Here is a 60,012-nt window from a genome sequence, read left to right as displayed (position 1 = left end):
CTGTCAGGAGGAATGGGCCACAATTCACCCAACTTATTGTGGGAAGCTTGTGGAAGGCTACCCGAAACGTTTGACCCAAGTTAAACAATTTAAAGGCAATACTACCAAATACTAATTGAGTGTATGTAAACTTCTGACTCACTGGGAATGTGATGAAAGAAATCAAATCTGAAATAAATCATTCTCTCTACTATTATTCTGACATTTCACATTCTTAAAATAAAGTGGTGATCCTAACTGACCTAAGACAGGGAATTCTTACTAGGATTAAATGTCAGGAATTGTGAAAAACTGAGTTTAAATGTATTTGGCTAAGGTGTATGTAAACCTCCGACTTCAACTGTATATATATGCTGTATATATATGTGCACATATATATATATACTACTGGTCAAAAGTTTTAGAATGCCTACTCATTCAAGGGTTTTTCTTTATTTTTACTATTTTCTACATTGTAGAAAAATAGTGAAGACATCAAAACTATGAAATAACACATATGGAATCATGTAGTAACCAAAAAAGTGTTAAACAAATCAAAATATATTTTATATTTGAGATTCAAATAGCCACCCTTGATGACAGCTTTGCACACTCTTGGCATTCTCTCAACCAGCTTCACCTGGAATGCTTTTCCAACGGTCTTAAAGAAGTTCCCAACATATGCTGAGCACTTGTTGGCTGCTTTTCCTTCACTCTGCGATCCAACTCATCCCAAACCATCTCAATTTGGTTGAGGTTGGGGGATTTTGGAGGCCAGGTCATCGGATGCAGCACTCCATCACTCTCCTTCTTGGTAAAATAGCCCTTACACATCCCGGAGGTGTGTGGGGTCATTGTCCTGTGGAAAAAAATGGATACGCCATCCCATCTGGTTTGCGCTTAGTCGGACTACCAGTCTCAACATCAACAGTGAAGAGGTGACTCCGGGATGCTGGCCTTCTAGGCAGAGTTGCAAAAAAAAAGCCATATCTCAGACTGGCCAATAAAAGAAAAGATTAAGATGGGCAAAATAACACAGACACTGGACAGAGGAACTCTGCCTAGATGGCCAGCATCCTGAAGTCGCCTCTTCACTGTTGATGTTGAGACTGGTGTTTTGGAGGTACTATATAATGAAGCTGCCAGTTGAGGCGTCTGTTTCTCAAACTAGACACTCTAATGTATTTGTCCTCTTGCTTAGTTGTGCACCGAGGCCTCCCACTCCTCTTTCTATTCTTTTTAGAGCCAGTTTGCACTGTTCTGTGAAGGGAGTAGTGCACAGTGTTGTACAAGATCTTCAGTTTCTTGGCAATTTAGCTAACACAACGTGCCAAATAGCCACCCTTGATGACAGGAGTGATGGTTTCTGATAATGGGCCTATGTTTGCTTTTCTTTCAAAAACAAGAACCCTAAAGTCACCCCAAACTTTTGAACGGTAGTGTATATATATGGATTTGTGTATATTCATATGGACTGCTGCGAACGTGTAACGGCTTCAATCATCCTTCAAGGCACACATTTCACCTTCGGCCGAGATGTTGTCGTTTGGAGTAGGGTGAAGTGGCCCCTAGATGCTGATCTTGGGTCAGTTTTTGCATTCCCCCACAAATGGTCAAGGTTAGGATTGAGGGAGGGTCCTAGATCTGTACCTAAGGGAAACTTCACCCTGGAGTGTTGTAATGTACTCGCCTAGTAGGCCTTATTTGCAATTTTAAACTGGGTGGTTTGAACCCTGAATTTTAAATGGCTGAAAAGCAGGGTATATCAGACCGCATACCACGGGTACGACAAAACATTTAGTTTTACTGCTCTAATTATGTTGGTAACCAGTTTATAACAGCAATAAGGCTCTTCTGGGGTTTGTGATATATGGCCTATATACCACGGCTAAGGGCTGTGTCCAAGCACTCCGCGTTGCGTCAGAACAGCCCTTAGCCGTGGTATGTTGGCCATACACCACGACTCCTCGGGCCTTATTGCCTAAATATGTGGAGATGCTTTTGTACAGTTGTGCATCTGCTTTGGGCCAATGAGAATACGGCGATAATATAGGTCAGAGCCTTAATTGCCAAAGTAACATCAATCATACTTCTGTTTATAGATCTATTTGACATGTATCATACAATACTGTACATTTAAGGAGATTTTCTCCACCTTTACTTAACTCATTTAAAGTCAAGGACAATGGCCCTGTGTGAATACTGAAAACTGTATCCTCCCTTCATTTATCATGATTGCACTTAACCCTAATTGCTCCTGTAAGTCGCTCTGGATAAGAGCGTATGCTAAACGATTCAAATGTAAATGTAACGATTGGATAGGTGTCTCTGTATAGCTTTCCCCTATCATGTTATGTTAGGTCAGTGATTATACTTTACAGAAGGCATTTATGGAATACTTGTACAGCACCATAGTCCCCTTCCTGTTGTGTGAGTGATGTGGTAAACAAGTCCGGTACCCTATTCCCTATGTAGTGCATTATATAGGGAATAGGGTGCCATTTGTGACACACTCTTTATTACAGACAAACAGAAGGAATAAACAATTCTCAAAACAATATACTGACTTCGTTTTCTTTTATTTCAACTCTTAATTCTGTATACACCACCCCTCAGTCGTCTCACATCTGAGGAGCAAAACAAAACTAAACGATTTCAGCAGACATGGACCACCAGGAGGTTATATTACAGTGCACCATGACAGATCCCCTCTGCCACTGTATATACAAACTCATTTGTGAGAGGTGTGTGTGCGATTTCAGGCCTGGATGGGTGTGTGATGATTGGAAGAAGTCGTGATGTGTGTGTAAGTGAGAGGAAGAGGGGACACTTGCCAGGATGTGTGTGATAGATGTGTTAAGGTCTGCATAGTTTTTTTTACTTTCTATAAATACACTCGCTGGTGTGATTTTCTCTCTAGCCCCTTTATATCTGGTGCTAAGAATGTGTGCTGAGCTTGTCCACGTTCTCATTGATCAGATAACGAAACCACATTTTAATGCAAGGTGTAACCAGGGCTATAAATATACCTTTTTTGAAAAGAGGCATCAAAGATTAGAACCTGGGACCTTCTGGTCCCCATCCCCAGTGCCTAGTCCACTGCGCCAGTAGGGAGGGCACCACACTTGTTTTTCACATATCTGAAGTTCTTCAGTAAGACACTAAAATGCGATTAGTTATGTTGTGTAGGGTTGGAAAACAAGTTGCATTGGGATTAAAACTGGCAATCTTGCTGTTCACAACCTGTGTTTAATGCCCTCCATCAACCTCTCTGAAAAGGTTTATTTTAATTGACTCCATCCACTGAGCTGTCATCTAACCCATCAAATCATCCCCAACTATCTAATCACAATCTGTTATTAGAATCATTTAAACTTTAAAAAATGTGGGCACAATCAGAATGTGGAAAAGATCAGGACACAGGTATCATGTTAGCTCCAGGTATAAACAGGGGTTCTGCTGTGTGGTTTGGTCTAGCTTGGCTGACGCGATCCACGTGACTACAGTCAGAAAGACTTTGAGAGCTGGTGTTAGCCAGACTAGGCTTGGTCTTGTTTGAAAAACATTCCTTTATAAATTATTTCTACTGCAAGAAAATGAATCAGATTATTATAATGTACAGAATTGCACATACACATTATTTCCTCAAACTATATCCACTGAATCAAATTATTTATTTTCATTATCAGAAACAGGTGAGAACGTTTCTCCACTGGGCAATGTGCACCATCAAGAAACCTTTCTATACATTTTACACTGCACTTCACACGGGTCAGAGGTCAAAATCAGTCAGGCTCAGTGCAATGAGCCTCGTACAACTTATGTTCATTGCATTTGATGAACACCTGAGTCAAGTGAATATTCATGGTAAAGATGCGTTCATTTGTTCAAGTTGTGCCAGTTGTTCAAGTCAGTTGTTCAAGTTAGTACCTGGTAGAGACTTGGGCTGTTATGGCGACCGTATTACCGCCACACCAGTGGTCACGAATCATGACCGCAGTCAAATTCCACGTGACTGTTTAGTCACGGTAACAAGGCTTCTCCAAGCTCTGATGCTCATTAGTAGCCTACCAAACTTGCTAACCACTAGGTTAGCGCTCTATTGTCCCTCTAATCACTGACATCAATGCAAATGTATTGGAAAATGTAATCAAACACTTAATGAGAGCCCATGAGCTCATGTTGCGCAACATTTCTATAGGCTATGCAATTGCTGAGATTTTTGTTGTTGTTGATGGCCTCTATTAAAAAGAGGAGGATCCAATTAGCTTTCTATGGGCTAGGCCTACTATATTTACTTACAATATGAAGCACATTGCTTCTCTTTACAACAGGAGTATATCCTACCTGGCTGGCATGAAAATGAACCACGGGAAAAGTATCCTCCATTTGCTATTTAAGTGCATAGATGACATTTAGTTTACGTAATGACAAGATTAAATCAAGAATAGTCTGATGGGTGACAATTTGAGCCTATCATTTGTGAATGATTCCAAGCTTGTGTGCAGTAAGGCAAAAAACAGCACATGCCTCCCCTCCACAGAACTAACCAGAATAGAAAGAGGAGTGGGAGGCCCTGGTGCACATCTGAGCAAGAGGACAAGTACATTAGAGTGTCTAGTTTGAGAAACAGACGCCTCACAAGTCCTCAACTGGCACTTCATTAAATAGTACCCGCAAAACACCAGTCTCAACGTCGACAGTGAAGAGGCGACTCTGGGATGCTGGCCTTCTAGGCAGAGTTGCAAAGAAAAAGCCATATCTCAAACTGGCCAATAAAAATAAAATATTAAGATGGGCAAAAGAACACAGACACTGGACAGAGGAACTCTGCCTCGAAGGCCAGCATCGCCTCTTCACTGTTGACGTTGAGACTGGTGTTTTGCGGGTACTATTCAATGAAGCTGCCAGTTGAGGGCTTGTGAGGCGTCTGTTTCTCAAACTAGACACTCATTTGTACTTGTTCTCTTGCTCAGTTGTGCACCGGGGCCTCCCACTCTTTCTATTCTGGTTAAAGCCAGTTTGCGCTGTTCTGTGAAGAGAGTAGTACACAGCATTGTACGAGATCTTCAGTTTCTTGGCAATTTCTCACATGGAATAGCCTTCATTTCTCAGAACAAGAATAGACTGACGAGTTTCAGAAGAAAGGTCTTTGTTTCTGGCCATTTTGAGCCTGTAATCAAACCCACAAATGCTGATGCTCCAGATACACAACAGTTTTGAGCTGTGCTAACATAACTGCAAAAGGGTTTTCTAATCATCAATTAGCCTTTTAAAATGATAAACATGGATTAGCTAACAACGTGCCATTGGAACACAGGAGTGATGCTTGCTGATAATGGGCCTCTATATGCCTATGTAGATATTCCATTAAAAATCTGCAGTTTTCAGCACAATAGTCATTTACAACATTGATGTCTACACTGCATTTCTGATCAATTTGATGTTATTTTAACGGACAAAAAAAAAAAATGTTGCTTTTCTTTCAAAAACAAGGAACTTTCTAAGTGACCCCAAACTTTAGAACGGTAGTGTAGATGTTCCAACGGTCTGCATCAGTGGCTTGTAGGCTATGAGTGAAAGCCAGGAGATGCTAAATGTGTTTATGTTAATTAACAGTCAACTACCGTGAGACGGGCAGTTATACATGACAATCACTGGCTGGCCTTCACAGCCCTAGTATAGACGTATGTAAAATGATGTGTGCAGCTCCCAACAAATATGGTCCAATAGTCCTTGACATGTTGCCATGGTAACGGGGGCAGGTGCTTGGTCTGATCTCCTGGGCACTGGAGGAGAGAGCAGGGATAGTTAGGCCGGGGTGAGATGATGAAGAGGTCTGTCTCTAGTACCCACTACCACCACTTCTCAAACAGTATCCTTTCCTGGGATAGGCCTAGGCTGAGTAGGGTCTGGACCACGCTCTCTATCATGGGTGGAGGGCCACACAGGTAACACAGAGTGGTGTTAGGGTCGACGTGGCGACGCAACCCCCCCTCTGACAGCCTCCCACCTGGGGGAGATCAAATCAACATTTATTACAAGTGCCATTTAAAACAAATTTAAAAAGACAACATAAAAAACATACATTAAAAAGTAGCTAAAAACACTTTCATACCAGTACTACCATTCTGGGACTAGCATCCATTTAAATGATTTGAGAATGTATCCGTTTTGCAACCAATGGAAACATATCCAGTTAAAATCTAGATCATTTCAAAGCCAAAGTATACCAACCCATTGTAGACTACATCAGTAAACATTTGTGGTTGTGTTAAGGTCATTCTGTGGTACTTACGGTTCATGTACGGTTGGAGTTCCTGGTTGATGTCTGCGGTCTGTGCGGTGACGTGGAAGTCACAGGAGAATTTCTCTGGGAATTCCTTACACACGTTTATGATGCTTTTCTGAGAGCAGAGCAGGGACGGGAAGAACAATTACTGGTCTCATTCCTACACACACAGGCCTTTTCTCAATTAGATTTGTTCAACTCCTGCGTCTTCTTCTCCGTCCTCCCTCATCTCCTTTTGAAAATGGTGAAAGTTAATCGAGGCAAGGCGGCGAGGGAATGTGGACGAAAATACGCTGTATGAAATGACTTCTCCACTCACGCGTCATCAGGAAAATTACCTTTACAGGGGTGGATCCCAAATGAAAATGTGTAAAGTGACTCAAACAAAAAGTTAAAATGTGCAAGATAAATAAAACAGTAAGTAGAATATTGTTTTTAAACGCGCATGCTTTTCTCCTCCGACAAAACCTGATTCAAAGGGGGTGTGGCAGATTTTAAAACTCTTCCGCAAAGGACTCTGGTATCCTCGATGAAAGGAGGCTATAGAGGAAGAGAGGACACTTCTGTTTGCCTACTAATGAATTAACATCTCCTCAACCACATCGGTTTCCGGATCACGGAGGAGAAAGGGTGTAACGGTACCCCCTGTATATTGCTATTGGTATTTTACTGCTGCTCGTTTAACTACTTGTTACTTTTATTTCTTATCTGGTTTTTTTTAAACTGCATTGTTGGTTAGGGGCTCATTAGTAAGCATTTCACTGTAAGGTCTACACCAGTTGTATTCAGCGCATGTGACTAATAAAATTTGATTTGAAATACAGGCTTTTGCCCAAATGAGAAAAGACCATATATCCTGATACAAATATATATACACTGATACAAATACTTGCAACCACACACGTCCTCTCTCACACTCACACTCACACTCACACACACACACACACACACACACACACACACACACACACACACACACACACACACACCTTGAAGAGCAGCTCCTGTGTGTTCTTGGCACTGTAGCAGAGGTGGGTGGAGCCTATGTGGTAGCCCCTCCCTGCGTTAGCGGGGTTCTGTCGTAGCAGGTCAGCGGCATGGAGCAGGATGGAGTATAGCGGGTTAATGCCCACGCCCCCAGCCACCAACAACAGGTCGACAGAGGGGTCAGAGGGCAGGGGGTCAAAGAAAAAGTTACCACCCACACGCATCGCTACATGGGAGTCCATGGTGCACTGTAGGAGGGAGAGGAAGAGAGGGGGGCAGAGAGAGAGGGAGCAGAGAGGGGAGGGGGAGAGCAGGGGGGGGAGAGAGCAGAGGGAGGGGGAAAGAGCAGAGAGGAAAGAGAGGGGGAGAGAGCAGAGAAGGAGCAGAGGGAGGGAGGGCGAGAGCAAATGGAGGGAGGGCAGAGAGAGGGGGAGCAAATGGAGGGAGGGCAGAGAAAGGGGGGAGCAAATGGAGGGAGGGCAGAGAGAGGGGGAGGGAGAGAGAGCAGAGGGAGGGAGGGAGGGAGGGCGAGAGCAGAGGGAGGGAGGGAGGGCAGAGAGCAGAGGGAGGGAGGGCAGAGAGAGGGAGGGCAGAGAGAAGGGGAGGGAGGGAGGGCAGAGAGAGGGAGGGCAGAGAGAAGGGGAGGGAGAGAGAGCAGAGGGAGAAGAGCAGAGAGAGGGAGAGCAGAGAGAGGGAGGGCAGAGAGAGGGAGGGCAGAGAGAGGGAGGGCAGAGAGAGGGAGGGCAGAGAGAGGGAGGGCAGAGAGAGGGAGGGCAGAGAGAGCAGAGGGAGGGAGGGAGAGCAGAGAGAGGGAGGGCAGAGAGAGGGAGGGCAGAGAGAGCAGAGGGAGGGAGGGAGAGCAGAGAGAGGGAGGGCAGAGAGAGGGAGGGCAGAGAGAAGGGGAGGGAGAGAGAGCAGAGGGAGGGAGGGAGAGCAGAGGGAGGGAGGGCAGAGAGAGGGAGGGCAGAGAGAGGGAGGGCAGAGAGAGGGAGGGCAGAGAGAGGGAGGGCAGAGAGAGGGAGGGCAGAGAGAGGGAGGGCAGAGAGAGGGAGGGCAGAGAGAAGGGGAGGGAGAGAGAGAGAGCAGAGGGAGGGAGGGCAGAGAGAGGGAGGGCAGAGAGAGGGAGGGCAGAGAGAGGGAGGGCAGAGAGAGGGAGGGCAGAGAGAGGGAGGGCAGAGAGAGGGAGGGCAGAGAGAGGGAGGGCAGAGAGAAGGGGAGGGCAGAGAGAAGGGGAGGGCAGAGAGAAGGGGAGAGAGAGCAGAGGGAGGGAGGGAGAGCAGAGAGAGGGAGGGCAGAGAGAGGGAGGGCAGAGAGAGGGAGGGCAGAGAGAGGGAGGGCAGAGAGAGGGAGGGCAGAGAGAGGGAGGGCAGAGAGAGGGAGGGCAGAGAGAGGGAGGGCAGAGAGAAGGGGAGGGAGAGAGAGCAGAGGGAGGAGAGTGATTATTTTGTACTGATAAATAGCTCAGGTATGAGATGTATCCACATTCTAGAATGATCTGCTTTCTGCTCCGCTATTGTGGAGAAACTGTCTGTTTCAGAGATTAAAAAAAACAACTTCCAGTGCAGATTCGATTTAGCTACGTCTGAACAGAAGCTGTTAAACACCATGGGAGAGAGAGAGAGACAGAGACAGAGCAATTAACAGATATAGTGACCAGCAGAAATACTGACAAAGCTATTGATTGATTTTGAGGCACTACCGACAAGTGAACATTTTCATTTCAATGCACACACACACACACACACACACACACACACACACACACACACACACACACACACACCTTGGTGTGTATCCAGTGTGCAGGGGGATGTTGTGTGTATTTGACAGCCAGCTCGATGACACCCTCTTTCTGCAGCAGACCTGGACTGGAACACACAGAGAATCCTCCTACCTTCTCCATACCAGGGATGAAGAAGTCCACCCTACACAGACACACGCAGCAGGGGGAAAAGCACACACTAAACAGACAGTAATCAATAAAACAAGTGTCCAATAGTCTAGCGCTGATCCAAATGAAATCTTAAAATGTACAGAACGTGTCGATGACATCTCTGTTTATATATATACACACACCACAGAAAAGGAAATGGCTGGGGAAAAAATGCCACAAGTTTTAAAAGAAAATAAAACGTCAAGAAGCACACAGCCCTCCAAGGAAAAACTAACTAGTAACCATCTACTGCTCTCTCTCTCTCTCCATCTACCCCTCCAAGGAAATACTAACTAGCAACCATCTACTGCTCTCTCTCTCTCTCTCCATCTACCCCTCCAAGGAAATACTAACTAGTAACCATCTACTGCTCTCTCTCTCCATCTACCCCTCCAAGGAAATACTAACTAGTAACCATCTACTGCTCTCTCTCTCCATCTCCCCCTCCAAGGAAATACTAACTAGTAACCATCTACTGCTCTCTCTCTCCATCTACCCCTCCAAGGAAATACTAACTAGTAACCATCTACTGCTCTCTCTCTCTCTCCATCTACCCCTCCAAGGAAATACTAACTAGTAACCATCTACTGCTCTCTCTCTCTCTCCATCTACCCCTCCAAGGAAATACTAACTAGTAACCATCTACTGCTCTCTCTCTCTCTCCATCTACCCCTCCAAGGAAATACTAACTAGCAACCATCTACTGCTCTCTCTCTCTCCATCTACCCCTCCAAGGAAATACTAACTAGTAACCATCTACTGCTCTCTCTCTCTCTCCATCTACCCCTCCAAGGAAATACTAACTAGTAACCATCTACTGCTCTCTCTCTCTCCATCTACCCCTCCAAGGAAATACTAACTAGTAACCATCTACTGCTCTCTCTCTCTCTCCCCATCTACCCCTCCAAGGAAATACTAACTAGTAACCATCTACTGCTCTCTCTCTCTCTCTCTCCATCTACCCCTCCAAGGAAATACTAACTAGTAACCATCTACTGCTCTCTCTCTCCATCTACCCCTCCAAGGAAATACTAACTAGTAACCATCTACTGCTCTCTCTCTCCATCTACCCCTCCAAGGAAATACTAACTAGTAACCATCTACTGCTCTCTCTCTCCATCTACCCCTCCAAGGAAATACTAACTAGTAACCATCTACTGCTCTCTCTCCCTCCCCATCTACCCCTCCAAGGAACTACTAACTAGTAACCATCTACTGCTCTCTCTCTCTCTCCATCTACCCCTCCAAGGAAATACTAACTAGTAACCATCTACTGCTCTCTCTCCCCATCTACCCCTCCAAGGAAATACTAACTAGTAACCATCTACTGCTCTCTCTCTCTCTCCATCTACCCCTCCAAGGAAATACTAACTAGTAACCATCTACTGCTCTCTCTCTCTCCATCTACCCCTCCAAGGAAATACTAACTAGTAACCATCTACTGCTCTCTCTCTCCATCTACCCCTCCAAGGAAATACTAACTAGTAACCATCTACTGCTCTCTCTCTCTCCATCTACCCCTCCAAGGAAATACTAACTAGTAACCATCTACTGCTCTCTCTCTCTCCATCTACCCCTCCAAGGAAATACTAACTAGTAACCATCTACTGCTCTCTCTCTCTCCATCTACCCCTCCAAGGAAATACTAACTAGTAACCATCTACTGCTCTCTCTCTCTCCATCTACCCCTCCAAGGAAATACTAACTAGTAACCATCTACTGCTCTCTCTCTCTCCATCTACCCCTCCAAGGAAATACTAACTAGTAACCATCTACTGCTCTCTCTCTCTCTCCATCTACCCCTCCAAGGAAATACTAACTAGTAACCATCTACTGCTCTCTCTCTCTCTCTCTCCATCTACCCCTCCAAGGAAATACTAACTAGTAACCATCTACTGCTCTCTCTCTCTCCATCTACCCCTCCAAGGAAATACTAACTAGTTACCATCTACTGCTCTCTCTCTAAAACTACCCCTCCAAGGAAATACTAACTAGTAACCATCTACTGCTCTCTCTCTCCATCTACCCCTCCAAGGAAATACTAACTAGTAACCATCTACTGCTCTCTCTCTCTCCATCTACCCCTCCAAGGAAATACTAACTAGTAACCATCTACTGCTCTCTCTCTCTCCATCTACCCCTCCAAGGAAATACTAACTAGTAACCATCTACTGCTCTCTCTCTCTCTCCATCTACCCCTCCAAGGAAATACTAACTAGTAACCATCTACTGCTCTCTCTCTCTCTCTCTCCATCTACCCCTCCAAGGAAATACTAACTAGTAACCATCTACTGCTCTCTCTCTCTCCATCTACCCCTCCAAGGAAATACTAACTAGTTACCATCTACTGCTCTCTCTCTCCATCTACCCCTCCAAGGAAATACTAACTAGTAACCATCTACTGCTCTCTCTCTCCATCTACCCCTCCAAGGAAATACTAACTAGTAACCATCTACTGCTCTCTCTCTCCATCTACCCCTCCAAGGAAATACTAACTAGTAACCATCTACTGCTCTCTCTCTCTCCATCTACCCCTCCAAGGAAATACTAACTAGTAACCATCTACTGCTCTCTCTCTCCATCTACCCCTCCAAGGAAATACTAACTAGTAACCATCTACTGCTCTCTCTCCATCTACCCCTCCAAGGAAATACTAACTAGTAACCATCTACTGCTCTCTCTCCATCTACCCCTCCAAGGAAATACTAACTAGTAACCATCTACTGCTCTCTCTCTCTCCATCTACCCCTCCAAGGAAATACTAACTAGTAACCATCTACTGCTCTCTCTCTCTCCATCTACCCCTCCAAGGAAATACTAACTAGTAACCATCTACTGCTCTCTCTCCCTCCATCTACCCCTCCAAGGAAATACTAACTAGTAACCATCTACTGCTCTCTCTCTCTCGCCCCATCTACCCCTCCAAGGAAATACTAACTAGTAACCATCTACTGCTCTCTCTCTCTCCCCATCTACCCCTCCAAGGAAATACTAACTAGTAACCATCTACTGCTCTCTCTCTCCATCTACCCCTCCAAGGAAATACTAACTAGTAACCATCTACTGCTCTCTCTCTCTCCCCATCTACCCCTCCAAGGAAATACTAACTAGTAACCATCTACTGCTCTCTCTCTCCATCTACCCCTCCAAGGAAATACTAACTAGTAACCATCTACTGCTCTCTCTCTCTCTCCATCTACCCCTCCAAGGAAATACTAACTAGCAACCATCTACTGCTCTCTCTCTCTCCATCTACCCCTCCAAGGAAATACTAACTAGTAACCATCTACTGCTCTCTCTCTCTCCATCTACCCCTCCAAGGAAATACTAACTAGTAACCATCTACTGCTCTCTCTCTCTCCATCTACCCCTCCAAGGAAATACTAACTAGTAACCATCTACTGCTCTCTCTCTCTCCATCTACCCCTCCAAGGAAATACTAACTAGTAACCATCTACTGCTCTCTCTCTCTCCATCTACCCCTCCAAGGAAATACTAACTAGCAACCATCTACTGCTCTCTCTCTCTCCATCTACCCCTCCAAGGAAATACTAACTAGTAACCATCTACTGCTCTCTCTCTCTCTCTCTCTCTCCATCTACCCCTCCAAGGAAATACTAACTAGTAACCATCTACTGCTCTCTCTCTCTCTCTCTCCATCTACCCCTCCAAGGAAATACTAACTAGTAACCATCTACTGCTCTCTCTCTCTCCCCCCATCTACCCCTCCAAGGAAATACTAACTAGTAACCATCTACTGCTCTCTCTCTCTCCATCTACCCCTCCAAGGAAATACTAACTAGTAACCATCTACTGCTCTCTCTCTCTCCATCTACCCCTCCAAGGAAATACTAACTAGTAACCATCTACTGCTCTCTCTCTCTCCATCTACCCCTCCAAGGAAATACTAACTAGTAACCATCTACTGCTCTCTCTCCCTCCCCATCTACCCCTCCAAGGAAATACTAACTAGTAACCATCTACTGCTCTCTCTCTCTCCATCTCCCCCTCCAAGGAAATACTAACTAGTAACCATCTACTGCTCTCTCTCTCCATCTACCCCTCCAAGGAAATACTAACTAGTAACCATCTACTGCTCTCTCTCTCTCTCTCCCCATCTACCCCTCCAAGGAAATACTAACTAGTAACCATCTACTGCTCTCTCTCCCCATCTACCCCTCCAAGGAAATACTAACTAGTAACCATCTACTGCTCTCTCCATCTACCCCTCCAAGGAAATACTAACTAGTAACCATCTACTGCTCTCTCTCTCCATCTACCCCTCCAAGGAAATACTAACTAGTAACCATCTACTGCTCTCTCTCCCTCCCCATCTACCCCTCCAAGGAAATACTAACTAGTAACCATCTACTGCTCTCTCTCTCCATCTACCCCTCCAAGGAAATACTAACTAGTAACCATCTACTGCTCTCTCTCTCCATCTACCCCTCCAAGGAAATACTAACTAGTAACCATCTACTGCTCTCTCTCTCCATCTACCCCTCCAAGGAAATACTAACTAGTAACCATCTACTGCTCTCTCTCTCCATCTACCCCTCCAAGGAAATACTAACTAGTAACCATCTACTGCTCTCTCTCCCTCCCCATCTACCCCTCCAAGGAAATACTAACTAGTAACCATCTACTGCTCTCTCTCTCCATCTACCCCTCCAAGGAAATACTAACTAGTAACCATCTACTGCTCTCTCTCCCCATCTACCCCTCCAAGGAAATACTAACTAGTAACCATCTACTGCTCTCTCTCTCCATCTCCCCCTCCAAGGAAATACTAACTAGTAACCATCTACTGCTCTCTCTCTCTCCCCATCTACCCCTCCAAGGAAATACTAACTAGTAACCATCTACTGCTCTCTCCATCTACCCCTCCAAGGAAATACTAACTAGTAACCATCTACTGCTCTCTCTCTCCATCTACCCCTCCAAGGAAATACTAACTAGTAACCATCTACTGCTCTCTCTCCCTCCCCATCTACCCCTCCAAGGAAATACTAACTAGTAACCATCTACTGCTCTCTCTCTCCATCTCCCCCTCCAAGGAAATACTAACTAGTAACCATCTACTGCTCTCTCTCTCCATCTCCCCCTCCAAGGAAATACTAACTAGTAACCATCTACTGCTCTCTCTCTCTCTCCATCTACCCCTCCAAGGAAATACTAACTAGTAACCATCTACTGCTCTCTCTCTCTCTCTCCCCATCTACCCCTCCAAGGAAATACTAACTAGTAACCATCTACTGCTCTCTCCATCTACCCCTCCAAGGAAATACTAACTAGTAACCATCTACTGCTCTCTCTCTCTCTCTCCATCTACCCCTCCAAGGAAATACTAACTAGTAACCATCTACTGCTCTCTCTCTCTCCATCTACCCCTCCAAGGAAATACTAACTAGTAACCATCTACTGCTCTCTCTCTCTCCATCTACCCCTCCAAGGAAATACTAACTAGTAACCATCTACTGCTCTCTCTCTCCATCTACCCCTCCAAGGAAATACTAACTAGTAACCATCTACTGCTCTCTCTCCCTCCATCTACCCCTCCAAGGAAATACTAACTAGTAACCATCTACTGCTCTCTCTCTCTCCATCTACCCCTCCAAGGAAATACTAACTAGTAACCATCTACTGCTCTCTCTCTCTCTCCATCTACCCCTCCAAGGAAATACTAACTAGTAACCATCTACTGCTCTCTCTCTCTCTCCATCTACCCCTCCAAGGAAATACTAACTAGTAACCATCTACTGCTCTCTCTCTCTCTCTCTACCCCTCCAAGGAAATACTAACTAGTAACCATCTACTGCTCTCTCTCCATCTACCCCTCCAAGGAAATACTAACTAGTAACCATCTACTGCTCTCTCTCTCTCCATCTACCCCTCCAAGGAAATACTAACTAGTAACCATCTACTGCTCTCTCTCTCTCCATCTACCCCTCCAAGGAAATACTAACTAGTAACCATCTACTGCTCTCTCTCCCTCCATCTACCCCTCCAAGGAAATACTAACTAGTAACCATCTACTGCTCTCTCTCTCTCCATCTACCCCTCCAAGGAAATACTAACTAGTAACCATCTACTGCTCTCTCTCTCTCTCCATCTACCCCTCCAAGGAAATACTAACTAGTAACCATCTACTGCTCTCTCTCTCTCTCCATCTACCCCTCCAAGGAAATACTAACTAGTAACCATCTACTGCTCTCTCTCTCTCATCTACCCCTCCAAGGAAATACTAACTAGTAACCATCTACTGCTCTCTCTCCATCTACCCCTCCAAGGAAATACTAACTAGTAACCATCTACTGCTCTCTCTCTCTCCATCTACCCCTCCAAGGAAATACTAACTAGTAACCATCTACTGCTCTCTCTCTCTCTCCATCTACCCCTCCAAGGAAATACTAACTAGTAACCATCTACTGCTCTCTCTCTCTCTCCATCTCCCCCTCCAAGGAAATACTAACTAGTAACCATCTACTGCTCTCTCTCTCTCTCCATCTACCCCTCCAAGGAAATACTAACTAGTAACCATCTACTGTCTCTCTCTCTCTCCATCTACCCCTCCAAGGAAATACTAACTAGTAACCATCTACTGCTCTCTCTCTCTCCATCTCCCCCTCCAAGGAAATACTAACTAGTAACCATCTACTGCTCTCTCTCTCTCTCTCTACCCCTCCAAGGAAATACTAACTAGTAACCATCTACTGCTCTCTCTCTCTCTCTCTCTCTCCATCTACCCCTCCAAGGAAATACTAACTAGTAACCATCTACTGCTCTCTCTCTCTCCATCTACCCCTCCAAGGAAATACTAACTAGTAACCATCTACTGCTCTCTCTCTCTCCATCTACCCCTCCAAGGAAATACTAACTAGTAACCATCTACTGCTCTCTCTCTCCATCTACCCCTCCAAGGAAATACTAACTAGTAACCATCTACTGCTCTCTCTCTCTCCCATCTACCCCTCCAAGGAAATACTAACTAGTAACCATCTACTGCTTCTCTCTCCATCTACCCCTCCAAGGAAATACTAACTAGTAACCATCTACTGCTCTCTCTCTCTCTCTCCATCTACCCCTCCAAGGAAATACTAACTAGTAACCATCTACTGCTCTCTCTCTCTCCATCTACCCCTCCAAGGAAATACTAACTAGTAACCATCTACTGCTCTCTCCATCTACCCCTCCAAGGAAATACTAACTAGTAACCATCTACTGCTCTCTCCATCTACCCCTCCAAGGAAATACTAACTAGTAACCATCTACTGCTCTCTCTCTCTCTCTCCATCTACCCCTCCAAGGAAATACTAACTAGTAACCATCTACTGCTCTCTCTCTCTCCATCTACCCCTCCAAGGAAATACTAACTAGTAACCATCTACTGCTCTCTCTCTCTCCATCTACCCCTCCAAGGAAATACTAACTAGTAACCATCTACTGCTCTCTCTCTCTCCATCTACCCCTCCAAGGAAATACTAACTAGTAACCATCTACTGTCTCTCTCTCTCTCTCCATCTACCCCTCCAAGGAAATACTAACTAGTAACCATCTACTGCTCTCTCTCTCTCCATCTACCCCTCCAAGGAAATACTAACTAGTAACCATCTACTGCCTCTCTCCATCTACCCCTCCAAGGAAATACTAACTAGTAACCATCTACTGCTCTCTCTCTCTCTCTCCATCTACCCCTCCAAGGAAATACTAACTAGTAACCATCTACTGCTCTCTCTCTCTCCATCTACCCCTCCAAGGAAATACTAACTAGTAACCATCTACTGCTCTCTCTCTCTCCATCTACCCCTCCAAGGAAATACTAACTAGTAACCATCTACTGCTCTCTCTCTCTCCATCTACCCCTCCAAGGAAATACTAACTAGTAACCATCTACTGCTCTCTCTCTCTCTCTCCATCTACCCCTCCAAGGAAATACTAACTAGTAACCATCTACTGCTCTCTCTCTCTCCATCTACCCCTCCAAGGAAATACTAACTAGTAACCATCTACTGCTCTCTCCATCTACCCCTCCAAGGAAATACTAACTAGTAACCATCTACTGCTCTCTCTCTCTCTCTCTCCATCTACCCCTCCAAGGAAATACTAACTAGTAACCATCTACTGCTCTCTCTCTCTCTCTCTCCATCTACCCCTCCAAGGAAATACTAACTAGCAACCATCTACTGCTCTCTCTCTCTCTCCATCTACCCCTCCAAGGAAATACTAACTAGCAACCATCTACTGCTCTCTCTCTCTCTCTCTCCATCTACCCCTCCAAGGAAATACTAACTAGTAACCATCTACTGCTCTCTCTCTCTCTCTCCATCTACCCCTCCAAGGAAATACTAACTAGTAACCATCTACTGCTCTCTCTCTCTCTCCATCTACCCCTCCAAGGAAATACTAACTAGTAACCATCTACTGCTCTCTCTCTCTCCATCTACCCCTCCAAGGAAATACTAACTAGTAACCATCTACTGCTCTCTCTCTCCATCTACCCCTCCAAGGAAATACTAACTAGTAACCATCTACTGCTCTCTCTCTCTATCTACCCCTCCAAGGAAATACTAACTAGTAACCATCTACTGCTCTCTCTCTCCATCTACCCCTCCAAGGAAATACTAACTAGTAACCATCTACTGCTCTCTCTCTCTCTCCATCTACCCCTCCAAGGAAATACTAACTAGCAACCATCTACTGCTCTCTCTCTCTCCATCTACCCCTCCAAGGAAATACTAACTAGTAACCATCTACTGCTCTCTCTCTCTCCATCTACCCCTCCAAGGAAATACTAACTAGTAACCATCTACTGCTCTCTCTCTCTCCATCTACCCCTCCAAGGAAATACTAACTAGTTACCATCTACTGCTCTCTCTCTCTCTCCATCTACCCCTCCAAGGAAATACTAACTAGTAACCATCTACTGCTCTCTCTCTCTCCATCTACCCCTCCAAGGAAATACTAACTAGTAACCATCTACTGCTCTCTCTCTCTCCATCTACCCCTCCAAGGAAATACTAACTAGTAACCATCTACTGCTCTCTCTCTCTCTCCCCATCTACCCCTCCAAGGAAATACTAACTAGTAACCATCTACTGCTCTCTCTCTCTCCATCTACCCCTCCAAGGAACTACTAACTAGTAACCATCTACTGCTCTCTCTCTCTCTCCATCTACCCCTCCAAGGAAATACTAACTAGTAACCATCTACTGCTCTCTCTCTCCATCTACCCCTCCAAGGAAATACTAACTAGTAACCATCTACTGCTCTCTCTCCATCTACCCCTCCAAGGAAATACTAACTAGTAACCATCTACTGCTCTCTCTCTCCATCTACCCCTCCAAGGAAATACTAACTAGTAACCATCTACTGCTCTCTCCATCTACCCCTCCAAGGAAATACTAACTAGTAACCATCTACTGCTCTCTCTCTCTCTCCATCTACCCCTCCAAGGAAATACTAACTAGTAACCATCTACTGCTCTCTCTCTCCATCTACCCCTCCAAGGAAATACTAACTAGTAACCATCTACTGCTCTCTCTCTCCATCTACCCCTCCAAGGAAATACTAACTAGTAACCATCTACTGCTCTCTCTCTCTCCATCTACCCCTCCAAGGAAATACTAACTAGTAACCATCTACTGCTCTCTCTCTCTCCATCTACCCCTCCAAGGAAATACTAACTAGTAACCATCTACTGCTCTCTCTCTCCATCTACCCCTCCAAGGAAATACTAACTAGTAACCATCTACTGCTCTCTCTCTCCATCTACCCCTCCAAGGAAATACTAACTAGTAACCATCTACTGCTCTCTCTCTCTCTCCATCTACCCCTCCAAGGAAATACTAACTAGTAACCATCTACTGCTCTCTCTCTCTCCATCTACCCCTCCAAGGAAATACTAACTAGTAACCATCTACTGCTCTCTCTCTCTCTCCATCTACCCCTCCAAGGAACTACTAACTAGTAACCATCTACTGCTCTCTCTCTCTCTCCATCTACCCCTCCAAGGAAATACTAACTAGTAACCATCTACTGCTCTCTCTCTCTCCCCATCTACCCCTCCAAGGAAATACTAACTAGTAACCATCTACTGCTCTCTCTCTCTCCATCTACCCCTCCAAGGAAATACTAACTAGTAACCATCTACTGCTCTCTCTCTCTCCATCTACCCCTCCAAGGAAATACTAACTAGTAACCATCTACTGCTCTCTCTCTCCATCTACCCCTCCAAGGAAATACTAACTAGTAACCATCTACTGCTCTCTCTCTCTCCATCTACCCCTCCAAGGAAATACTAACTAGTAACCATCTACTGCTCTCTCTCTCTCCATCTACCCCTCCAAGGAAATACTAACTAGTAACCATCTACTGCTCTCTCTCTCTCCATCTACCCCTCCAAGGAAATACTAACTAGTAACCATCTACTGCTCTCTCTCCCTCCCCATCTACCCCTCCAAGGAAATACTAACTAGTAACCATCTACTGCTCTCTCCATCTCCCCCTCCAAGGAAATACTAACTAGTAACCATCTACTGCTCTCTCTCTCCATCTATCCCTCCAAGGAAATACTAACTAGTAACCATCTACTGCTCTCTCTCCCTCCATCTACCCCTCCAAGGAAATACTAACTAGTAACCATCTACTGCTCTCTCTCTCTCCATCTACCCCTCCAAGGAAATACTAACTAGTAACCATCTACTGCTCTCTCTCTCTCTCCATCTACCCCTCCAAGGAAATACTAACTAGTAACCATCTACTGCTCTCTCTCCCCATCTACCCCTCCAAGGAAATACTAACTAGTAACCATCTACTGCTCTCTCTCCCCATCTACCCCTCCAAGGAAATACTAACTAGTAACCATCTACTGCTCTCTCTCTCCATCTACCCCTCCAAGGAAATACTAACTAGTAACCATCTACTGCTCTCTCTCTCCATCTACCCCTCCAAGGAAATACTAACTAGTAACCATCTACTGCTCTCTCTCTCTCTCCATCTACCCCTCCAAGGAAATACTAACTAGTAACCATCTACTGCTCTCTCTCTCTCCATCTACCCCTCCAAGGAAATACTAACTAGTAACCATCTACTGCTCTCTCTCTCCATCTACCCCTCCAAGGAACTACTAACTAGTAACCATCTACTGCTCTCTCTCCCTCCCTCTCCCTCTCCCTCCGACACCTGAACTGAGACACACACGTTTCTCCCACTCCTCCTACCCAGCTGTCAGAATAGGAATAACATCCATATGGACTGGAGGTGGTGTAATAAATGCATTTACATCTTTTTACATTCATTACTGAACGCCGTCGTCCAACTCACAGACCCCTACTGTTTATACACAACACAAACGCCCACCTGCAGTATGGACCTCAGAGTTGAAGGAGATGTTTGGGGGTTTAGGCTGGGTTCTGTATAAGAACTGACATCTGCTGATGTAAAGAGAGCTTTCAAAATAAATGTGATTAATTGATATTTACAGTTAGAGAAATGAATGTACTTTTTCATAACATAAATTAAACATGTTTATGTATGTGTGCTTTGCTTTTAGCTACAATACTAATGCTTGTTAGTGGGTCTAAAATAACCTCGCAAGTTAATCATACTTCCTGCTGTCGCCATATCTATTCATCTTTTAAAATGATCAATTTAACTTCATTTTAACCGAGGGGGGGGTGATTGACAAAACTTTATATTTTACCACAATGACCTGGGAAAGAGTGGCAGGGGAGAGTAAATGTATACACTAAATGTATCTGTGCAGCATAAACATAACCACAGAGCTTCAGTGCAACACTTCCCTCTTGTGCCTGGTAAAGGTATTACAGTCCTTATAAAATAATTGTTCAAGAGCTGGACAGAAGAGTTCACTGAGTGTGATGATTGACAGCAGCCTACGTCAAATAATAAACTTCATAAACTCTATGCCCGTGGTCCTTTTATCAAAAAAAAACTACCTCTTGTTGTGGTTTATTGGTGAAATGTGACAACCCCCTCCCCCAATACTGTATCTACCAATGATTTATACAAACCCTAGATTTCTGATGCTATGCATGGGCGATTGAGAGGCTTTGAAGCCACCGGTCAACCATATTGGCACTCCCCAGTAAAAGCAGTCTGCCATAGGAATGAATGGAATTCTTAAGTATTTCAATTAAATGTTTCAAGGACAAAATTACATGCATTTAAGTATTTTTGGTTGTTGTAGTGGGGACAGTAATATTAGTAATCTCTACAAATTACACTGTACGGAAAATGTTTTTACACTGAACAAAAATATAAAACGCAACATGTAAAGTGTTGGTCCCATATTTCATGAGCTGAAATAAAAGATCCCAGAAATGTTCCACATGCACAAAAAGCTTCTCTCACATGTTGTTTACATCCCTGTTAGTGAGCATTCCTCCTTTGCCAAAATAACTCATACACCTGACAGGTGTGGCATATGAAGAAGCTGATTAAACAGCATGATCATTACACAGGTGCACTTTGTGCTGGGGACAATAAAAGGCAGCTCTAAAATGTGCAGTTGACTGCAGGAATGTCCACCAGATCTGTTGACAGAGAATTGAATGTTAATTTCTCTACCATAAGCCGCCTCCAACGTCATTTTAGACGCAGCCCACATGTAAACACACCAGCCTAAGACCTCCACATCCAGCTTCTTCACCTGTAAGATCATCTGAGACCAGCCACCCGGACAGCTGATGAACCTGGGTTTGCACAACTGAAGAAATTCTGCAAAACTGTCAGAAAGTGTCTAAAAGAAGCTCATCTGCTTGCTCGCCGTCCTCATCAGGGTCTTCACCTGACTGCAGTTTCAACTGCTGTGTGGGTGAGCTGTTTGCTGATGTCATTATTGTGGGAAAGTGGGATCCATGGTGGCGGTGGGGTTATGGTATGTGCTGGTATAAACTACGGACAACAAACACAATTGCATTTTATCAATGGCAATTTGAATGCACAGAGATACCGTGACGAGATCCTGAGGCCCATTGTCATGCCATTCATCCGCCGCCATCACCTCACGTTTCAGCATGATAATGCGCAGCCCCATGTCACAAGGATCGGTACACAAATCCTGGAAGGTGAAAATGTCGCAGTTCTTCCACTGTCTGCATACTCAATAGACATGTCACCCATTGAGCATGTTTGGAAAACTCTGGATCGACGTGTACGACAGCGTGTTCCAGTTCCCCCCAACACCCAGCAACTTCACACAGCCATTGAAGAGGCCACAATCACCAGCCTGATCAACTCTATGTGAAGGAGATGTGTCGCACTGCATGAGGCAAATGGTGGTTACACCAGATACTGACTGGTTTTCTGATCCACGCTCCTAACCTTTTTTTAAAGGTATCTGTAACCAACAGATGCATATCTGGATTACCAGTCATGTGAAATCCATAGATTAGAGCTTAATGAATTTATTTCAATTGACAGATTTCCTTTTACTGTTCTGTTGGCATGTGTCTTCACTGACATTTTCAACATTTCCCTGATTGAGTCTGTAATACTAACATTTTTCAAGCAAACCACCATAGTCCCTGTGCCCAAGAACACAAAGGCAACCAGCCTAAATGACTACAGACCCGTAGCACTCACGTCAGTAGCCATGAAGTGCTTTGAAAGGTTGGTAATGGCTCACATCAACACCATTATCCCAGAAACCCTAAACCCATTCCAATTTTCATACCACACGAACAGATCCACAGATGATGCAATCTCTATTGCACTCCACACTACCCTTTCCCACTTGGACAAAAGGAACACCAATGTGAGAATGCTACTCATTGACTATAGCTCAGCGTTCAACACCATAGTGGTGCACTCAAAGCTCATCACTAAGCTAAGGATCCTGGGACTAAACACCTCCCTCTGCAACTGGATCCTGGACTTCCTGACGGGCCGCCCCCAGGTGGTGAGGGTAGGTAGCAACATCTGCCACGCTGATCCTCAACACTGGAGCCCCCCAGGGGTGCGTGCCCAGTCCCCTCCTGTACTCCCTGTTCACCCACGACTGCATGGCCAGGCACGACTCCAACACCATCATTAAGTTTGCAGACGACACAACAGTGGTAGGCCTGATCACTGACTGACCTCCTCCCTATAGGCTGAGACCTGGCCGTGTGGCAGAATAACAACCTATCCCTCAACGTAACCAAGACTAAGGAGATGATTGTGGACTACAGGAAAAGGAGGACCGAGCATGCCACCCTTCTCATCGACGGGCCTGTAGTGGAGCAGGTTGAGAGCTTCAAGTTCCTTGGTGTCCACATCACCAACAAACTAGAATGGCCCAAACACACCAAGACAGTCGTGAAGAGGGCATGACAAAACCTATTCCCCATCAGGAAACTAAAAAGATTTGGCATGGGTCCTGAGATCCTCAAAAGGTTCTACAGCAGCAACAGAGACCATCCTGACTGGTTGCAGGTACAGTGGAAAAATTAATTCTAGAATTCATGGTTTGGTACGTATTGAGGCTTTGGGGTCACGGTTCAGTGGAAAAATTAATTCTAGAATTCTAACAGTTACTGTAGTTAATGTTTGTTTATTTGGCAAAATACGCTAAATTAAAAACCACCCTATTTGTGGCCAAGTCCAGTTTCTGTGACATTCATAATGTTCCTGGAATTGTGTTGTGACAGGGACTGTTATGTTGGTCCAAAAGTAGAGGTCTAAAAAGTTGGTGCCGTTTCTAAATGGACCTGCGGCTTTCCCACCAAGACAAATATGCATAAATAAATGTTTTAATATAGAGACCTGTTCCAAACGGACCCAAAGACGACCAGTTCCATATAGACGTGGTGGATTTTGAGTGAAGAAAGCAGCAGACGAGTCCACATGTAAGCCATTTTATTAACCAGAGCTGATACAGCGCTAGGAGAGCAGGCGGAGGAGTGGCCTTGTGTACTGTAAGCCAGGCAGCAACCAAACAAGCCGATTTGCGCTAGTAGACTAACTTCTAGCTTGTCATAGCTAGGTTATTTACAGTTGAAGTCAGAAGTTAACATACACTTAGGTTGGAGTCATTAAAACTCGTTTTTCAACCACTCAAATTTCTTGTTAACAGACTATAGTTTTGGCAAGTCGGTTAGGACATCTACTTTTGCATGACACAAGTAATTTTTCCAACAATTGTATACAGAGATTATTTCACTTAAAATTCACTGTATCACAATTCCAGTGGGTCAGAAGTTTACATACACTAAGTTGACTGTGCCTACAAAACAGCTTGGATAATTCCAGAAAATGTCATGGCTTTAGAAGCTCCTGATAGGCTAACTGACATCATTAGAGTCAATTGGGGGTGTACCTGTGGATGTATTTCAAGGCCTACCTTCAAACTCAGTGCCTCTTTGCTTGACATCATGGGAAAATCAAAAGAAATCAGCCAACAACTCAGAAAAAAAATTGTAGACCTCCACAAGTCTGGTTCATCCTTGGGAGCAATTTCCAAACGCCTGAAAGTACCACGTTCATCTGTCAAAACAATAGTACTCAAGTATAAACACCATGGGACCACGCAGCCGTCATACCGCTCAGGAAGGAGACACATTGTCTCCTAGAGAATAACGTACTTTGGTGCGAAAAGTGCAAATCAATCCCAGAACAACATCAAAGGACCTTGTGAAGATGCTGGAGGAAACAGGTACAAAAGTATCTATATCCACAGTAAAACGAGTCCAATATCGCCATAACCTGAAAGGCCACTCAGCAAGGAAGAAGCCACTGCTCCAAAACCACCATAAAAAAGCCAGACTACGGTTTGCAACTGCACATGGGGACAAAGATTGTACTTTTTGGAGAAATGTCCCCTGGTCTGATGAAACAAAAATAGAACCGTTTGGCCATAATGACCATCATTATGTTTAGAGGAAAAAGGGGGAGGCTTGCAAGCCGAAGAACACCATCCCAACCGTGAAGCACGGGGGTGGCAGAATCACGTTGTGGGGATGCTTTGCTGCAGGAGGGACTGGTGCACCTCACAAAATAGATGGCATCATGAGGATATATTGAAGCAACATCTCAAGACATCAGTCAGGAAGTTAAAGTTTGGTCGCAAATGGGTCTTCCAAATGGACAATGACCCCAAGCACACTTCCAAAGTTGTGGCAATGGCATAAGGACAACAAAGTCAAGGTATTGGAGTGGCCATCACAAAGCCCTGACCTCAATCCTATAAAACATTTGTAGGCAGAACTGAAAAAGCGTGTGTGAGCAAGAAGGCCTACAAACCTGACTCAGTTACACCAGCTCTGTCAGGAGGAATGGGCCAAAATTCACCCAACTTATTGTGGGAAGCTTGTGGAAGGCTACCCGAAACGTTTGACCCAAGTTAAAAAATTTAAAGGCAATTACACCAAATACTAATTGAGTGTATGTAAACTTCTGACCCACTGGGAATGTGATGAAAGAAAAATAAGCTGAAATAAATCACTCTACTATTATTCTGACATTTCACATTCTTAAAATAAAGTGGTGATCCTAACTGACCTAAGACAGGGAATTTTTACTAGGATTAAATGTCAGGAATTGTGAAAAACTGAGCTTAAATATATTTGGTAAAGGTGTATGTAAACTTCCGACTTCAACTGTATCATCCAATATGATTACGTAGTACCCCTCTTGACTGTATCAAACGGAGAGAAGCTAGTTGGGTCTGCATTTGCTTTCTTCCTGTCCTACAGTTACAAATAACAACACCTCCATTCAAATGATTAAATAGCAGCCTACCCGTTGGCTCTCGTTCGTTGTAGCATATACTTCTCTTTTAACTCGATCATTTTAATTCCATTGATTAGATAATCTCCCAACTTGCTTTGCCACACAGAGGCTCTTATGACTGTAGAGGCTCTTTGATGGCTTGTGATTGGCCACTCTGTATAGGCTATTCTCATTGAGCAGTGGAGAACATACAATAAACGTTTTATCCACAACTCTGTCCATCGCCGTTGTAATCGACTGTGAAGCCAAAATGTTCCCGAAACTGGAAATTGAAATGATGGAGGATCCTCCCATTCTGGTTTATTGATCTCACCTCTTGCCATCTACACAGTGCCCAGCTGCGCCTCACAAAAGGATAGTTTGAAATCCGCCAGTCAAGATTAGAATTTTTATTACAACGTGCGCATAGGCTGTAGTTGTTTTAACTAACAGAATAGCCTACAATCTTTTTTCAGCTCTGATTTATTCACAAGGAAATGGCATACAACGCAGCGTAGGCATAGCCAAGCCCTAATGTTTCTATTTATTCATTCGGGTTCACAGTGCGGTCGAACCGAACGGTTCAGTACGAATACCTTTACAGCCCTAGTATCTACCCATACCTACAACATACCACTTCACACTTGTGCAGATCAGAAAGGATTGGATAGGTGTAAGCAGCCTCTCCCCCAAACCATTGGTGTTATGCTGTGTTCAGAATCCTTACAATGAGCTATGAATGTAGCCAAACAAACAACAGTACTGTACTACTCACCACTGGCCAGCTCTGAAAGTGAAGTCTGGATGGACAGCTAGCCGAAGGCGTTTCACTGTCTCAGACTCGTCCATGATGCCACATACCTGTGCCGGATATACACCCTTGACACAGACAGACACACAAACTTTACAAATTAAATAACCTGTCAATTATGAATATGAACGATTGTAAACTGTGGCAATAGTTAAGGCTCTGTACACTACTAACCTATTGCATAAACAGACAAAGAAAACTGTCTCAGCGATTGACAGTCTCGTGATGAAACACAGAATGAAGCCCAAAACTGTTTTCAGCTTTGAATTGCATAAGCCACAGTTTTGCTGCTATAGTACGAACACAGCTGGGCGGTCACTCACATCTTGTCTGTAGTTGCTGGCTGTCCTCTCTAGATGGTCCATTTGTCTTCTGGATGACATTTTCCTGAAAAGACAACAAAAATGCCTACTTTATTTTAACATGTCCATCTATCAGAAAATAATTTAGCCAAGCTGATCACCTCAAAGGTTACATAAGGCTATAACCTCAATGGCCCCTATAAAGACACTGCAGTCTTACCTGTGTGCAGATGTCAAAACACAAACGGCAAATTGACTTTTACCTATTGTCAGCTGGGTCCAACAAACTTTAAGTAAATCCTAATCTAAAAACAGGCGAGTAGTTATGGGTGTATGGAAGCTCTGGTGTTGGATAAGAAGTGGCAAAAGTGTAGTAGCTGCACAATCAGTCACAGCCAGGCCTCTCCTAACCCACAACAATGACAGTGGTGAAGGGCCACCTGACCTGCAACAATACTCGACATATTCGAGATGGAACTCAACTCACCTTGTGATCGAACAAGGGCACAATACACGGAACCGGCTTAGCAGCACACCGGATACCCCCGGCAATGTGAAGCTTCGAGCAGCCGTGGACAGTAGACATGGGACGCTCATTGCGATAGGATGTCACTTCACCTTAACTTTATAGAGGAAACCTATTGCAAGAGAGAAAGAGAGAAATGTGGTGTTGGTTGGTGCTGTTGTGATGGCCAGTTATAGGTGGTCTAAACCAGATTGACAGTCACGTAATCTAGTTAATTGATACAAAAATCGATTACAACACCCTCGGTCTCTTTCTTGTCACCCGGCATCTCAACATGTATGTCTGATGTAACTAGCATGATAACCACCTGTGTAACCACAGCGTTTTTAAAACAGAGAAAACCAGGGCATGACTAGCTCAGTTAGTCCAGTTACACAACCATATGCCCTTTCACATGACAGCAAACAGCTATCGTAACATCGCTTAGTCCTGACTGCATTCCCTACGGAATATAGCTAGCTAGTCTCTCTGAAAACAAAGTCCTACCAATGTGATGAGAATGTTTCATATGATCTTCATCATTGTACAAGTTAGTTAGATAACCTTCCTGTGGAAGATTTGTTGACCCCGGAAGTGATTGACAGCCTGCTCTTTCGTGGGTTCATATTTGCGCAGAGACTGCGCAGGCCACACTCAACATTGTTCTTAGCCAGAATAGATTCCCACCATACGACTCCTTACAGCTGCACTGTGGTCGGACAGACTTCCTGTTTAGATTACGACATCAACGAAACCAGCGCAAGATATGGTTTGGAAAATGTACCTCAATCCAGGGGTGAAAAATGGTGTTGTCCCCTTATCCCAACTGGTCTTTCCACGCAATTCAAAGGAAAAGGAAGGTGCAGACTCAAGTCTACAAGATGAATAACACATCTGGGAAAAAGCAATGTAACAGAACCAAGAGGACTAAACAGTCCAACATTAATTGGGTTACTTTCAACTCCATCCAAATAAATAAAGAACCAACATACCTTGAAAGGAAGGAAATGGGTGACCGACCATTCCAAATGGTCCTTGCTGGAGAAGCAAAAGCACATCAAATAACATCAAACATATTCCACCCAACCGACCAGGTGTAGCAGGATATGGAGGAGTCCTGTGGTGATACTAACAAGGTTGTCTGATGTAAGAGGAGTTAGTAATAATTCCCAACATGTGACAGTTAGTAACTAGACAAGAGCAATTAGATTGTTGGTTTATGCTTACTGTGGTTTCTTAATCTTTGTAATCTATAAAGTGGTGGTTAAGATTCTTCTCAGACTGAGAGAAAAGTATGTTTGGTGAAGGATGAGACGGTTGCCAGAAGGGATGAAGACAACAATCAAGGTAGGACATACTGTTCGTACATAGTGTAGTCGCAACATTGCAGTTTAAATGGTTGATGAATTACTGAAGATTTTAATTTGATATCGACAGGGATTATTTATTTATTATGTTCTCTTTTTCTACCTTCCTTCCACCTCTCAGTCCCTCCTTCCACCTCTATCCCTCTACCTCAGTCTCTTCTCTGAAGTTCTTACCTTGTCCACACTGCACCATCTCCTTCACTGACTGTTACTTCCTGGAGAACCACATCAAGACCAAACACCAGAAGCAGTACCTGGCCATGTTGAAAAGCCATGTCTCAAAGAGTAAAACGGTACACGCCCTCACAAACAGATGTTCCCAGTGTAGCTGTATATTCCACACCCCATGACAGCTAGACATCCACACATGCCAGGCCCACCCCTCTGCCCTTCCTCAGAAACCTGCCCATCCCCCCAGCGTTACGGGGAAACTCCACCTCTGCCTGCAGATTTTCGTACCTGGGCACCCTGCTGCAGCACTGCAAGAATTTGTACAAAATGGCAGTTTTTCGCACCAATGGACACATTGGTTGCTCCGACTGTGGGAAAGGCTTTGAGAATTGCTGGGGACTGGGGCCTTACCGGTGGCATGAACCAGAGGGCTCTAAACCTAAGGACACTAAGCCTGTGGTCTGTCTGGGGAAATCGTCAGTACTCCTATGAGCCTGGACATTCACATATTCAGCCACACCGGAGAGAAGCCTTATGAAAGCAAGGAGTGCGGCAAGTGCTTCTCAGAGAACAGCAGTTACCGTTATCACTTGTTAATACACTCGGGACTCAAGCCGTTCAAATGCCGGTACTACGGGAAGGCTTTCAAACAGAAGTCGCTCCTCTGGACTCACCTGTCTGTTCACACTGGGGAAAGCAAGTTCTCCTGCTCCCAATGAGACAAGCAGTATGCAAGAAGGGCACATCTGACACTTCACCAGCGAACACACTCAGGGGACAGACCTTTCTGTGTGTGGTAAAGACTTTGATGACAAAGTTGATCTTAAACTGAAGATCCACAGCAACGAGAAGAACTACCACTGTGGGATTTGTGGGCGGGAGTTCTTGAGGCTTGGGTTGTTTAAGTTACACAGTTACACTGCACAGTGTGTGACAAACAGTTTTTTAGAAAAAAACATGATCTGACTTTCACAGGTGAGAAACCATACACCTGTAGTGAGTGTGGGAAAAGCTTCACTCAGTCTGGGGATCTCTCTAAACACAAGCTCCTCTGCACTGGGGAAAAGCCATTTGAATTCCTTGAATGCTCCAACCGGTTTAACCACTATGGTTCTCTGACCAGTCACATGAGGAGCCAGACTCACCTTCATATGAAGCCATACTCCTGCCAAGAATGTGGGAAGAGCTTTTATGAACAAAGTCACGTCAAAATCCACATAAAGACCGTATCCCTGCCCACTCTGCCTTTTCAGCTTCACTCGGAAAGCACCTCTCCAAACACCTGCCTAGATGTCGTAAATGATCAGGATAGGACTTTTTTTTATATAACACCTTTATTATGAAACTCATTGTATTCATAGGAATCACTTGGAGATTAATCCTCTACAGTGAAATGATAACATTAACAGTATAGTCATGGAATACATTGGCACATCATTAGTAGATTATAGTTGGATTGTGTGATTAACAGACACCCTTTTTGTACTTATTTAATTGAATATGTACAGAAGATGATTGTATGCTGACTCTCCTGGTAATAAAGGTGGCAATGCCTGTTCTATCAGTCAGCGAATTGATCAGTCTGCCATCTGAATTGTCGGAATTGTGTAGGCCTAGGTTACTTCTGAGCTTGGAGACATTTATACATTGAAACATCCACACACCATACTATTGATACTTTTGTTAGATATTTTATTCAGGATGAAAAATCTTGATTGTTTGCACTTCTAAATTATTCTAAAGGATTCGGTCACCATTAAGCCTACATTATAAGCTATTCGTTAACTAAATCTGGCAATTTCATAATATAGAATATTCCTTTATGTGCAGCATTGTACAAAATCATACAGCTTATTTCCTCTGTGATTTATGGTTAAATTATGTTCACACCATAGAACTTGCATTATATGTCCTTAAAACAGAAACAAAATCTAAATACAGGCAAGATGCTGATTCCACAAGCCATTGCAAAGAATATACAGACATACAGTAAAGCCACATCAACATTACTATTGAATTTAGCCTTAAACCTCTTGCCCATAGAGACCCACTTATGAAACTGGCTCCTTACAACATGCGCTTTTATTATGTGCCTTTAGGCAATGTACTGTAACTATACTTCAAGTCCGTCTCAGGCCCCTTTAGGGACAACTAGCTGCTCGAAGTGCCACTGTTGCCGGGGCTGATGGGCACAGGGGCGCAGGAACAGACCCTTCTGGGTAGCGTTGCCCCCTCTCTGGTGACCTCCTGTGTCCCTCTGCTGCTTACCCCCCTCCTCCTTCACAGCTTCCAGACATCTCTGGGTCTGCAAGTGAACCACCTGGCCACTCAGCTGAAGAAAAAAAATCTATCAATTATTAATTGTCTGTATTATTATTATTATTATTATTATATCTGTGTCAAATTACAAACACCTAAATAAGTAACACTTCATACACTTCATTCACTGACCTTGATGACCCTCCACTGTGGTTTGTTGCGGGGCGGCTGATGGGCGGGGCACGGTGTTAGTACCACCCTCTCCCCTTGGGCGTGGAAACACAGCCGTCCCGCTGGCCCCCAGCGCACCTCTCCCATGGAGTTCAGCTCACAGTGCTGAAGAGAGAACAGACAGGGGAGTAAAACTTTAGTCTTCATCACTACAACAGCATCATCATGATCTTTTGATTTAGGATCTGCTCTCACTGTCTCCAATATCATCATCACCATTGTCATCATCATTGTCATGGTTACCTGGTAGCCATTGCCACTGCAGGGTGCTATGTCCATAGTGGCGCCCTGTGGACCCCGTCGTCCAGGGTAATCCGCACAATAGCCAGTGCCAACATTGTACAGCTTCAAACGTACAGGCACAATATGTTACATGATACATTCATGTTCAACATACAGCACAAGAATAACACAATATATTAGTCAAAGTATGAGGATAATGATATAATAGCTATACAAGTGTGTGTGGGGGGGTAAGTCCTACCTCCCCTGAGAGTGAAGGTCTGTCCTGGGGTATATAGAGGTCTGGGTAGATGTTAGTCAGGAACCAGTGGAAGTTACGGCAGCCCAGTCTCTTCTTCAGTCTGACTAGCTCTGTAATGTTAGGACTCTCAGACTGCACAGGGAACAGGACACATACATTCATTTGAGATCAATGCCAGACACAGACATGCGCAAACAAACATACACTGATTGTACAAAACATTAAGGACACCTGCTCTTTCCATGACAGACTGACCAGGTAAATCCAGGTGAAAGCTATAATCCCTTATTGATGTCACCTGTTAAATCCACTTCAATCAGTGTAGATGAAGAGGAGGAGACAGGTTAAAGAAGGATTTTTAAGCCTTGAGACCATTGAGACATGGATTGTGTGTGTGCCATTCAGAGGGTGAATAGGCAAGACAACATTTAAGTGCCTTTGAACAGGGTATGGTAGTAGGTTCCAGGTGCACCTGATCGGGTCAAGAACTGCAACGCTGATGGGTTTTTCACGCTCAACAGTTTCCCGTGTGTTTCAAGAATGGTCCACCAACCAAAGGACATCCAGCCAACTTGACACAACTATGGGAAGCATTGGAGTCAATATGGGCCAGCATCCCTGTAGTCCATGCCCCAAGAGCAAAAGGGGGTGCAACTCAATATTAGGAAGGTGATCCTAATGATTTGTACACTCAGTACACACACACGCCTATAGATATAAATACACGCACACACACACGTGCACACACCGCATACACACACCCTACCTGCCTGATGAAGTGAGCTAGTGTATCTCTCTTATAGTAGATTTTCCTGAAGCCATCCAGCCAGGTGTCAGCGATGCGTATCTTGTTCCTCTGGAGGATGTCTTGGTCAGGGAGGGTATAGGGCTGGTGATGGTGCCCCAAGTGAGCAACTCTGGAGCAGGGGACCACCTCCATGGAGCCCCCACACAACCACACCTGGACCGGGACAAACAGACAGACAGAGACGGAGATGCCATCACCTTTTTTGTTGGAATATGACTTCACCAAGATGAGCAGCCCAATCTACAGAAGCCTTGTAGAATCATCCGCCCATCTAAGCTCCACAGATGCAGACAGGTGTGTCTCCACTCAGACTCCATTACTTTCGCTATATTGTCAAAATGTCCTTCAAATGAAGATGTATGTGTGAATCTTAAATTGCTAGGATCACAAAAACTCACATTCACTGACACCTGTCTGCAAATACACTATCAACCAACAGTACACTGCGATCCTATTCCTCTTTATTTCCCAAGGTTTCCGTTTGCTCATCATTCCAAACCATAATTTCAATTAAACATTCCATGATGGATATAAACATTCCATAACGGCACCCTATTCACTAGTGCACTACTTTCGACCAGGGCCCATATGTAACATGCTACATAATCCTGCTAGTGAGACATTCCATCATCAATCAGCCCTTTGCATTCCATATATAACCTCCCCCTTTACCCTGATGCACAGCTCCATACACCCCCCACATAGAGAAGTCAGATTTGAAAATTCCTAATAAGACACTTTAGGGCTCTATTTTTATTGTTTTTATTTAACCTTTATTTAACTAGGCAAGTCAGTTAAGTACAAATTCTTATTTACAATGACGGCCTAACCCGGACGACGCTGGGCCAATTGTGGCCTATTCAATCCCCATTGTGGAAGGTCAGCTTTACAGCGTGATTGAAATTTAAAGGCAATGTTTCCCACAATAGTGGAGACTGTATTCTTGGTAAATGCTACATATGTCGGCTCAATCGAAAATGACCTTATATTTATATCGCGGGACCTGTAACGCTTCACTAAACATCCATTGAATTATTATAATGTCAATCCCTGTGGCTCAGTTTGTAGAGCATGGTGTTTGCAAGCCCAGCATGGTGTGTGCAACGCCAGGGTTGTGGGTTCGATTCCCACAGGGGGCCAGTACAAAAAGAAAATGCATGAAATGAAATGTATGAAAATGTATGCATTCGCTACTGTAAGTTGCTCTGGATAAGAGCGTCTGCTAAATTACTAAAATGTAATGTAAAAAATGAAAGTGACAGAATCACACATTACTTCCCAAGCAAAATTTATAATTTGAATTTGAATTTTCGCTGAGGACTATTTTTTTCCTCCATCACTCACAGCCGAAGATATTAACATTTTATATTCATCCAATGTCTGGCATGTTTTGGATGACGTGATGATGTCTTCACTGCTTGAGCTGCTCTCCATGGGCACTGAGTGCTAGTGCGAATATGAAGTTGGGCCGTATGCAACCCGGATACAGACGGTCTGTTAATCGGCAAATGTTAGTGGATTACGTTGACAACAACGGTTGGATATCTTGGACGAAGTCTCTAGTTCTTATTATACCTCTATGGTCATAACCATAACCAAGGTGGATTTTTACAAATCCACCTTTCCAGAAACAAGTCTCTCATTGTTGCCGCTTGCTATAGACCACCTTCTGTGCCCTGGACACCATATGTGAATTGATTGCCCCCCATCTATCTTCAGAGCTCGTGCTTTTAGGTGACCTAAACTGGGACATGCTCAACGCCCCGGCCATCCTACAATCTAAACTTGATGCCTCCAATCTCACACAAATTATCAATGAACCTACCAGGTACAACCCCAAATCCGTAAACACGGGCACCCTCATAGATGTCATCCTAACCAACCTGCCCTCCAAATACACCTCTGCTGTCTTCAACCAGTATCTCAGCAATCACTGCCTCATTGCCTGCGTCCATAATGGGTCTGCGGTCAAACAACCACCCCTCATCACTGTCAAACGCTCCCTAAAACACTTCAGCGAACAGGCCTTTCTAATCGACCTGGCCCGGGTATCCTAGAAGAATATTGACCTCATTCCGTCAGCAGAGGATGCCTGGTTATTCTTTAAAAGTGCTTTCCTCACCATCATAAATAAGCATGCCCCATTCAAAAAATGTACAACCAGGAACAGATATAGCCCTTGCTTCACTCCAGACCTGACTGCCCTTGACCAGCACAAAAACATCCTGTGCTGTACTGCATTAGCATCGAATAGCCCTGTGATATGCAACTTTTCAGGGAAGTTAGGAACCAATATACACAGGCAGTTAGGAAAGCAAAGGCTAGCTTTTTCAAACTGAAATTTGCATCCTGTAGCACAAACTCCAAAAAAGTTCTGGGACACTCTAAAGTCCATGGAGAATATGACCACCTCCTCCCAGATGCCCACAGCACTGAGGCTAGGAAACACTGTCACCACAGATAAATCCACGATAATTGAGAATTTCAATAAACATTTTTCTATGGCTGGCCATGCTTTCCACCTGGCGACCCCTACCCCGGTCAACAGCCCTGCACCCCCCACAGCAACTTGCCAAAGCCTCACCCATTTCTCCTTCACCCAAATCCAGATAGCTGATGTTCTGAAAGAGCTGCAAAATCTGGACCCCTACATGTCAGCCGGGCTGGACAATCTGGACCCTCTCTTTCTAAAATTATCAGCCGAAATTGTTGCAACCCCTATTACTAGCCTGTTCAACCTCTCTTTCGTATCATCTGAGATCCCCAAAGATTGGAAAGCTGCTGCGGTCAACCCCCTCTTCAAAGGGGGAGACACTCTAGAGGCAAACTACTATAGACCTATATCTATCCTACCCTGCTTCTCTAAGGTCTTCGAAAGCCAAGTTAACAAACAGATCACCGACCATTTCGAATCCCACCGTACCTTCTCCGCTATGCAATCTGGTTTCAGAGCTGGTCATGGGTGCACCTCAGCCACGCTCAAGGTCCTAAACGATATCACAACCGCCATCGATAAGAGACAATACTGTGCAGCTGTATTCATCGACCTGGCCAAGGCTTTCGACTCTGTCAATCACCACATTCTGATCGGCAGACTCAACAGCCTTGGTTTCTCAAATGACTGCCTCGCCTGGTTCACCAACTACTTCTCAGACAGAGTTCAGTGAGTCAAATCGGAGGGCCTGTTGTTCAGACCTCTGGCAGTCTCTATGGGGGTGCCACAGGGTTCAATTCTCGGGCCGACTCTTTTCTCTGTATACATCAATGATGTCGCTCTTGCTGCTGGTGATTCTCTGATCCACCTCTACGCAGACGACACCATTCTGTATACTTCTGGCCCTTCTTTGGACACGGTGTTAACTAACCTCCAGACGAGCTTCAATCCCATACAACTCTCCTTCCGTGGCCTCCAACTGCTCTTAAATGCTAGTAAAACTAAATGCATGCTCTTCAACCGATCGCTGCACGCACCTGCCCGCCCGACTAGCATCACTACTCTGGACCGTTCTGACTTAGAATATGTTGACAACTACCAATACCTAGGTGTCTGGTTAGACTGTAAACTCTCCTTCCAGATGCACATTAAGCATCTCCAATCCAAAATTAAATCTAGAATTGGCTTCCTATATCGCAACAAAGCATCCTTCACTCATGCTGCCAAACATACCCTTGTAAAACTGACTATCCTGCCGATCCTTGACTTCGGCAATGTCATTTACAAAATAGCCTCCAACACTCTACTCAGCAAACTGGATGCAGTCTATCACAGTGCCATCCGTTTTGTCACCAAAGCCCCTTATACCACCCACCACTGCGACCTGTATGTTCTCGTTGGCTGGCGCTCACTTCATATTCGTCTCCAAACCCACTGGCTCCAGGTCATCTATAAGTCTTTGCTAGGTAAAGCCCTGCCTTATCTCAGCTTACTGGTCACCATAGCAGCACCCAACCGTAGCACGCGCTCCAGCAGGTGTATTTCACTGGTCACCCCCAGTTCCAATTCCTCCTTTGGCCGCCTCTCCTTCCAGTTCTCTGCTGCCAATGACTGGAACAAACTGCAAAAATTACTGAAGCTGGAGGCTTATATCTCCCTCACTAACTTTAAGCACCAGCTGTCAGAGCAGCTCACAGATCACTCCACCTGTACACAGCCCATCTGTAAATAGCCCATCTAACTACCTCATCCCCATACTGTTATTTATTTATTTATTTATTCATTTTTGCTCCTTTGCACCCCAGTATCTCTACTTGCACATTCATCTTCTGCACATCTATCACTCCAGTGTTTAATTGCTAAATTGTAATTATTTCGCCACTATGGCCTATTTATTGCCTTACCTCCCTTATCTTACCTCACTTACACACTTAGACTTTTTAAAATCAAATCAAAGTTTATTTGTCACGTGCCCCGAATACAATAGGTGTAAACCTAACAGTGAAATGCTTACTTACAGGCTCTAACCAATAGTGCAAGAAAGGTATTAGGTGAACAATAGGTCAGTAAAGAAATAAAACGACAGTAAAAAGACAGGCTATATACAGTAGTGAGGTTATAAAAGTAGCGAGGCTACATACAGACACCGGTTAGTCAGGCTGATTGAGGTAGTATGTACATGTAGATATGGTTAAAGTGACTATGCATATATGATGAACAGAGAGGTTGGGGGGGCACACAATGCAAATAGTCCGTCTGGGTAGCCATTTGATTACCTGTTCAGGAGTCTTATGGCTTGGGGGTAAAAACTGTTGAGAAGCCTTTTTGTCCTAGACTTGGCACTCCGGTACCGCTTGCCATGCGGTAGTAGAGAGAACAGTCTATGACTGGGGTGGCTGGGGTCTTTGACAATTTTTAGGGCCTTCCTCTGACACCGCCTGGTGTAGAGGTCCTTTTTCTACTGTATGTTTGTTTATGTGTAACTGTGTGTTGTTGTTTGTGTCGCACTGCTTTGCTTTATCTTGGCCAGGTCGCAGTTGTAAATGAGAACTTGTTCTCAACTAGCCTACCTGATTAAATAAAGATGAAATAAATAAATACAAATAAATAACGTCGCTTCTTTACCCTGATGGACAACTCCATATGCTCCGCCCCCCAGAACAGCATGCCCGGATCATAACCACCCACGCTCTGGAAGAAGTGTCTGTCAATTGCTAAGACCACGCCCTCCAACGCCGGACTCCTATAGGACCATGAAAGGAGAGGAAATATCAAAAGAGTAGACAGGGATAGGTACTACTAGGGGTTGATTTTGAGCTGGACATGTCTGTAATCTCTTTATTTCACTGTAGTATTCCAGAGGTCAGACTATATTTACTGGACAGGCTCCACTGGTGAATCCTGGTCTTCCTGTTGGGACAGGGTTTCCCAGTTGAAGTCCAGTCTCCAGTCAAACACTCCCCTGTGTGGCCACTGGGTGGCGTTGTACTGGAACGTCTGCCAGTCTATCACGTCTATGATGGGGGACACCACTCTGGTCCTGGAGATGGGAGGAGATAGACACTGGGCACAGAGGAAACTCATATAACTCCTAGAACTAGATCAGAAACATTTTCTCACAAAGAAGATTAAAAACCTAAGATTTTATTTGATGGATGTAAATCTGCAGACAGATGATTGGTCAATGATAACCTATAATTTCATAAAACATCACAGAAGAAGAGCAGGGATTAAGGAAGGGAATTAAGAGGTTTGAGGGAGAGAGAGCGAGAGAGATGGAGTAGTGCCAGGCGGCAATTAAAGGACTCTGTTTAATCAACTAGTCTAAATGGCTGCTACCCTGCTGGATACAGCTCAGCAAGCAAGCTACCATGGTCCGGAGGCAATTAAGGATTGGATATAATACACAGAGACAGATCCACACAAACACAGACATACATTGTGCCATTTTGTGTGTGTGTGTGTGTGTGTGTGTGTACCTGTCCTGTGCCACTCGCTCCAATAGTGGTTCCAACCAGCCCCTGTGGCACTCGCAGTGTGAGTCCATGAAGACCAGTACCTCCCCCACAGCTCTGGCTGCACCCAGAGAGCGACACCCTGCCACGCCCAGACGCCACGTGCTGCGGACCAGACGCACCCCTTCCAGCAGCAACACATACTCACTCAGCACACTCTTCAGGTGACCTACAGATAGGGGAGGCAGGGTCAGGTGACCTACAGATAGGTGAGGCAGGGTCAGGTGACCTACAGATAGGTGAGGCAGGGTCAGGTGACCTACAGATAGGGGAGGCATGGTCAGGTGACCTACAGATAGGGGAGGCAGGGTCAGGTGACCTACAGATAGGGGAGGCAGGGTCATGTGACCTACAGATATGTGAGGCAGGGTCAGGTGACCTACAGATAGGTGAGGCAGGGTCAGGTGACCTACAGATAGGGGAGGCAGGGTCAGGTGACCTACAGATAGGGGAGGCAGGGTCAGGGTCAGACACACACAGTACCAGTCAAAAGTTTGGACACACCTACTCATTCCAGGGTTTTTCTTTATTCTTACTATTACCTACATTGTAGAATAATAGTGAAGACATCAAAACTATGAGATAACACATATGGAGTCATGTAGTAACCAAAAAAGTGTTAAACAAATCAAAATATATTTTCTTTAACCTTCTTTATTCTTCAAAGTAGCCATTTTCCTGTTGAAAAACAAATGATAGTCCCACTAAGCGCAAACCAGATGGGATGGTGTATCACTGCAGAATGCTGTGGTAGCTATGCTGGTTAGGTGTGCCTTGAATTCTAAATAAATCACTGACAGTGTCACCAGCAAAGCACCCCCACACCATCACACCTCCTCCTCCATGCTTCACGGTGGGAACCACACATGCAGAGATCATTCGTTCACCTACTCTGCATCTCACAAAGACATGGCGGTTGGAACCAAAAATCTCAAATTTGGACTCATCAAACCAAAGGACAGATTTCCACCGGTGTAATGGCCATTGCTCGTGTTTCTTGGCCCAAGCAAGTCTCTTCGTCTTATTGGTGTCGTTTAGAAGTGGTTTCTTTGCAGCAATTTGACCATGAAGGCCTGATTCACGCAGTCTCCCTGAACAGTTGATGTTGAGATGTGTCTGTTACTTGAATTCTGTGAAGCATTTATTTGGGCTGCAATTACTGAGGCTGGTAACTTTAATGAACTTATCCTCTGCAGCAGAGGTAACTCTGGGTCTTCCTTTCCTGTGGCGGTCCTCATGAGAACCAGATTCATCATAGCGCTTGATGTGTTTTGTGACTGCACTTCTTGACATTTTTTTTCTTGACATTTTCCGGATTGAATGACCTTCATGTCTTAAAGTAATGATTGGCTGTCATTTCTCTTTGCTTATTTGAGCTGTTCTTGCCATAATATGGACTTGGTCTTTTACCAAACAGGGCGATATTCTGTATACCACCCCTAACTTGTCACAACACAACTGATTGGCTCAAATGCATTAAGGAAAGAAATTCCACAAATTAACATTTAACCTCTTACATCTAGACGTTCCGCTAGCGGAACACCACTCCAATATCCAATGATAAGGCGTGGCGCAAAATACAAACTCCTCGAAAATCCGAAAACTTCCATTTTTCAAACATATGACTATTTTACACCATTTTAAAGACAAGACTCTCCTTTATCTAACCACACTGTCCGATTTCAAAAAGGCTTTACAACGAAAGCAAAACATTAGATTATGTCAGCAGAGTACCCAGCCAGAAATAATCTGACACCCATTTTTCAAGCTAGCATATAATGTCACAAAAACCAAAACCACAGCTAAATGCAGCACTAACCTTTGATGATCTTCATCAGATGACACTCCTAGGACATTATGTTATACAATACATGCATGTTTTGATCAACCAAGTACATATTTATATCAAAAACCAGCTTTTTACATTAGCATGTGACGTTCAGAACTAGCATTCCCACCGAACACTTCCGGTGAATTTACTAAATTACTCACGATAAACGTTCATAAAAAACATAAATTATTTTAAGAATTATAGATACAGAACTCCTTTATGCAATCGCGGTGTCCGATTTTAAAATAGCTTTTCGGTGAAAGCACATTTTGCAATATTCTGAGTAGATAGCTCGCCATCACGGGCTAGCTAATTTGACACCCACCAAGTTTGGTACTCACCAAACTCAGATTTACTATAACAAAAATTGGATTACCTTTGCTGTTCTTTGTCAGAATGCACTCCCAGGACTTCTACTTCAATAACAAATGTTGGTTTGGTTCCAAATAATCCATAGTTATATCCAAATAGCGGCGTTTTGTTGTGCGTTCAAGACACTATCCGAAGGGTAACGAAGGGTGACGCGCCCGGCGCGTTTCGTGACAAAAAAATTCAAAATATTCCATTACCGTACTTCGAAGCATGTGAAACGCTGTTTAAAATCAATTTTTTTGCGATTTTTCTCGTAAAAAAGCGATAATATTCCAACCGGGAGACGTCCTTTCCGTTCAAAGACTCAAAATCTAAAATGGACTCTTCACGTGCACGCGCCCGTCCCATTGTTCTCAGATCGACCACTTACCAAATGCGCAACTGTTTTTCAGCCTGGGACAGCAGAGTCATCATTCAACGTTCTGGCGCCTTCTGAGAGCCTATGGGAGCCTTAGAAAGTGTCACGTTACAGCAGAGATCCTTTGTTTTGGATAGAGATGACAAAGAAGGCCAAGAAATGGTCAGACAGGGTACTTCCTGTACAGAATCTTCTCAGGTTTTGGCCTGCCATTTGAGTTCTGTTATACTCACAGACACCATTCAAACAGTTTTAGAAACTTTGGAGTGTTTTCTATCCAAAGCTACTAATTATATGCATATTCTAGTTTCTGGGCAGGAGTAATAACCAGATTAAATCGGGTATGTTTTTTATCCGGCTGTGAAAATACTGCCCCCTATCCATAACAAGTTAACAAGACACACCTGTTAATTGAAATGCATTCCAGGTGACTACCTCACGAAGCTGGTTGAGAGAATGCCAAGAGTGTGCAAAGCTGTCATCAAGGCAAAGGGTGGCTACTTTGAAGAATCTCAAATATAAAATATATTTGGATTTGTTTAACACTTTTTGGGTTACTACATTATTCCATATGTGTTATTTCATAGTTTTGATGTCTTCGCTATTAGTCTACAATGTAGAAAATCGTTTTTTTCTTAAAACCTGGAATGAGTAGTGGTGTCCAAACTTTTGACTGGTACTGTATGCCCAATTCCAAATGAACCCCAGGGATGGATGTGTACAGTAATAACATGGGCATAGCACAACTCGGATTATAGGTGGAAGTTTGGTCATAATGCTAAGACCTATCCTTTCAGACAACTGCAAAAGGGTTTGGGACACTTGGGGGCTAGGGGGCTAGGGGTCTATTCAGAATCTGGCACTAGAAAATAGTTGAATATGGTGAGAATAGAGTGAACAAGTTTCGTCTGATATGCAGTGATGTTGTAGTGGTACTTTAGACTAATTAGATACAACTCGTGCCTATTGTTTGAGTACTGTCTTCTTCACGCACCATGCTGACTGAGGTCGTCCACGAGCAGGACCTCGCGCAGGTACTCCTTGGGCGCAGTGTCGAGCACGCTGTGCACGGTGCGGAGGAGCGTGGACCAAGCCTCGTCATGGAAACATATCACCACGCTCGCGGACGGCAGCGACTCACTGTAACGCTCAACGAGGCACCTGTCAAAGCATTCCCATTGATTGACAGGGGTATAGACGCACGAGTAATTACGCACGAACCCATTAGCTTTACTAAACAATATACCATATTTCGTAGTTAGTGAGATCTTGAAATTAGACTACATATTTGTCATTGATAGCTCTTGTCGACTTATCTTATCTAGTTATTTTGGATACGTTGTTGAAGAGACCTTTTTTTGGCGTGGTGCGCTCCTTGGGAACATGCAGGGCACTTACGAAGGATGGCGAGCCTCGGGCAATCTGCGGTGCAGTGAGATCCGTTCGCTCACCAGCTCGTTGAAGCCGTATTTCTGCAGAGCAGACTTCTCCATGTCCCTCTCTAGCCCCTCCAGCTTCAGCCGCACCGGTCTCCCCATATCCCCGTGCGTCGGTAGCACCGGGACCGCTGATTCCTTCTTGGCGCTCGATATAACCATCCGGTAACTCCCCTTCCTCGGCGGCGGAGCTGGGTTCCTCACCTGGGTTGAGGGCACGAGGAGAAGCTGGTCCTCCTGCAGCGAGCTCAGCGGCGCGAGACCGAGATTATGCTCCTGTTTGAGACGGTCCCAGGAATCCACGATCACCTCCAAATCCGGTGGACCAGAGAGCCGCTGGAAGGGACGGCGGGGCGAGTTGGGCGGTGTCTGGGTCTGATCCCGAAAGACCAGGTCCATGAGGGCCAACGTGGCCACGGATAGAACGAGGATAAGTAACCAGAGACAGAGCATCACCCGCCGGCATGGTCTGGGTCTGCTCCAAATCCGCATGGTGAGAGGGAGAGAGAGAGAGGAGAGGGACGGGTTCACATAGAGAAGTCAGCGCTGAATCTTATTCCCCTCATCAAATTTGACTGGGGACAACATGGTCAGATGCTGCACCTTTTGGCTACAACTTTTTAACCATGACGTTTCAGTCTTGCAATGGATAGTCCGTAATCATGACCAAATGGAATTACGCATAGATGTTGTTCTTTAGTTTTTGTCCATAACGGTGTCCTTCCAAAGACCTGCAGCGCTGAACACGTTAGCGCTTCGTTTCACCTCCGACAAATGTGGTTTCCGCTTATGTCCCTTGTTCTGTGATACTCATTGCTGTTGGAGTGAGGTGCGTAAAATATGTCCTTCCACCGCGCCCCTGTGGTCCTAACGCGAGAATTAACCCCTGCAAGAATAGCGGATTTGAAGGCCACACCTGTTCAAACACCTTGCTTGCTCTATCACCGTAATGACTAAATGGCAATAACAGTTTAGGAAATCAATATCCAGGCCTATAGCCCTATAAGTGAATAGAAAATAGAGGCAAATAACAAAAACACATTAAATCATCCAAATATGGCTAAAATTCTATATATCTGTCACAAGAAAATATTTAGCCATCATTATATCTGATGTCAACTTCTAAAAGAAGGGGAAACATAAACGGAGAACAGATTGTCATCAACATAGGCCTCGATTCAACCCTTAGCGCTGATGACCTGAGCTACAGCGAGATAGAAATGTAAAGCATTCCCGCGTTCGGAGACTACATTCATAGTATAACGCTGCATATGTCGGCTCAATCGCGCTACCGAGCTGATTTCCAGCGCTACGGATTGAATCGAGCCCATAGTTTATTTGTGTATGCGAGTACTGCGCCCCTCCTCGCGGCTAGCTCGAGGCAGCATCACTCCCCGGTCAGACATCAGAGTTATTACCCGGGCCAGCTGGCCAACGGCCTCGCGGTCCCATGACTGGCTGTTTGCGCTGTGAAGCCGGCGGCTGCAGACTCGATCTCTCCGGTTTTCACATTGATTCTTGGCAGCCACCGTGGCTGTTTTCTTCCCTGCTGTTGGAAGCAGGGTGCCTGGCTCCACACCGCCCAAAGTCTCCTCTTCCCTCCCTTCGTAGACTTTTAGTTTCATCATATTTTATATGAGAACCATGCGTTTTCTATTGTTGTCCTGTTATCAGCACACTGTGGCCCATTTCAACAGTAGGCTGTAATGCTACAGTGTGAAGGTGCATTTGGAGAAGTGTTGAAATGGGCCACAGTGTGATGATAACAGGACAACAATAGAAAACGGTCTACATAGTCATGTCTATCTCTATCTTGACTCTCTGTATGTGTCTCTACTTATGTCATCACTCTGTCAATACTACCCAACACTAACAGACAGGCATTCCAAGACAGAGTTAGTTCTGTTAGTGTTGGGCAGTGTTGACAGAATTAGTTCTGTCTTGGCATGCCTGTCTGTAGGTGTTGGGTACTGTTGACAGTTAGTTCAGTCTTTAGCATTAGTTTCTCTGTAATTACATTGAGTGAGTGGGTGGTAGGATCTGTGTGTCCACCTCTAAAGCCTCCCCCTGGTCAGGATGACAGGGCAGAGACATCATTCTCCCTGAGGCCCCTGGGTAATGATGCTGTCCACAGGGCTCTGGTGGCTCAAGGGTGAAGTCTTTCCTAGGATCAGCTTTCCCTCCCCAAATCCTAACATTAACCATTAGTGGGGACAATGAAAAACTGACCCAAGATCAGCGTCTAACGGAAACGTCACCCTACACCTGATTACACAGGAGGACATACCTGGAGAGAGAGAAGCCGAGAAAGAGATAGAGTGAAGGAGAGGATGAAAAGGAAAGAGAGGGAAGGGAAGAGAGGTGAAGAGAGCGTAAAGTAAGGGAGAGAGAAAGACAGACTAAGTGACAGAGGGGGCGAGAGGTAAGAGGATCTATCAAGAAAATGAAAGAGGGGAATGTGAGAAAGAGGACAGAGAGACCTTTCAGTCGAACTGTTAAAAATCAGGACAGAAGTTGTACAGAATGTTTCATGTATTTAGTCCCTCCCCCTACTGCCAATTGACATGGCACAGAACAGGTTGTTGACCCCTTGACCTTTAGTTGATCTAATAGGATGGAACTCATAAGTCATTTACCCAATTAAAGAACAGTACATTTCCATCTGCACACAGAAGAACGTTTCCGTATGATCCACCCTCCTGCCAAAAGAGAAACATCTAAATTCCCAGACCACCACACAAACAGACATACAAGGATGTAGACTCTGCACACACACACACACAGCTCGACCCACGCATCCTCCTCAGGAATGTTCCTGCATTCCTTCCCCCTCTAGAAGCCATGCAGTGCTGTAAGTAGGGAGAGGGAAAGTGCTTGCTTGTAACCAACAGCCCCTAACACACATACAGGCACACATGCACAAATCAAAATGAAGTGACTATGCATAGATAATAAACAGTGAGTAGCAGCATTGTATAAAACAAATTGGTGGGGGGGTCAATATAACAGTCCCGTGGCCATTTGATGAATTGTTCAGCAGTCTTATGGCTGGGGCTAGAAGCTGTTAAGGAGCCTTTTGGTCCTAAACTTGGCGCTCCGGTACCACTTGCCGTGCGGTAGCAGAAAAAACAGTGTATGACTTGGGTGACTGGAGTCTCTGACAATTTTATGGGATTTTCTCTGACACCGCCTATTATATAGGTCCTGGATTGCAGGAAGCTTGGCCTGAGTGATGTACTGGGCCGTACACACTACCCTCTGTAGCGCCTTACGGTCAGATGCCGAGCAGTTGCCATACCAGGCGGTGATGCAACCGGTCAGGATGCTCTCGATGGTGCAGTTGTAGAAGTTTTTACACCATACACACTTAAACACGTACACACACACACACACACTCTGAAAACACACACACACCGAAAACACACTCACGGTCCAGGGTCATGACATGGCTAGACACACTCCCTTCCCCACTATACCCAACAAGAGTGTGACCTGTTCTTCTCAACTCTGGGTAGTCTGTGTACTCTTCACAGTAATCAATGTTAGTATCCTCTGGTTGTACAGATGTGATTAATGGTGTTGGTTTTGGGTGATATTCAGGGTACCATGCCTGGATTGCTGGTCTGAAAACATTCCTATTTTTGTTTTTGCAGTCAGTGACGTGTAGAGTCTGGAGTCTTGTTATGTCTGGATAGACTGGGGCTCACTGAGACGGAATAGTGCTGCACTCAGCTGGAGGTTTAGAAGTACTGCACTTCAGTCTTGCTCTCTCCGCTTTCAATTTGAATTTAAGGGGCTTTATTGGCATTGGAAACATGTGTTTACATTGCCAAGGCAAGTGAAATAGATAATAAACAAAAGTGAACAGTAAACATTACACTCACAAATTTCCAAAATAATAAAGACATTTCAAATGTCATTATGTCTATATAGAGTGTTGTAATGATGAGCAAATAGTTAAAGTACAAAAGGGAAAATAAATATAAATGTGGATTGTATTTACAATGGTGTTTGTTCTTCACTGGTTGCCCTTTCTTGTGGTAACAGGTCACAAATCTTGCTGCTGTGATGGAAAAATGTGGCATTTCACCCAACAGATATGGGAGTTCATCACAATTGGATTTGTTTTCGAACTCTTTGTGGGTCTGTGTAATCTCAGGTCAAAATGTATCTCTAATATGGTCATACATTTGGCCGGAGGTTGGGAAGTGCAGCTCAATTTCCACCTCATTTTGTGGGCAGTGTGCACATAGCCTGTCTTCTCTTGAGAGCCAGCTCTGCCTACTGTGGCCTTTCTCAATAGCAAGACTATACTCACTGAGTCTGTACTTAAATTTGGGTCAGTCATAGTGGGTCAGTCACAATATGTGAAGTAATTATCTTTTTGTTTTCTCGTGATTTGGTTGGGTCTAATTGTGTTGCTGTCCTGGGGCTGTGTTTGTGAACAGAGCCCCAGGACCAGCGTGCTTAGGGGACTCTTCTCCAGGTTCATCTCTCTGTAGGTGATGGCTTTGTTATGGAAGGTTTAGGAATCGCTTCCTTTTAGGTGGTTGTAGAATTTAACAGCGCTTTTCTGGATTTTGATAATTAGTGGGTAACGGACTAATTCTGCTCTACATGCATTATTTGGTGTTTTACGTTGTACACAGAGGATATTTTTGCAGAATTCTCCATGCAGAGTCTCAATTTGGTGTTTGTCCCATTTTGTGAATTCTTGGTTGGTGAGCGGACCCAGACCTCACAACCATAAAGGGCAATGGGTTCTATGACTGATTCAAGTATTTTTAGCCAGATCCTAATTGGTATGTTGAATTTTATGTTCCTTTTGATGGTGTAGAAGGCCCTTCTTGCCTCTCAGATCGTTCACAGCTTTGTGGAAGTTACCTGTGGCGTTGATGCCTAGGTATGTATAGTTTTTTTGTGTGCTCTAGATGGAATTTGTATTTGTGGTCCTGGCAACTGGACCTTTTTTGGAACACTATTATTTTTGTGTTACTGAGATTTACTGTCAGGGTCCAGATCTGACAGAATCTGTGCAGAATATCTAGGTGCTGCTGTAGGCCCTCCTTGGTTGGTGACAGAAGCATCAGATCATCAGCAAACAGTAGAGATTTGACTTTAGATTCTAGTAGAGTGAGTCCGGGTGCTGCAGACTGTTCTAGTGCCCTCGACAATTCATTGATATATACAGTGCATTCGGAAAGTATTCAGACTCTTTTCATTTTGTTACATTACAGCCTTATTCTAAAATGGATTAAATTGTTTGTTTTCCTCATCAATCTACACCCAATAACCCATAATGACAAGGTCAAAACAGTAAAAAAATAAAATTGGAAATATCACATTTACACAGTTGTTTGCCAAGATGCCAAGCATCACGTTTCGAGGAAACCTGGCACCATCCCTAAGGTGAAGCATGGTGGTGGCAGCATCATGCTGTGGGTTATGTTTTTCAGCGGCAGGGACTGGGAGACTAGTCAGGATCGAGGGAAAGATGAACGGAGCAAAGTACAGAGAGATCTTTGATGAAAACCTTCTCCAGAGCACTCAGGACCTCAGACGGGGGTGAAGGTTCACCTTCTATCAGGACAATGACCCTAAGCACACAGCCAAGACAACGCAGGAGTCGCTTCGGGACAAATATCTGAATGTCCTTGAGTGGTCCAGCCAGAGCCCGGACTTGAACCCGATCAAACATCTCTGGAGAGACCTGAAAATAGCTGTGCAGCGACGCTCCCCATCCAACCTGACAGAGCTTGAGAGGATCTGCAGAGAAGAATGGGAGAAACTCCCCAAATACAGGTGTGGCGAGCTTGTAGCGTCATACCCAAGAAGACTCGAGGCTGTAATCACTGCCAAAAGTGCATCAACAAATTACTGAGTAAAAGGTCTGAACACTTATGTAAAAGTGATATTTCAGTTTTTAATTTTTATTAATTTGCTAAAATGTCTAAAAACCTGTTTTTGCATTGTCATTATGGGGTAGAGGGTGTAGATTGATGAGAGGAAAAATGTTTAATCAATTTTAGAATAAGTCTGAATACTTTCTGAATGCACTGTGGAAAGAAATGTTTTTTTTTTGCTGTAGGGGTCTGAATACTTTCTGAATGCACTGTATGTTGAAGAGGGTGGGGCTTAAGCGGCATCCCTGTCACAGCCCATGGCCCTGTGGAAAGAAATGTTTTTTTGCCAATTTTAACCACACACTTATTGTTTGTGTACATTCATTTTATAATGTTGTTTTTCCCCCAACACCACTTTCCATCAATTTGTATAGCAGACCCTCATGCCGAAGCTTTTTTGAAATCAACAAAACATGACTTTGCCTTTGTTTTGGTTTGTTTGTTGGTCAATTAGGGTGTGCAGGGTGAATACGTGGTCTATCGTAATTTGGTAAGTACTTTGTTTTCACTGAGGAAATGTACTCGTTGGCTGATAATGATAATGCAGATGATTTTGCTGTTGTTGCTGTTGACCCATATCTCACGGTAGTTATTGGGGTAAAATTTGTCTCCACTTTTGTGGATTGGGGTGATCAGTCCTTGGTTCCAAATATTGGGGAAGAAGCCAGAGGATGATGTTAAAAAGTTTAAGCATAGCCAATTGGAATTTGTCTGTATATTTTATCATTTCATTTAGGATACCATCAACCCCACAGGCCTTTTTGAGTTTGAGGGTTTGTATTTTGTCCTGGTAATTCATTCAATGTAATTGGAGAATCCAGTGGGTTCTAGTAGTCTTTAATAGTTGATTCTAAGATTTGTATTTGATCATGTATATGTGTTTGCTGTTTGTTCTTTGTTAAAGAGCCCAAAATATTGGAGAAGTGGTTTACCCATACATCTCCGTTTTGGATAGATAACTCTTTGTGTTTTTGTTTGTTTAGTATTTTCCAATAAGTGGTTAGATTCTATAGATTCTTTAATTACATTGAGCTGATTTCTGACGTGCTGTTCCTTCTTTTTCCGTGGTGTATTTCTGTATTGTTTTAGTGATTCACCATAGTGAAGATGTAGACTCAGGTTTTCTGGGTCTCTATGTTTTTGGGTGGATAGGTTTCTCAATTTCTTTCTTAGGTTTTGCATTCTCCATCAAACCATTTGTCATTGTTGTTAATTTTCTTAGGTTGTCTGCTTGAAATGTTTAGATTTGATAAGGAAGCTGAAAGGTCAAATATACTGTTTAGATTTTCTACTGAGAAGTTTACAGCTTCACTATTACAGTGAAACATTTTGTCCAGGAAGTTGTCTAAAATGATTGAATTTGTTGTTGCCTAATTGTTTTTTGGTAGGTTTCCACACTACTTTTGTCACGATCGTGAGAAAAGACGGACCAAGGCGCAGCGTGATTTGAGTTCCACATACTTTTAATCCAAAGTGAAACTACAACAAACAATAAACAAACACCGACCGTGAACAAACAGAGCGCACATCAGCACTCAACAAAACAATATCCCACAAGGCAGGTGGGAGAAAGGGCTTCCTAAATATGATCCCCAATTAGAGGCAACGATTACCAGCTGCCTCTAATTGGGAACCATACAAACCACCAACATAGAAATACAATGACTAGAACACCCCCCTAGTCACACTCTGACCTAAACACCATAGAGAACCAAGGGCTTTCTATGGTCAGGGCGTGACAACTTTCCTTTCAACTATAGCATTTCCTAATATTATTCCGTTGCCTTGGCTTTGATGCCTCATGATTGAGTATTGCTCTGTTCAAGTGGACTGTGATTTTGCTGTGATTTGATAGGGGTGTCAGTGGGCTGACTGAATGCTCAGAGAATCTGGGTTGAGGTCAGTGATGAAATATTCTACACTACTACTGCCAATAGATGAGCTATAGGTGTACCTACCGTAGGAGTCCCCTCAAAGCCTACCATTGACTATGTACATACCCAGCGTGGGACAGATCTGCAGGAATTGTGACCTGTTTTTGTTGGTGTAGTTGGTGTAGTTGTGCCTAGGGCATATGGGCGAGGGAATGCTGTCTCCTCCAGGTAGGTGTTTGTCCTCCTGTGTGCTGAGGGTGTCAGGTTCTTGTCCAGTTGTGGAATTTAGGTTGGCACAGACTAGTACATGTCCCTGGGCCTGGAAATGATTGATTTCCCCCTCCAGGATGGAGAAGCTGTCTTCATTAAAGTATGGGGATTCTAGTGGGGGGGTATACAGTAGGTAGCACACAGGAGGACATTTTTCTCTGTTAAGATAATTTCCTTTATAATTTCTAGCCAAATATAAAATGTCCTGTTTTTTTTTTATTCAATAGAGTGAGTTAGGTCTACTCTATACCAAATTAGCACACCCCCTGAGTCCCTTCCCTGTTTCACACCTGGTAGTTTGGTGGATGGGACTACCAGCTCTCTGTAACCTAGAGGGCAACCAGTGGGTCCATCTCCTCTATACCATGTTTCTTGTAGGATGACAACGTCTGTATTTCAAATTTTTTGGTGAAGTCCAGGTTCCTGCTTTTTAGGCCAAATGCAGATGACGCCAGGCCTTGGATATTCCAGGATTAAATAGTGATTGTTTGTGTTCCATAAAGTGTACAATTTTGTTAGTCGTGTGGTTTGGCCTCAGACAAGTAAGTGTGAGCTCTCTCCCCCCCATCTCTACCCATCTCTGTCGTTCTCTCTCCTTCTAGCTCTCTCACGCACACCTCCTGACTATTTCTATTGTGTGTAGAGTGTAGGTACATTTATTTAATGATCCCCAACATTAAATCTCAGAGAATAATACAAATAATATTTGTTTTTGGTCCTTTATGATCCTAGTTCATATTTTGATTGATGAAGGATGACACATTGAGTCTGACTGAGGAAGGATAGGGTGATTAGATTGGATGCTTATCTTGTCAAAAACGATGTTAGTAGAGTATAATTTAAAGGTTCATCAGACACCACCATGTGATGGCCGGACTGTTGCCCAAATTATTGACTATATTGACGAGAACACGCAGGTAGGTAGCCTACTCAACTTCACTGGCCAATCAAATCATCGTCACCATCATCATCAATCAATTATAGACAATTTCTACTCCAAAACTGTCAGGAATGCAGGACTCTTTCTAGAGCTCTGACCTGAAGATCACGGACATCATGATTAGACCTTGTTTTTTTCAGAGTTCCCAGGTGTAATGACATCACCATAAATCAAGAGAATGCCAGACGTTGATGTCAAAGTTTGATGACAAAATTTGTCCACAAGAAGAACAGCCACGAGAACTTCCTGTTCAAGTGAGCACAGCACAAGGTAAGTACAAAAATGTATTGAATGCTGCTGCATAAAGGTAATATGCCAGGGAGATGCAGTTGAAGTCAGAAGTTTACATACACTTAGGTTGGAGTCATTAAAACTCGTTTTTCAACCACTCCACAAATGTCTTGTTAACAAACTATAGTTTTGGCAAGTTGGTTAGGACATTTACTTTGTGCATGACACAAGTAATTTTTACAACAAATGTTCAGAGACAGATTATTTCACTTATAATTCACTGTATCACAATTCCAGTGGGTCAGAAGTTTACATACACTAAGTTGACTGTGCCTATAAAACAGCTTGGATAATTACAGAATTCCAAAAGAAAATAGCAAAGACCTCAGAAAAAAATTGTAGACCTTCTCAAGTCTGGCTAATCCTTGGGATAAATTTCCAAATGCCTGAAGGTAACACGTTCATCTGTACAAACAATAGTACGCAAGTATAAACTGCATGGGACCACACAGCCGTCACACCGCTCAGGAAGGAGACGCGTTCTGTCTCCTAGAGATGAACGTACTTTGGTGCGAAAAGTGCAAATCAATCCCAGAACAACAGCAAAGGACCTTGTGAAGATGCTGGAGGAAACATGAACAAAAGTATCCATATCCACAGTAAAACGAGTCCTATATCGACATAACCTGAAAGGCCGCACAGCAAGGAAGAAGCCACTGCTACAAAACTGCCATAAAAAAAGCCAGACTACGGTTTGCAACTGCACATGGGGACAAAGATCGTACTTTTGGAGAAATGTCTTCTGGTCTGATGAAACAAAAATAGAACTGTTTGGCATAATGACCATCGTTATGTTTGGAGGAAAAAGGGGGATTCTTGCAAGCCGAAGAGCACCATCCCAACCGTGAAGCACAGAGGTGGCAGCATCATGTTGTGGGGGTGCTTTGCTGCAGGAGGGACTGGTGCACTTCACAAAATAGATGGGAGCATGAGGATGTAAAATTATGTGGATATATTGAAGCAACATCTCAAGACATCAGTCAGGAAGATAAAGCTTGGTCGCAAATGGGTCTTCCAAATGGACAATGACCCCAAGCATACTTCCAAAGTTGTGGCAAAATGGCTTAAGGACAACAAAGTCAAGGTATTGAGTAGCCATCACAAAGCCCTTACCTCAATCCTATAGAAAATGTGTGGGCAGAACTGAAAAAGCATGTGCGAGCAAGGAGGTCTTCAAACCTGACTCAGTTACACCAGCTCTGTCAGGAGGAATGGGCCAAAATTCACCCAACTTATTGTGGGAAGCTTGTGGAAGGCTACCCGAAACATTTGACCCAAGTTAAACAATTTAAAGGCAATGCTACCAAATATTAATTGAGTGTATGTTAACTTCTGACCCACTGGGAATGTGATGAAAAAAATAAAAGCTGAAATAAATCATTCTCTCTACTATTATTCTGACATTTCACATTCTTAAAATAAAGTGGTGATCCTAACTGACCTAAGACAGGGAATGTTTACTAGGATTAAATGTCAGGGATTGTGAAAAACGTAGTTTAAATGTATTTGGCTAAGGTGTATGTAAACCTCCGACTTCACTGTATGTATACTGTAGCTAAGAAAGTAATACTAAGTGTATGTTGTGTAGTAAGTTGTTAGTACCCTATGTGCCTCACCCTAATAATTTGATCCCTTTCCCCCTCATAACTTAGCCTAATGTTCTGACTTGGTGCTGCAGATGTAGCCTATAGCCTGTTTTAGAGAAATGTAATGATTTAATATTATAAGAGCTTTCATTGTCTGCTTATATGCCCCCTTTATTTATCATACGGTTCTGACTTGGTGTACAGGGAGAACACTGTAAGAACGGCCCATATTCTGAATTCTGTCGCTGTATATTTCAAAAGTGCTGAACAAATAGTTATATTGATTACATCGGTCCTAGCTCGCTCATTAATGTCTTAATCGAAATTACGGATTGCCTCTTACCCGCTAGTCGGCCTCTTATGCCATAGTTTGTACATCTCAATTGTCAGTAGAAACCACATTTGTTTAAGCAAGTCAGCCATATCAGCTATGTTTTTTAAAAGGCAGTAAATTAGGTTGAATGAACAGTTTCCCAGCCAGACAAGGCTCTGAAAAGAAAGCTCTTCTGTTATGACAGCTTTATATAGACCCTAAGAGTTTATGGGCACTGTTTGTCACCGTTATGGTGCAATTAATGTATTAATTTTAGCATGTAAATCTTGGTGGTGCAAAAAAAAAAAATTGGCATGCATCTAAAACGTTTCTTTTTTCGCACTACTGTCCTCTACTGTCCTCTGGTCACCCAACTTATTGTGGGAAGCTTGTGGAAGGCTACCCGAAACATTTGACCGAAGTTAAACAATTTAAAGGCAATGCTACCAAATATTAATTGAGTGTATGTAAACTTCTGACCCACAGGACGGGACGGGACAGGACAGAGCAGAGGGTTGGGGATTGAGACGGTTCACATGAAGCGCGCGACCTAATGAAGGATGAGATGCATCTTGTTATCAACGTCACATGTTTGCGTGTGCATGCATCCCTCCATTAAATTATGGAACTCCGGGCACGCGGGGGAAGAAAGGGAGAATAGGTGCGCGTGGGAGCAGTTATGTGTTTGGTGGGGTCAGCGTGAGCAGCAAAATTTTTGGGGTTGTGTGGAGATAGATAGTTGCAGCTTTTTCTCCAGGTCGAAATGGAAGGATTGCATTATGTCTGTGTTCTGGCTTGCGCTTTTTTCGTTTCTCAAGCAAATGGACTCAAAAGTAAGTAAAGTTTTGGTTGCTTTTTGGGTCTCAGCTGTACCTATCAATCAGGTTTGTGGTATAAAATGCTTGGATGCAGATTAAGCATAATTTGTTGGCAAATGAAGAATTTAAATAATATAGGGATGATTGTAAGCCTACATTCTTGTTGATACTTGTTATGCATATCGTTGTATATTTTTCCCCTTTAGCCTATAAAGGTTTAATAATGCAATCAGTCAACTCTTTCAAATGACTAGGCTATAGGTCGAAATAATTTCACATAGGCTATGCATGGAATTGAAATGTATTGTTATTTTTCTCCGTTTACACCTGTGGTTTACAAATTACGTTTTACAAGTAAAAATGAACGCTCCGGACTTGAATTGTTTTCATCTGACCTTGGTCATCTCCTAAGAATGTCAGAGAGGTGCGCGGGCTGTTATTGCGTTGCCAATATCCGCGCGCTTGTCTTGTCAGTCTCAGTCCCATGAGCCCAATTATGCCATTTACGCGCGTGCACTAGTAGATGCGTCTTGTGAATATAATTTCCTGGATAGGTTTCCCAACGTTATACAAAACAGTTTTGAACTAAATCTATTGTAGTCTGTGTCTAGAATATGACCGTTTTTTATGGTTATGGAAATAGGCTGGTTTCAACGAATTAATACAATAAGCTTACATTAGAACTCTCACATTAGGCAGCATTTTCCAATATACGTTTTTAAAAGCACCATTTTAGTCTATACATCTCAAAACAAACATTTACTCTCTCTCTCTCTCAGCTTACCGGGACATGTTCCCTCATAAGCATTCAGTATCGATGAAGTTTCCACCGATCCCCGGTTGGAACCCAGACAGTAACCCGTGGGATGACTATCTTTACCCACCCTTCAGTCCCAAGGAACTAACGCGGCGGAAAGGTGAGCACCACCACTGACCTTGTCAAATTATGCAGGGAAATTTTATAACGTTCCTCCTTTAAAACATTTGGCTATCCACTATTTTCACACACCTATCCAGGTCAGCCCGTCAAAGTTCGCCTGACCAGTGACAGTCCTGCGATCATTGGCTCTATGGTGTCATTTACCGCCAAGCTAGAGTACCCACCGTGTCAGAAGGAGGATGCCAATGGGGAGCTGGTGTGGGATGAGCATTGTCCGGATGGTGTGGAGCTAGAGGCCTCAGGTGCTTCCCACAAACCACTCTACATGCACACACACACATTTGCGTGCCACAAAAATTACAATATCTGATAACTTCAGTATTGACTGTAACTCTCCCCTCCCCTGGTCAGCTAACGGTCAGCTGAAGCATGGCTATGTGTTTAACTGGACCTCCTGGCTAGATGACTATGGCTTTGGAAAGTGTACTGACCTGAAGAGATGTAACGTCTTCCCAGACGGGAAACCCTTCCCTCAGAGCAACGACTGGAGACACAAGGGCTACGTCTACGTGTGGCACTCCATGGGTAAGTCTCACTCAAACACAATCAGTCATGGACATACTCATGCACACAGTCATAAAGTAACACACACATGCACGCACAATGTCTTCAATTATATGTGCTCTATCAAAGATGCACTATGCAGAAATCGCTCTGCCATTTCCTGGTTGCTAAAATTCTAATAGTTTGCCTAGGTTAGAGCGTTGAGCCAGTAACCGAAAGGTTGCTGGATGGAATCCCCGAGCTGACAAGGTAAACATCTGTCGTTCTGCCCCTCAAGCAAGGCAGTTAACCCACTGTTCCCTGGGCGCCGAAAATGTGGATGTCGATTAAGGCAGCACCCTGCACCTCTCTGATTCAGAGGGGTTGGGTTAAATGCGAAAGACGCATTTCAGTTGAAGGCATTCAGTTGTACAACTGATTAGGTATCCCCCTTTCCCTTATTTCAGTTAATTTGACAAAACAACAGTGTAGAGAATCATTGTACCATCTAAACCGCTGTGAAATATATTTTCCACAACCAAAAATATTGTATTTTCAGCTGTTTGAAGCTGGTATACAAAACCGAAAGTAAAAGACACAAAAACAAAGCATATAAATAGTGCACATTGAACAAATCTGCTTCTTAGACTTGCTTTCAATAAGAATGACAGATCTATAACTCACATTTCTAAAAGGTTTCATATTGCAGCTTTAAAGGTGGGGAAAGGTGAGGAGGCAGGTGCTGAGAGAGATGGAGATCTGCTATTGCTGTAACTCTCTCTGCCCTCCCTCTCCACTTCCCTCCCTCCACCTCTCTCCCTCACTCCCTCCATCCCTCTCTCAGGTCAGTACTCTGAGACGTGTGATGGCTCCTCCTCCACCCTGACAGTGAACACCAGTGACATCACTCTGGGGCCAGAGCTGATAGAAGTCATGGTGTACAGGAAACGTGAGCGCAGGAAGTACAGCCCCCTGGCCACAGACAAGACCGTCTTCTTCGTCACAGGTGAGTCCCCTGTATACACTTCATGTCTATTCCCAAAGCATCAATGGGACGGGTCTCAATCCACAACCTTTCTTCCTCCCATCTACTATCGTTCCTTCCCCTTGTACATCTTATAGGACACCAAGCCCTTAGTCAGGTGGCGATTTAGTGCTTTGTTGCTTTCACTTATTCAAATCTTTTGTGACAGTCAAGAATTTTGTTGATTGGAACAAAGGCCGATGGTGTGTCCCAAAAGGCACCCTATTCCCTATATAGTGCACTACTTTTGACCAGACCCCTATGTAATGCACTATGTAGTGCACTACACTCTTAGAAAAAAGGTTTCAAAGAGGTTCTTCGGTTGTCCCCAAAGGAGAACCCTTTTTGTTTCTAATTAGAACGCTTTTCGGTTCTAGGTAGGATCTGTGAGAAGGGTTCTACACGGAACCCAAAAGGGGGGTTCTTCAAAGGGTTCTCTTATGGGGACAGCCAAATAACCTTTTTAAGTTCTAGATACGCTACATTCTTTTAAAAATTGTATTATTTTACCCCTTCCCCAATTGCTAGTTACTGTCCTGTCCCATCGTTGCAACTCCCGTACAGACTCGGGAGAGGCAAAGGTCGAGAGCCGTGTGTCCTCCGAAACACAACCCAGCCAAGCCGCACTGCTTCTTGACGCAACGCCCGCTTAACCCGGAAGCACTAATGTGTCGGAGGAAGCACCATACACCTGGCGACCGTGTCAGCATGCATTGCGCCCGGGCCACCACAGGAGTCGGTAGTACGCGATTGGACAGGAACATCCCTGCCACCCAAACCTGAGCCAATTGTGCGCCGTCCCATGGGTCTCCTGGTCGCGGCCGAGCCTGGACTCGAACCAGGTTCTCTAGTGGCACAACTAGCACAGTGCCTTAGACCACTGAGCCACTCGGGAGGCCACTACATTCTCAAAAGTATGTGGACACCCCTTTCAATTAGTGTTTCGGCTATTTCAGCCACACCCGTTGCTGACAGGTGTATAACATTGAGCACACAACCATGCAATCTCCATAGACAAAAATTGGCAGTAGAATGGCCCATACTAAGAGCTCATACTAAAGAGCTGCCCCTGTCAGCTGTAAGTGCTGTTATTGTGAAATGGAATCTTCTAGGAGCAACAACGGCTCAGCCGCAAAGTGGTAGGCCACACAAGCTCACAGAACGGGACCGCCGAGTGCTGAAGCTGAAAAATCGTCTGACCTCGGTATCAACACTCATTTCGAGTTCCAAACTGCGTCTGGAAGCAACATCAGCACAAGAACTGTTCGTCGGAAGCCTCATGAAATGGGTTTCCATGGCCGAGAAGCCGCACACAAACCTAAGATCACCATGCGCAATGCCAAGTGTTTGCTGGAGTGGTGTAAAGCCTGCCGCCATTGGACTTTGGAGCAGTGGATAGGGTTGTTGCGGTGACCGTATTACCACCACACCGGCGGTCACGTGTCATGAAGGCAGTCAAATTCCACGTGACCGTTTAGTCACGGTAATTAGGCTTCTCCAAGTGTTGATGCTGCTGATGGTCATTAGTAGCCTACCAAACTTGCTAACTTCTTGGTACTCAGCACTCTATTGTCCCTCTAATCACTCTGATATCAAAGCAAATGTAATCGAAAATCTAATCAAACACTTCATGAGAGCCCATGTGCTCATGTTGCGCATGAGTGATGGTCTCGACTAAAAATAGGAGGATCCCATCAGCTTTCTATAGACTAGTCCTACTATATTTATTTCTCAACTTTCCTAATATTAAGCACATTGCTTATATTTACAACCGGAGTATAGCCTACCTGGCTGGCATGAAAATGAACCATATGAAAAGCGTCCTCCATTCGCTATTTAAGTGTATAGATTACATGTATTTTTTCCTGCTGCCCCTGCTTCGATACATGTGCATGATAATGGTCCATTGTAAATCAAAATACATTTCACACATATATTAAATAATATATGTAAATACTAGATTAAATCAAGAATAGTCTGATGGGTGACAATATTATCCTATCACTTATGAATTATATATTATCACTTGTGAACAATGCCCAGCTTAAGAAACAATGCCTTTTTTGGGCTACTTTTTCTAATCGTAGTCGCACACCTCATGTAGCCTTAGCCTAGCCCATAAGCCTACATGGTTTGATAAGGTTTGTATCACAACTAAAGTTGCCAAATAACTTCTTAAAATTAAGCACATTCATTCGCTTTACAAGGGGTATAGAGCCTAACTGGCATACATGAGTTTCAAGTTTGGGGAAGAAAATGTACATCATAAAAATGCATCTTTATAATAAAAGCATTACATGCATAATTGCATTTGTGGTCACCTTTGATAATGGTGTTTTCTGCTAACGGTACATCTGACCATTGCTGCGCTTATAATGTGAAGAATAGCCTAATAGTTCATCAACATTTTAAACTAAACGTTCTGATCTGTTGTGTCAGCCACATTGAATAAAAAAGGTTTTGATGCTAGTGGTTGTATTAATTTGGAATCTAACGCATCCCACAACTGTCCCAGACTATGTTTGGAATATTTATTTCTCACACAGAATATAATAGGTTGACTTTTGTACTATGGGGGGATAGTAGATTGACATAGTGCTTTTGCTGTTCGTTAGGCCTACTCATCTTGTTGGCTGACGAGAAGTAAATGCTGACAGTTCTTCTAATATCTTCAATTTGCACCTCGGAATTGGATAAGGACGCGCACAGTTGAATCCCCGATGTGTCTGTCTTCACTTGTAGCCTGTGAGAAAGACCCGCTCATGTGATGGAGAGCCATGTGAGT

The 60,012-nt window shown here is 44.0% G+C and overlaps 3 protein-coding genes and 1 pseudogene across 6 annotated transcripts in view; 2 read left to right on the top strand and 2 right to left on the bottom strand.

Moving 5' to 3' along the window:
• Positions 1-5,390: 5,390 nt before the first annotated feature.
• Positions 5,391-28,222, bottom strand: oxnad1 (oxidoreductase NAD-binding domain containing 1). 2 transcript variants are annotated; one of them, XM_014178383.2, is made up of 8 exons: positions 28,027-28,222; positions 27,502-27,652; positions 27,036-27,120; positions 26,677-26,780; positions 9,042-9,183; positions 7,261-7,506; positions 6,278-6,386; positions 5,391-5,992 (listed from the first exon to the last, which is right to left on the bottom strand). In XM_014178383.2, exons 2-8 carry the CDS (start codon positions 27,609-27,611, stop codon positions 5,835-5,837), a joined length of 954 nt encoding a protein of 317 aa, XP_014033858.1. In that variant the 5' UTR covers positions 27,612-27,652; positions 28,027-28,222; the 3' UTR covers positions 5,391-5,834. The 2 variants fall into 2 exon arrangements, with proteins under 2 accessions (XP_014033858.1, XP_014033859.1); XM_014178384.2 differs by having other exon boundaries at positions 27,036-27,099; positions 28,027-28,221.
• A 750-nt stretch (positions 28,223-28,972) lies between these two features.
• Positions 28,973-30,630, top strand: LOC106588879 (histone-lysine N-methyltransferase PRDM9-like; annotated as a pseudogene).
• Positions 30,631-30,732: 102 nt separating this feature from the next.
• On the bottom strand, positions 30,733-43,812 carry LOC106588874 (polypeptide N-acetylgalactosaminyltransferase 15). Its single transcript, XM_014178376.2, has 10 exons — positions 42,748-43,812; positions 42,344-42,510; positions 38,753-38,957; positions 38,152-38,313; positions 37,899-38,016; positions 32,798-32,992; positions 32,032-32,163; positions 31,791-31,892; positions 31,509-31,652; positions 30,733-31,389 (listed from the first exon to the last, which is right to left on the bottom strand). The coding sequence occupies exons 1-10, from the start codon at positions 43,275-43,277 to the stop codon at positions 31,189-31,191; spliced, it is 1,956 nt and encodes a 651-aa protein (XP_014033851.1). The 5' UTR covers positions 43,278-43,812; the 3' UTR covers positions 30,733-31,188.
• Positions 43,813-54,596: 10,784 nt separating this feature from the next.
• Positions 54,597-60,012, top strand: part of gpnmb (glycoprotein (transmembrane) nmb) — a 15,683-nt gene continuing 10,267 nt past the window's right edge. For all 3 annotated transcript variants that reach the window (XM_014178381.2, XM_045709474.1, XM_014178380.2), the window contains exons 1-5: positions 54,597-54,795; positions 55,560-55,697; positions 55,798-55,962; positions 56,072-56,245; positions 57,048-57,209. In XM_014178381.2, coding sequence (XP_014033856.1) covers positions 54,726-54,795; positions 55,560-55,697; positions 55,798-55,962; positions 56,072-56,245; positions 57,048-57,209 — 709 coding nt within the window. In that variant the 5' untranslated portion in view covers positions 54,597-54,725. The remainder of the gene's footprint in view (positions 54,796-55,559; positions 55,698-55,797; positions 55,963-56,071; positions 56,246-57,047; positions 57,210-60,012) is intronic.

The sequence above is a fragment of the Salmo salar genome, chromosome ssa27 (assembly GCF_905237065.1).
Source record: "Salmo salar chromosome ssa27, Ssal_v3.1, whole genome shotgun sequence".
NCBI lineage: Eukaryota > Metazoa > Chordata > Actinopteri > Salmoniformes > Salmonidae > Salmo > Salmo salar.
Note: the sequence above shows the minus strand (reverse complement) of the source record. Positions and strands in the feature narration are given on the sequence as shown.

Coding starts and splice junctions, on each gene's coding strand:
- oxnad1 (XM_014178383.2), bottom strand. CDS start 27,611: ATGAGCGTCCCATGTCTACTGTCCACGGCTGCTCGAAGCTTCACATTG. Junction 9,184..26,676: donor ACTTTCAGAGCTGGCCAGTG/GTGAGTAGTACA, acceptor GTGTCTGTGTAG/GGTGGACTTCTTCATCCCTG. Junction 6,387..7,260: donor CACAGGAGCTGCTCTTCAAG/GTGTGTGTGTGT, acceptor CTCTGCTCTCAG/AAAAGCATCATAAACGTGTG.
- LOC106588874 (XM_014178376.2), bottom strand. CDS start 43,277: ATGCGGATTTGGAGCAGACCCAGACCATGCCGGCGGGTGATGCTCTGT. Junction 38,017..38,151: donor TCACCAGTGGAGCCTGTCCA/GTAAATATAGTC, acceptor ATGGTCCTATAG/GAGTCCGGCGTTGGAGGGCG. Junction 32,993..37,898: donor ATATGGAGTTGTCCATCAGG/GTAAAGAAGCGA, acceptor GTCCCGGTCCAG/GTGTGGTTGTGTGGGGGCTC.